The sequence below is a fragment of the Rutidosis leptorrhynchoides genome, chromosome 3 (assembly GCF_046630445.1).
Source record: "Rutidosis leptorrhynchoides isolate AG116_Rl617_1_P2 chromosome 3, CSIRO_AGI_Rlap_v1, whole genome shotgun sequence".
Taxonomy (NCBI): Eukaryota; Viridiplantae; Streptophyta; class Magnoliopsida; order Asterales; family Asteraceae; genus Rutidosis; species Rutidosis leptorrhynchoides.
In genome coordinates, this window is record NC_092335.1 from 49,175,935 (window position 1) to 49,248,023 (window position 72,089).

The 72,089-nt window shown below is 32.0% G+C and overlaps 4 protein-coding genes across 5 annotated transcripts in view; 3 read left to right on the top strand and 1 right to left on the bottom strand.

Annotated features, from left to right (window-relative positions):
- Nucleotides 1–258, top strand: part of LOC139896075 (protein IQ-DOMAIN 2-like) — a 3,570-nt gene extending 3,312 nt beyond the window's left edge. For both annotated transcript variants that reach the window (XM_071878656.1, XM_071878655.1), the window contains one exon: nt 1–258. This exon is cut by the window's left edge and continues 639 nt beyond it. In XM_071878656.1, the coding sequence (XP_071734757.1) occupies nt 1–9 (9 nt within the window). In that variant the 3' untranslated portion in view covers nt 10–258.
- A 2,059-nt stretch (nt 259–2,317) lies between these two features.
- On the top strand, nt 2,318–7,416 carry LOC139896076 (interactor of constitutive active ROPs 2, chloroplastic). The gene is made up of 5 exons (XM_071878657.1): nt 2,318–2,503; nt 4,721–4,811; nt 4,970–5,138; nt 5,415–7,027; nt 7,120–7,416. The coding sequence occupies exons 2-4, from the start codon at nt 4,792–4,794 to the stop codon at nt 7,008–7,010; spliced, it is 1,785 nt and encodes a 594-aa protein (XP_071734758.1). The 5' UTR covers nt 2,318–2,503; nt 4,721–4,791; the 3' UTR covers nt 7,011–7,027; nt 7,120–7,416.
- Nucleotides 7,417–8,290: 874 nt separating this feature from the next.
- LOC139896077 (small ribosomal subunit protein uS12) lies at nt 8,291–9,802 on the top strand. Its single transcript, XM_071878658.1, has 4 exons — nt 8,291–8,371; nt 9,046–9,201; nt 9,302–9,428; nt 9,525–9,802. Exons 1-4 carry the CDS (start codon nt 8,367–8,369, stop codon nt 9,663–9,665), a joined length of 429 nt encoding a protein of 142 aa, XP_071734759.1. The 5' UTR covers nt 8,291–8,366; the 3' UTR covers nt 9,666–9,802.
- Nucleotides 9,803–11,854: 2,052 nt separating this feature from the next.
- On the bottom strand, nt 11,855–14,834 carry LOC139896078 (PWWP domain-containing protein 5-like). Its single transcript, XM_071878659.1, has 2 exons — nt 14,717–14,834; nt 11,855–14,567 (listed from the first exon to the last, which is right to left on the bottom strand). Exon 2 carries the CDS (start codon nt 14,502–14,504, stop codon nt 12,576–12,578), a length of 1,929 nt encoding a protein of 642 aa, XP_071734760.1. The 5' UTR covers nt 14,505–14,567; nt 14,717–14,834; the 3' UTR covers nt 11,855–12,575.
- Between the last annotated feature and the right edge of the window lie 57,255 nt (nt 14,835–72,089).

Consider the following 72,089-nt stretch of genomic DNA (forward strand, 5'->3'; position numbering starts at 1 on the left):
GTGAGCTGAGTGAATACTTTATCCAAGTGAGACAAGAAAATATTGTGCACTCCGTATTATTTAGTAAAAGCTATTACTTACAGTATAAAGATCTAAATTAAGAAGATAAAAAGTAAAGGGGGCTGGAAAGAAAAAACAAAATTTATCTGTTGTGATTTTAATTTATTTGATTGATTGTGGGGTGAAAGGTTCTAAGGTGTGTTACAATGAATTCTTTCTCGTGTGCATTTCAGAATGAATATTATTTGTCATGATTTCTTTGATTACTTTGAATGTATATGTCTGCTAAATAAATTAATTATGTCTGCAACACTTAGAAACATATTTTTAAGTCTATAAGTTTGCCGACAGAATAATACATTATTTTATTTTATGTCTTTAAATTAGCAAACAGTCTGTGGTAAAAAAATGTCTGCGGCGGTACTACATAAGATCCGCAGACTAAAAAACAAACAAAACCTATCTTCTTAGCAGTTTTCTATTCAATTTCTTATTTTCTTGTGATATTTGACGGGTTATATTTTCGTTATTGGACTCGTCTCACATATTTTTTTTTATGCAAGTTCCTTTTAGTTTTAGTTTATTAATTATTTATTTAATTGTTATAAGTGCATGTCATGTTTTTTGATATGTCATTTGGTTAAAAAAAATGAGTGTGGTAGTATAGAAAATTGTATAGTTGTATAGATAATACTTTGATAGACCCGTTGAAGGTTGAGTAGATATCAAGATTTGAAAAGCACGAAAAATAATCACTAGTTGCTTCCATTCAAAAGAAAGCAAAGGTTTAGTAACGTCACATGAACAAAATTTTGTTTTGTATATTTAAGTAGTTGATAGTTCATTTTGATCATGCACTATTGCACTCCCACCATTTGAAGAAAAAGATAGTCACTTTCGTTTTGGGTTAAATAAACACATCAATCATATGATGGTAAGCATTAAGCAATCGATTCATAGGGCTTCAATATTGAAACTCTAGTTATGAAAAATCCACTTATAGCATGCTTCGGTATATATATTGTACAAGTACCTTATGCAAAAAAATAAGTTGATATATCAAAATAAAAAATGGATATATCACTAACCATTTCATTTTTTTTTTTTTTTTTTTTTTTGGGACATCGATTGAGATCACCCGAGGGGGACTTTGCTATACATGCCAAATTAAAATCGGAAAGTAACCATGATACCATTTACGGAGTATAAAACTTTTATGACAATTTGCCTCTACAAATTTTTGAAAAATACCCTACTCGTTCGCCCACTGCACATGTGTGTTGTACGGCGAGTGGGGATTCTCGGTCATGACCCGGTCAAAATATGGTAACAGATTAAATTTCTTGGTCATGATTTGGTATTAATCTAATCGCGATCTAGAATTCTCGGTCACGAGCCGTTGTTCGGTCATCACACAACACACACCACGAACATGGTCACCATTTGCGGAGTGCAATGTGCATTACGCAACGTGCGAGTCATGATTGCGAACCCGTTTACTATTTGCATTACTATTTGCGGTGTGCAGTGCACATTGTGCGGCCATGATATGTCTCGACCACGTCATGATCAATAAATCTACGCCACGAACAGGTCTTGACCCACACGTCGTAAAGAGCGACCAGATTTGTTGTGCGATGAATGAGAGTGACTCAATCATGATCTGGTCGCGACTTAATCAGGAACGAGGAATCTAGGTCCCGATCTGACCGATTCATCATCGGGAAATTTTGATCATAATCGAGAAACCTGAATCGCAAACAGGTCATAACCGATAATTCCCATCTATTGCGCTTTGACACACGCACGTGGTGTGGGAACGATTAAGATACTTGGACAAAGTATAAGTATAAATCAAGTTATAGTGTAGCGGTCTTCAACTAAGATGTTGAAGTTTAAGCCTTGTAGTAGTAGGTATGTATACATTTGTGGATAAATTCGTGGCAGATATGTGAGTTAACCTTAAACAAAAAAAGTACGGAGTATAAGCTAAGTTTAAACAAAAAAAGTACGGAGTATAAGCTAAGTTATAAAACAATTTTGATATGAAATTTTAACCACAAGTATTTATCTTATCCAAATATCAAAATCTCACGTATTTGATATAGCCAAAATTTTGAAATCTCAGTATAAAACCCCACCATAACCATGTGACTTCTGCAGACGCTGCCTACAGGAGCGTGCACAGAGCGTGTACATCAAAAAGCGCGTGCACATGAACTAGTAAAATCAAGATTGAACCCACCCAAGGAAATTTTATTTAATAAATAAAAATCACACAAAACAACACACACTCCTCTCAGTTTTTGTAGAAAGAGAAGAGACTGGCATAACTTGGGAACTGAAACACTTCAATATCTTTAAAGAAAAAAAACACAAACAATTCATTTTCATCTTCATTTTCTTTATACTTTTAAAAATTAGGGTTTTCAGGTTGCTACAGTTGCATTGCAGACAAACTAGCCAACTTCTTGATTCATACAGTACATCTTTCTTTTCTCTGGTAAGTTTTTGAATGTTTTGATTTTATTTTTTTTAATATTTCTTTCATTTTTTCAGTTGGGTATGCAAAAATGTTAAACTTTAAATGTAAACTGCTATTTAGTGCTTATGAGCTATTTATATTACTTAAATGTGCATTTAGTCTCTTTTTTAAAGTCCAAAATTATTTATTTTATTATGTGTGCTCTCAAGTAAATCTGCATCTTTTTTATTACTGTTTTCTTTCTATAATAGTAGTTAATAGTTAATGATCATATTTTTAACAATGTCTGTGTTTGTATGCGTATTATGATTTAGAGAATTTGTTTGGTAGATCTAAGTTTTTCAAACTTGAATTTATTGCATTTATTGGGACCTTCTCCTCTATCTAAAAAAAGATTTTTTTTTTCTTCTATTATATACTGTTTAATATGTGTATTTCAAGATGGTATTAAATCCACTAACTTGAAAACTTGAATGCAGCAAGCTATTTTCTTCATAGACTAACTTCCCAGTCAGATCACTTTTGGGTTCATTTCTTAATATGTTTTTGTGTCAGTATGTTAATTACTGTATATTTTTTTTCTTCAGATTTTGGGGATTTCTTGTACTTTATAAAGTAAAAATACATAAATAAATAAACTTCACAGTACTTTCTTTGTCCATAATATTTTCCGCGGGTTTAACTAATTAATTAGTAACACATTGCCTTATTTGGTTTGTTTTATTATCAAGTTACTTATTACTTAACATGTTACCTACCTATCCTTTTAAGACACTTTGAAACAGATGATTAAGATATTACATTGTGAAATATAAGGTTTTACAGTTAGAAACAATGTTTGTACTTTTGTTTTAGTACTTGGAAGTATCATATTTGGATCTATGTGTGGACTTCAAGATGCTGTTTTAATTATTATTATGTTAATTCTGTTACTCAAAATTTATATTTTATATCTATATAAAAAAAGAAGTGACATTGGACCCCAAACCTCAAGTAGTAGGTCATCATGTACCAAGGCAACGCTTAGTTGAAGAATACGCTTTTATTGTTTTTGTTTATTCATTGGAAATTAATTAGGATTGACAGTGAAAACAGTCCCCTTGTAATAGTGTCAAAGTTTTATGGTACACCCAACACTTTGTGTGTTGGATGGGGGTGGGAGGTCTCAAGTTCGAGTCCCCTCCCTTAAAACATTCTAGGGTATTTACCCGATTTATGGAGTGACCCCGGGTAGGTTTTACCGACCAGTATTCTAGGATTTCGGCCCGCTCCACCTGCCTCAGGATGGTTTAAGGATTGTGACCCTGTAATGCTTTCGGGTTTCCGCCTGAAAGCGCTCGTGTGCGTGGAAAATGATCGGGTGAGTGGGTTATTCCCTCGTCAGTGATTCCAAATACTTGCCTCTCACAAGGTTCATCTGACATTCTAGTGTTAAATACAGTTTACACTTAAAAGTTTCAAACAATAGAATAGAAGTTGTGTTTAAAACACGAGTATTGACGAACGTGTTCAGCATTCTGGAGCTACCATAGTGCAAAATGTATTGACGATCATTGCATGTATAGTTTTTAGTATTATTTTATTTGGTACGATGTTGTGTAAATCACAATGTTCATAAACTACATCATTAACACACAAGACTGAAAAAGAAGTTAAAGAGGAAAAGTATAAAGATGGATTTGTCTTTTTTTTTTCTTCTTATTGCTACGACTTTCTCCCTTGTAATTCCTTTTTCCAACTATTAGAATAATTTTTTTTTCTTCCTGATTTAGTAAATCCAATTTAGTACCTCCTTCACTCATTGTCCCTTGCAATTATTTTAAAAAATATATTCGACCATCACTCAGTTCTCTTATATACCATTTGATAAATCTTTCGGATGACGATCCATAAACGCAATAAGGTAGTTTAGTTTAAAAAACCTTTTTCTGAAAATGAATACCAAAATATCTATGGGTCGCTATCGTATTTGGAATGCAGTGAGATTTTGTTGTTTCGTTGTAGTGTTAGTTAGGTTGTTGGGAGTGGGGGTTGTTTATATGGAGTATTGAGTTCCTTTGAAGGTTTGTTCAAAACTTGGTTTGGTTTCTTTTAGTTGTTATTGATTAAAGTTTGGGTTACCTACATGACATCATATGTTGGTTTACTTTTACATATGCATTGCATATTGCATACATATATTATATAAACAAATCTTTCTTTCTGATCCAAGCATTCTTCTGAAACCCATTATAGGAATTGTGGGTCAACTGCTTTATTCAAGTGGGCCTTTTTACAGACTTATATTTACAAGGGTAAATTAGACAATGCAAACTCCAAAGACCAGGTATGAGTTTCAATCTCTTTGTATCAGTAGTAGTTAATTTGTTGCTTGAAACACATTTTTGAATGCAGTTGTCTATATTCATTTTAACACATATTACTAACACCATCACATTATTTATTTATTTATTAATATACGATATACAATTTTAATCAAAACAGAGGTGTAACATTGGAGGTGCCACAAAGGACACCTAAAACTGCTAGGCAGCTCAAAACTGCAGGAGCTTCTCCAGACAACTTGTCGTCTCCAAATCCATCAAGCAGAACACCTAAAGCTAAAAGTCCGAAAATTGTTGAACGTAAATCACCTCGTACTCCAACATCCGAGGTATCTACTTTAACTAGAATTAGCAAAGTGGGCAAGATTGGGTTGACCAGAAACCCAACATCTGCAGGAACATTTGACCCATTACTTATTTTATACTATTGCTTTATTTTAGCTTTTTAATAATATATTGTTTATATTACCTGTTTGACCCGTTACAAATAAAACATAACAAAAGGCGACAGATTGACGAGTAAATGGATTAAAATTTTGCCAAATCTTCCATTTTTTATATGACTAATATTGCACATATTGTTAAGTTGTATGTATAATGTGCAGAAAAAACGTACGGGCAGAGTGTCGGAACTAGAAACTCAACTTGCTCATCTTCAAGAAGAACTTAAGAAAGCTAACGATCAACTCAGCCAATCAGAGGTATGCAAGAAACGGTCCCACGAGGAAGCCGAAGAGGTCAAGAAACAGCTTGCAGAAATGTTGGAAAAGCTTCAAGATTCCCAACAACAACTCGATGAGATTTCGGCTTCCGAAGAATCTCGACTTCAAGAACTCAGAAAGATCTCACAGGACCGTGACCGGGCCTGGGAATCCGAACTCGATGCCGTTCAGAAGCATCATTCTATGGACTCTGCAGCCTTAGCCGCTGCCAAGAACGAGGTCCAGAAACTCAAGGTTCAGCTGGAAAAGGTGTCTGAATCTGAAGCTAATGAAGCTAATCGTGCAGAATCGGCTCATAATGAGATGCTGAAATTAAGGCTAGATCTATCTGAAGCTCTTGCTTTTGTTGAAGAACTCAAGATTCAATTAAATGACTCGAAAGATTCTGAAGCTCGAGCTTTGGAAATCGTGAGTCAAACCCGGGAACAATTGGAAGTTTTAAAGTCAACTGAAGAGACGCTGATGTCAGAGAAGGTGAAAGCTATGGAAGCGTATGAATCTTTAGCTATTGAGTTGGAAAAATCAAAATCTCAAGTGAGTTCTTTAGAAGAAACCGTTAGCAAACTTCAGGTGAAAGATAAGGATGATGATGATGGTAGTGATGATAATCATGATGATGATGATGACAATCAAGAGGATCTTAAATGTGTGAAAATGGAGGTGGAAACGTTAAAAGGGGAACTTGAGGGAGCTGAAAAAAGGTATCAAGAAGAGTATATTCAAAGCACATTGCAGATTCGAAGCGCGTATGAGCTTGTGGAACAAACAAGATCCGAATCATGCCAAAAAGTTGCAGTCTTGGAGGCAAATTTGGAAAAAGTAAAGGCTGAATTGGAGGATTTGAAGGCGAAATTACAGGAAAAAGAAGACAAACTGCAGAACATATCAGAGGAAAACAAGAACTTGAATGAGAAGCTGGAGAAAACAGAACTAATTAGCGAGAAAGATACTGAAAAAACGAAGTTAGATGCGGATTTCGAAGAGCTGAAGAGGGTTATGGCTGAAAAAGAAACCGAATTGAAGAACATAACAGAGGAGAATGAAATATTAAAAATGGAGAAAAGTCAAGAAAACAAGGAGGTTGTTGCATCTGCAGAAGCTGCAAGAGTTGCAGAGAGAGAAGCTTTACTGAAAGTCGGTTATTTAACTGAAGAGGCAGATAAAAGTAGTAAAAAAGTGGTGAGGGTAACCGAGCAATTGGATTTGGCTCAGGCGGCAAATGCAGAAATGGAAGCGGAGTTAAGGCGGCTGAAAGTGCAGTCAGACCAGTGGAGAAAGGCTGCAGAGACGGCTGCCGCCATGCTTTCGACCGGTAATAATGGTAAATATGTGGATCGAACCGGCTCTCTTGATTCACACACTATTGGTGGTAAGTTGAGTTCTCCATTTTCAGAGGACTTGGAGGTTGAGTCACCCAAGAAGAAGAATGGTAACATGTTGAAGAAATTTAACGTCTTTATGAAGAAAGGACAGAAGTAGTTGTAGACATTTACCAGGTATAATTTGCTTAAATCTTGATTAAGCTTGAGACATTTACGTGTTCTAATCTTTTTTAATGTTGGTGAATTGTATATTTGTTTGTGAACAGGGTTGTTGATTGGAGTTCAATGAATGAAGGTAGATGCTTTTGTTAGGAATTCAGTTTTATGATTTGGAGGGAATGGAGTTGCAGACTGCTTCTGTATAGTGAAGTTTAAAATGTAATGAAATTTGACTTTGAATTTGACATTTGACCTGCCAAGATGTGGTGGTGGTGTTGCATTTTGATGGAGAATGCAAGGATTTGTAATAATATTGTTCCCATTTTCTAGTTAAATGCAACATTGATTCTGAAAGTTGCAGGTTGTTTGAATGTCATCGGTAGGAAAAATAATAGATCGGATATATGGATATGAATCGAGTGTGTTCTTATTCGTATTTAAATCAAATCCCTATATTTGTAAACCACCATTTATGATTTGGAAGTCTATAATTACTTTTGAAAACTTACTTTTCTTTATTCTTCTACCACATATGAGAGAAGAAAAAAATGATTTTCTTCCAACCTGATCGATTTACCAATCACCAATCCTCTTAATCATATTAATATTTGACATGTGATACGTTAAAATTTGACATGTGATACGTTTATGTTCTTTCCACTTTTTTTTTTTTTTTTTTTTTTTTAAATTTTTTTGTGATCATATAACTAACAAATCAATTGCAATTTCAATATGAAGGTTGATGAATAGTAAACGCAAACGTATGTACTCAACCCGAGACTGACATGTGGCACCTGAACCTAGGCTGGGGTGCCAAACCATTTTCTCATATTGATGATATATACAATTCCTATGTTGCTTGCTTATTCGCGTTCTCAGCTTTTAACTAGCGACTTGGATTGCTGGACTTTGTTTCTCATGGTTTGGATCTCATCAAAGATTAGTTGGTGCGCTCCCTTTTCCTTTCTTGCTTGGTGTTGTTGTTTTTGGAAATTTTTCCGTCTCGCTTTGCCTTGTGCAGCTTCTTTTTATCCGGAGGCTACTTTTTTTCGGATCGTTTTCATGATTTGTAGTCTACTGTACTGTAATTCTTTTTGATCTATTTTTATTTTAATTTTTTTTTTTATGTTTTATCTAATTAAACTAAAAAGTTATAAATTATGTAAATATAGGTTATTATTTCCAACCCAATTAATGGCCCAAAAGCACCTCAAAGCCCAAAAACAAAACCCAAAAAAGACCCATTCATCATCAGCAAGGATAACGCTATAAAAGAGAAAAATCGCCGTTCCAAAATTAGGGTTTACTCGTAGCTCAGAAGACAAACACTTGTTCAGGCAAACCAAACGCAAACATGGGGTACGTATTACATTCATAGATCTAATTCATACATTTTTACATCTATAATTATGTGTTCATCGGTAATATCTAGGTTTTATCTGTATAAAATTCGTCCAAATGGTACACGTGCTTTCATTTAAGCTCTTTTTCATTGACAACGTTGATAAATTTTCATAAGCTTTTGGCTTATTTAATGTGGTAACGAGGATATAGAAGGTTGACCTTAAATTAACTCAAATTTTGTTTCGTTAGCTGTGAGATTTATATACTCCGTATATGTATACCTTGATTAATTGTTGCAAATGTATCTTTGAAGAAGAAAATAAAAAAAAAAAAAAAAACATTAGCTTATATTATTTGGATAACATAAATATAAACATTTGGTGTGAAATATACAGTTGTGGCTTATCTTTAATTGATCTGTCACTATTTGTATCATTCTAATATAAGGAAAATGATCAATGTGAATACTTGTTCCTAATGCCTTTTTCTTGTATCATTTGGTGAATACAGTAAGGAAATGATATGTAGTTTGATTAATTTAAAAATATGGTCTAACATGTGGCTTTGATGATATGCTACAATTGCCTGTTTAGTGTACACGATGTTGACTGTTTGACCTTTTCAGCTCACTCATTAATCGTAGTTGCTTATTTCTGTGCTTAATTGATTGTGTTGTTGCCATGTTGCAGGAAGACACATGGAATGGGAGCTGGACGCAAGCTCAAGTCCCACCGCAGGAGGCAAAGGTGGGCTGACAAGTCATACAAGAAGTCTCATCTTGGTAACGAATGGAAGAAGCCGTTTGCAGGTTCATCTCACGCTAAGGGAATTGTCCTTGAGAAGATGTAAAACAAACTAACAGTTCTTTTAAACTCTTTTATTAACCTTGCTTGATCCATTTGTTTGTCTGATACTGACTAGGTTAATTTTCTCACATCTATACAGTGGTATCGAGGCCAAGCAGCCTAACTCTGCTATCAGAAAGTGTGCTAGAGTTCAGTTGATCAAAAACGGAAAGAAGATAGCCGCCTTTGTTCCCAATGATGGTTGCTTGAACTACATTGAGGAGAATGTAAGCATTCCGTCTTTCTCTATAAAATAATAGCTGTTTTTTGCTGGCTAACCTTACCCATGATTAAATCTAATGGGCTTTTTTTTTGTTATACAGGACGAGGTGTTGATTGCTGGATTCGGTCGTAAAGGGCATGCTGTGGGAGATATTCCCGGGGTCAGATTTAAAGTTGTGAAGGTTTCTGGAGTTTCACTTTTGGCTCTTTTTAAGGAGAAGAAAGAGAAGCCGAGGTCTTAAGCTTATGGCTGCATCTCTACTTATTCTACAACTTTTGTTACTCTTTTAAGACCATATGTTACTGTTTTTTAAATATATTTTTGGGATTCTCAGTTGTCATCCTTGCTTGCCTAATGTCTATGTCTCAATTGTGGCTCTCCTTTTTGGCTAGCTTATGTTGTAGCAGTTTAAAACTGGTTTTGGCTCCAGCTGCACTAAATTAAAACATACATGCACCGTTTTTCAATTCAACATTTGAGACTTCAAAATGAAGTTACTAGTTAGAAAGGTAATTCAAGTTGCTAGTTAGTGTTAAGGCTTGGTCCGTTATATCTTTCTATATAAACTGCTCTTCCTATCTCGAGCTTTTGCGACGCTGCTCAGATATTGGAGTGTAAGACTAGGGTTATGTTAGTAAAGCCCGGCATATTTTTGAGTTTAGGTATAAATTGTAATCTATAAATAGTGCTTAATAAACATATTAAACTACATGGTTTACATTGTTTAAAAAAATAGTAGCGAAAATGAAAAGGTTCATTATTAAAATGGCAAAAGATGAATCAAATGAGCCAAACTCGACGTCTCAAGCTTTTGTCAATGACGCATGCTAAAGATATGAACTGCAAATATAGGCAAGTCAAATGACTGCTCAATGTTGTTTCATTTTGAACTGGACGTAAGGTGTGCCCTGTTGGATTACAACTTCACTAGCCAGTTCCACGTTTAAGATCTAAGACTGTTGCAGTATACAGAACCTCCTTTTAATACGGCATTGTTTATTGTTTAATGTTTATTATAATGCATCAAAAAATTTCAACTTTCTACGCTTTCGGTTTTCACAACAAAAATTTACTAAGATATTTTGAGTATAGAAATCAAGTTGATTGATTCTGTCTAGTTGCCTTAAACCGGACTTAGGTTGCGTTTGATAAAACAATATAATTTAGCGCTAAATGGTTCATAATTTAAATGTTTCAAAAGGATTTGAATGAAGCTGGTTATGACTTCTAAATGAAAATAATCAGTTTGATAATGATTTTGATTGAAAAATATCTAAAATGTAAAAATTACTTTATTTAAATTTTGCATTAAAAAACAATAAAATTATTTAATAAATAATCTTGATATAATGTAAGAGGATATGTAAGAGGATATTACATATAATTTAGGTGGTTATTATAGTGAACCTCTCCTTTGTGATCGGAATAACCCACTAACTAAGATTGATAGGGGTTGGATAATTTATCAAATGCTGATTAAGTGTGGAGAAATGATTAAGGGAATATTTCAGCTCTAAATGATTCAACACTACATCATGAACCATTCAGCACCATATGTGATTCGGATGTTAGAAACAAACATGTTAAATGCAGAATGGTTCAGTATTCAATGTTTGAACCATTCCATTAAAAGGTAATCGAACGCAACTTAGTGGTTTAAATGGATTAAATACAAGAATCAATACGGATTAAACAAATATCATCTTCTCTGTAATTAAGAGGAATAAGAATTTGCTTTTCCTGGCTGCACCAGTCTATACTCTATGTTAGAGCAAAGGTAAAAGAACAGGCAACTAAACAAAATGAATTTTGCGTTCTAGATATTTTTAAGGAGATGAGAAAAGAAAATTCAAAAAGAAATTTTCCAAAATAATCCGTTAAATTGGGTTCTAAAGTTTGAGATGAAAGAAAACTAATCGAGTTATACAATTGTAATTTTCTTCTCTTTCGCTAAAAAAACTAGTGCTCTAGTGCAATGTCTTTCTTGTTGGAAAATAGTCAAGTTTTAGATTGTACACCCTCTAGTTTTAAAAATGACAATCAGGTCCTTATACACTCCCCCAGTCAAAGTGTCGCACCCTGATTGGCCAAGCAATTTTCACCGGATGTAGCGGTTGACAATCGTTCGTACTTTGTAAAGGTTGTGGTGGCACCTATAGTAGGACAGAGGACTTGTTGCGATGCCTGTGAACCAATTGACGATGTCTCCATCTGATTGATTAAATTACTATGCGAACACTTATAATAAAACAACTCAAATTAGAAACCTAAATGGAGTAATACCAACAGAATTTTAACCCAACTATAATTTTAAGATACTTTTTTCCTGTATTAGCTGTCTGCTATCTCTACAACAAATAGTTTTTAGACCAGAGTAGATTGTTCACAAAAAAATTCTTGATATTTGAAGTTAGAAACATAATCCTGAATTGAAAATAAGAGCATCGTTTATAGCTCAACCAAATTGCATACCTATAAACATAGAGTTCACAATCCTACTTGTGTTATTCGATCAACACCTTCCAAAATTTTCTGAACAGCAACATCTTACCAAGAAGTTGCTCTAGCCCTTTATAAAACCCTCAAAACTTTTTTAATGAGTAGGAATACAGCTTTAAATGACTTGATGTCTGCTTCTGTGTTGAGCCAAATACCCAACTTGATCCAACAGACCTTTTCGAGCTATTCAAGACCCCCAAATTCATCTTGTTTTATCAAGAATACGTCACTAGGCATTTTCGAGTACTCAAATTGGGCCCGAGCTTGGCTCAACTCATCATCTATTACATACATACAAACTCCATTAATAACATTACCAAAACAAGAATCATTTCTTGCCCATCGCGATTCTGTCTCCAAACCCCTTTGATTAAGGGTTTAACAATAAAGAATACACATTGAAAACATTATATTCACATGAACATATGCGATGCACATAACATTAACAGCTTATGCACATTTTGGACAATCATCAAAAACAAAACTAGAAAAAGGCTACTTTTTCAGAACCTTGTGTATTTTCATAAACCAAAACGATCTCTCTTACATCAAAATGATCATAAGTTTCCTGGTAAGCAGTTTACTATATACAGAAAAAAGTAAAAGTCTTATATGCTTACCAAAAACGATTAAGAGGATCTAACTTCACTACCTAGTTTTCAAACTGCATTGCTTTTGCTGATTTCAACGCCTTTTTAGCACTGTTTGTAGCGGTTTTCCGGGGTGTCGGTTTATAATCAAGGCAGTAACTAACGAGAGCCGGTCCAAATATGCTAAACTTCCCACTGCTGCTGAACGCGGTTTCTGCATCAGATCGTTTCTCAAACACCAACTTCACACAATTCTTCTTCTTCAACAATCGAGTTTCAGCTTGTTGTAAACTTCCATAACGTCTAAATATCTCATTCAGTTTCTTAATTGATGGAACCGAATCCAAATTCGTAAACTTTAGGATCAATGCAGTACCATTGAAACTCTCTTTATTAGGTTTTGGGCTAACTTCATCATCAGATTTGGTTACAATGATCCTGTCCGTCCAATATGAATCTTCAATACCCGTAAATCCATCCATCTCGATTGTTTCTGGTTGACTCTCATTCTCGTCTTCTATAAATCGATGTTTCCTAAAATCAGACAAAAACTGGATGAGTGAATCAACATTATGCTGTTTTTCCATTGGTTCTAGAGCAGCCCAGTGGATTTGTGAAAGAAATTCGTTTGCAGTTTGACTTTGACTTTGACTTTTCTTGTCTTCTAAATATCGATGTTCCCTAAAATCAGACAAAAACTGGATGAGTGAATCAACGTTATGCTGTTCTTCCGGTTCCAGGGCAGCCCGGCAGATTTGTGAAAGAAATTCGTTTGCAGTTTGACTTTCAGTTTGACTTTTCTTGTCTTCTGTATATCGATGTTTCCTAAACTCAGATGAAAACTGGTTGAGTGAATCAATATTATGCTGCTTTCCCATTCGATCCAATGCAGCCTGGCAGATTTCCGAAAGAACTTCGTTTGCAGTTTGACTTTGACTTTGACTTTGACTTCCCTTAAAAGAGCCATAGGTTTCAACCTCTTGCCTTATTCGGCCTCTTTTTTTAGGTTTATACTCCTCATCAGACACAATTTCACTACCGTTTGACATTAAATCCGACAAGCATCTCACTTTCTTAATCGGGCTCTCATCACTATCAAATGAGAGTTTACGCTTTGGTGGTCTCCCACAAGCATTCACCTTTTCTTTCGAATCAAGTGCACGATTATCACTATCAATTTTATCATCTAATTCATCTAAAACTTCATTTAACTGAAGCTGATAATACCCTTTCCAACGGTTAAACGCCGATAACTGACCTCCAACGGTTACAATCTCCAAACTATTTGACCCAAATGGATCTGTAGCCAAATCTTGTAAAATGTCAACAACTTTAACAGGTTTAAAACAATTCACAGTTGAAAATCTATCTCCACCATTAATCCTACTAAATCCTTTCCTAATTCCATCATTAACAATAGTCTGATATTTAATCTTCATGTACACTTTTTCAGACAAACACGAACACGCTAACCCATACTCAACACGTCTAGCAACCTCACATAAAGCGTCATTCACAGCACTAATGAAACCCCAACCATCATCTTGATCCACCATTTTACAAAAATTCACACGAAATGGCTTAATATTAAACGATTCGTTCCAAGAAAACGACTGGTCCCCAAAATACGCAATAAGATACCCATCTTTCTTAAAATATTTCATCGCCTTATCGGTTGCACCAGAGGGATCAACAACCACACCGGGCCACCATGGATGACTCTTAACCTTTCCCCATACTAAATCCGAAACCCTAAATTCACCTCCCTTTTCACCAAATTCAACATCACTTTGTTTAGCAAAACAACGGCTTAAATCAACAACAAGATTAATTGCATGTGAATGCTTAACATCAGAAACATTTATATCTAACCCATTTTTCACTATATTTGCCCTAATATTTTCACCAACCTTATTAACCCCATTATTAACAACAATTGAAACCCTAGCTGCAGCAGCACCTCCACCATGATCGGATAACGCTTCCATCATTAGGGTTTAACTGATCGATGATTATAACAACAAAACCCAATTTCCTAATTACACTATCAGAAACTGTCAAACAATAAATAAAATCAACAATGAACAAAAAAAAAAAACACATAAATATTCATAATAAGTTTAACTAGTATATCGGTGTTGTGTGTGTGCGATGACTATAACAGAGATATATACACAGCATACATACATAGTTACATACATACCTTGTGTAAATCAACGTCGCAAAATCAGATGTTTTTGTGTAGTAAAACAAGAGACTTGTTTTTTTGTTTATTTTAACACAAGAAAAGAAAGAAAGGCATGGGGATGATCCAGTTGGAGTAGACACGTGTCCGGGAGATTAGAAATAGTTTTTGATTCTTATGTTTTCTTTGTGGAAGTCGATCCGTATATCACTTCAAATTTGCCATACACCACCAAATATATTATTTAGACAGTTTTACCCTAACTTTTACACATCAAATTTGTCATACACCACCAAATGAAGGGTATAAATGTCTAAATAATTTATTTGGTGGTGTATGGCAAATTTGAAATGATGTACGGATCAACTCCATTTCTTTTTAAGTTTCGTTTTTACCCTATCTTTTTATGATTAAATTTTACTTTTATTTATATTTATATTTATATTTATATACTTAGATTTAAGAGCCGTGCGTTATACGGGTACTCCTCAATTAAGTAAATCTAAAATGTCAAAGGTTATATAATGTTACAAAATAATAATGACGGTATCAAAAATATATAAATAATAAGAATTATTGAAAACGTTATAGTTCTCATCAAGCATAACCATAAAATTCATACACATCTATTTGTTAAACGAATAACATATGTTATTAGGCAAACAATATACATCAACATTACTGTAAAAATCATTCACAATTCAACTAATTAAGAAATTAAGGAAACATAATAAAGAGATAACTTCTTTCAATTCGCATATAGTATTTTTTATAAACTCAACCATAAAGTTCAAACACCTTCCAGGTGTTAAATTAAGTACAGGTCTTATGGATGTATTTTCTATTACCACAGATAGTTCTAACGTTACCTTGGTGCTTTGGCCTTTTTGGAGCTGTTAAAACAAACAGGAGCCATTCTGCAACAAAAAGAAGCAAAATCAACGACAATTGATTAGTCTCTTCAAAGATATAGTTGAAGTCCTAACAGTTGATGTTTATGATATTGGAATTTCGTAAATGAAGATGGATGTACAAAAACGTAATCATATTTGTCGATTTATAACGATCAAACCCTTTCTTGATCCTCTTGACAGGGTTAACCTCCTTGACAGATGCCGGTTCCAAATCTGCATTTAGTTGCTTATGTTTTTATGCAGTAGGAGCTGCAAGCACAGATTCCAGGTCTCCTTTCTCACTGCATCATAAAACTTTCAATTATTTATCAAAAAATAAGTTATGTAATGATTTATCCAAAAAATACACAAAGCTATTAGCAAGAAACAGAAACATGCCTGAGAAGCTTCTTGATTCCTTCAATGGCGTAATCCCATTTCATTTAAAGGATGACAATCACACAGGTACCAGGAGCAGTCTGAAAGATCAAATCATATAGGATATCTGCAAAACCCGCCCAAAACGTGCAACAAATCTTGGTGCCATTAAAAATAATTACAAATAATTATTCATTACTATAGATAAAAAAGGTTCTATACTGACGAACGAAGAGATAACTTTAAAGGTTAATGATTTCGAGCTTGTGATCCGATAACTCGGCATTCAGATATTGTGACTCTTCACTCCTCGTTTTACATGTGCCTTGATGTCATTAACTCCACTTAAAAGTCCAATGACATCTGGTAAATGAAAGGACCCGTTCATATACATTATAAACGATTCACAATAGTTGATTACATTGCGAGGTATTTGACCTCTATATGATACATTTTACAAACATTGTATTCGTTTTTAAAAGACAATCTTTCTTTACATCAAAAATTGACAGGCATGCATACCATTTCATAATATCCACTATCCAACTATAAATTAATTTAATAATAATCTTTGATGAACTCAATGACTCGAATGCAACGTTCTTCGAAATATGCTATGAAAGACTCCAAGTAATATCTTTAAAATGAGCAAATGCACAGCGGAAGATTTCTTTAACACCTGAGAATAAACATGCTTTAAAGTGTCAACCAAAAGGTTGGTGAGTTCATTAGTTTATCATAATCATTTATTTCCATCATTTTAATAGACCACAAGAATTTCATTTCCAGTTCTCATAAATATACGTCCCATGCATAGAGACAAAAAATAATCATTCACATGTTGAACACCTGGTAACCGACATTAACTAGATACATATAAGAATATCCCCTATCATTCCGGGATCCTCCTTCGGACATGATATAATTTCGAAGTACTAAAGCATCCGGTACTTTGGATGGGGTTTGTTAGGCCCAATAGATCTATCTTTAGGATTCGCATCAATTAGGGTGTCTGTTCCCTAATTCTTAGATTACCAGACTTAATAAAAAGGGGCATATTCGATTTCGATAATTCAACCATAGAATATAGTTTCAATTACTTGTGTCTATTTCGTCAAACATTCATGTATTCTCAGTCCCAAAAATATAAAGGGTAAAAAGGTAAATGAAACTCACCATACTGTATTTCGTAGTAAAAATACATATAACGTCATTGAACAAGTGCAAGGTTGGCCTCGGATTCACGAACCTAAATTAATTATATATATTTATGTGTTGGTCAATATTTGTCTAACAAATTAGGTCAAGTCATAGTGTACCACAATCCTAATGCTCGAGACTAATATGCAAAAGTTAACAAAAGTAAATTTGACTCAAAATAATTTCCAAAAATCTATACATGATTAATATATAGTTTAAATATCGTCGTTTTATATTTTTAAAAGATTTATTAGAGTAAATAATATAATTTATTTATTAATAAATAAAATTTTATATTATATTTATATAATAAAATATACTTTTATATATATTAAGTAATAAAATTTATAGGGTTCATTTAATATTATAAAGATAATATGATAGGTATTATTAAAGTAAGTTATTACACGTAGTAAAATATGTTTGTATCAAATATTTATTTGATAAAATAATATCTATAATGATAGTAAGTAAAAGTTGTATTATTTTGTAATAATAATAATTATTATAAAAATATTAATATTTATAATTACTAAGATGACATTATGATAAAACGATAATTCTAATTATGATAACTTTAATATTTACGATAATTTTTAATATTATCTTTAAAATAATAATTCTATTTAAAATAATAATAATAATGATATTTTATAGTAACAATGACATTTCTATTAAAATGATAATTTTTGTTAAAATGATAGTTTTAATACTAACGATAATTTTAATAATAATAGTAATGATAAAAATAATAAGAAAGATAATTTTATCTAAATCAATATCTTATAATATTTTAATTTCATCATGATACTCTTACCCATTATTTCCTAATCGTTTCGTTTAATTGCTTTTAATCGTCTTTTATATCATGTTCGTAATAATGATAATAATAGTAATCAAAATAATTAGGTGTTACAAATATTTGTTTTAATTACACTAATAATAATAATGTTAGTTACTATAACATTATTAACGATAATACTAATAATTATCTTAATGATAATATAGTAATAATAATATTAACAATAACAATAACCATTTTTAAATAATGATATATATATTAATAATGATAATAATAATAATAATAATAATAATAATAATAATAATACCAATAATAATAATAATAATAATTGGATAATAATAATAATACTAATTATAACTTTAACGATAATAACGATAGTAATAATAAAAAAAAATAACATTTTTTTAATGATAAATCCTTTTATTGATAAAGATAATAATAATAATAATAAGATAAAACTAGAACGGCGATAATAACGACGATAATAATAATCATTTTTAATAATAATACAAAAATTCGATGGACTATAACTTCAAATCCGTTCATCGAAATCATTCGATATCTAAATGAAAAGTTCTTAATTTTTCGCTAGCTTTCCAACGACATGCATATCTTATACCTTATCTCAGTCGCATATATAACTAATTCAGGATTCAACATAACCTAACTAAAGGCAATATCAAAAGTACAAACATGCATAATCCTATATACTCGAGCACTAGTCAGGGATACACTATTAGTATGTAAAAGTTAAATTATGAGTACTCACGTATCAATATTGAGATTCAATATTGCAGAAAAGGTACGTAGACGCAACAGAGATGATAAACACTATATTGACCTCACGAGCATACCCATGAACCATACCCAATCACCTCCATAGCTATAACCCATAATTTCCTTAATCCAATCCCACTCGAAAAACAATTTCGAAATCACTTGGACAGCACTCTGACGTAATATTTTATGTATACTAATAATATCTTGAAATAATACGGAGTAAATATATATATATGTAAATCGATTGAGAGAGTTTAGAGAAAAATATTTTCAAGTTTCTATGAAATAATGAAACCTATTGAGTTCTATTTATAATAGATTATTGAATTATTAAAGTGAATTATTAAAGTATGAATTATTAAAGTGAATTATTAAAGTATGAATTATTAAAGTGAATTATTAAAGTATGAATTATTAAAGTGAATTATTAAAGTAAGAATTATTAAAGTTAAAGTAAAGTAAAAATAAAGTAAAGGTAAAGTTTAAGTATAGTAAAAGTATAAAACTATGTACGTATAATACGCGTATAAATATATATAATATTAATTTAAATCGTTATATATATTTAATAAAATAAAATATAAATATCGTTATCTTTATCATACTGGTTAAGTAATGAGTTGTCAAAAGTGGTTCTAGATATTTATAAAAGTTATATACGTTTTAATAATAAAGTTCTTTTTAAACTGAAAACGTTTTTGTACGTTTGAAACTAAATCAAATAAATATAATAATTTTGTTTTCCAAAACCAAATATATTTTTAAGAATCATTTTGTTTAAAGGTTAAAATAATGGAAATCGTTATATCATAAAATGTTTTAGAAAAGTAGAATCATATATATTCATAATAGGTTTCAAGTTTTTAAATTACAGTTTGTTGGTGAAGCATGGGATAAAGTTCAAAGGTTAAATAAACGTATGAAATCATCTTAATGAAAAATGTTGAGTTACTTAACTTGTCGATATCCAACATCTAAGTTATTTACACTTCACATTCTTACTTATAAATCACTTTACCATTTTCCGAATGTTGTCAAAAAGAATAGATTTCTTAAATCACTGTGGACCTCATAACATAGACCCGTAATCATATAATAATGTATCTGATAAATCAATCATTTGATATTATCTTCTAATTCCATCGATAAACATATTGAAACAAATACGTTCATGTAAAGTATTATACGTTTAATACTTTATTAATATTCTCAAGTTATAATATATATATATACATATTTATTTATATATAACGATTCGTGAATCGTCGGAATTTGGTCGAGGTTATAATGAATGTATGAACACAATTTAAAATTCTTGAGATTTAACTTAACAAACTTTGCTTATCGTGTCGGAATAATATAAAGATAAAGTTTAAATTTGGTTGGAAATTTCTGGGTTGTCACAGTACCTACCCGTTAAAGAAATTCCGTCCCAAAATTTGATTGGAAAGGTCGTGAATGATAATAAGTATGTTTTCATGATGCATACAGGCTGAAAATTAGAGTTTTATCATCAGCGAATAATTTGGATAAACAATCCGTTTATATGAAGAGTACGAATGAAGCTAACATAGAAGAGTGAAATGAGTAAGTGTAGATTCATCTTATCATTTGACGTAGATATGATTGATTTCCAGATTTCAAGGGATTTGAAGAAAATCTTTGTAATAAGATTTGATTCTCCGGTAACAAAAGGAATTAGGATCCGCTTTAAATGCGATTGTCCATTTTAATTGTTCTGTCGGAGATTTTCTTATAAATTCACCTCCTTCGTTTTCTTACAATTCACATCTTCTGTTGATGCATTTTATGCAAGTCCCTAGACATCTACCCACGTCCATTGCAGGTACAACAGTTTACAGGCCACCATGATCGTTCGTTATTATCCTATCCGTGTTTGTATGTGGTTACAGCAACTGCAGGAACGAGATTTGGATGTTTGACTATGTTAGACTTAGTAGACGTCTGAGTGAAGCCTCACTCGTACGGCTGATAGGCTCATACGCACGGTTGATACTGAGCTAAGTCACAATTACAACCTAAATGAGAAGACAGGAGTGAGTGATCACCCGTACGGCTGATGAAGCCAACTCGTATGTGTGATGGATGAATCGTACGGGTGAGTCAACAGCATGGGTATATAAAGTCTTATGTTCTTCATTTTAGGTTAAGCCTCTCATTTGTTACACACACTCAGATCTGGTGAGCTCCTCCGATTCTCTCTCAACCCAAATCACCCAGGTGGTGAATAATAGCTCTAGGTGTTGATCTAATCACACTTGATTTAGTTATGGTATGACTAAATTAATCCCAAAAAGCTTAACCTATTTACTAGAGGGTTTGATTCACTTATTCCGTCATTGTATGAGTTAAATCTGTTGATTTCTAAGTTCCTAGTCATGTTTCATCACCTTCTATTCTTTCCCCCTCAACTCATATTTTAAAGTGTTCATCAATATGCTCCATCCAGTTCTGATTCTCGATATACTTATAACTTTCATATCGGTCATTCTTCTTTTTCATCTATCACCGGAAGAATCTATTTACTTCTACTATACTCTTGGGTTTATAGTGTTTCTAGTTCTCCCGTGTCTTTATATTGCTATATGCATCGATATATATGGTTTATAATTTTTGGTTTGTCGTTGGGCTTTATATCTTCCCTTATATTTCAAAGTATCTGTTTCTATCTTCTATAATCATTGTCATCTACAGTTAATGCTCTCTTTTATTTGCTGCAATTTATACCCCAATTTCTATTTCGGAGTTTTGTCCTTTCGTTTCTTCTTCTTGCGATTAAGCACCGCTTGTAATGGTCCAGAATTCACAGATATGAATTTCAGAATGAACATTGTTAATGTTCTAGGAAGGAAATTGTGATAGCACGATCTTGACTTGTCAAATTACTAGAATACCTTGGAAAAGGCCGAATCATCAAGAAATATTTTCTTGATATTTTAGAGGTTAAATAGAATACAAGAGTCGTATAACATGGCACATGATGATGTTATGATCTGTGAATCATCACGTTCCATTTAGAAACTCAGCATGAATTATTGTAATATAATCACGTTGATCAAGTGTCATTATATTATACTAACTCATGCTTCAGTTTCCAACACTACTTCAAAAACATTCATATTTTAAACTCAAAGGTTTACAGAGTATAGGAACTAAACAGTTTCCTTTTTGATGTAATACAGATAGCTCAAAGAGATAAATGATTCCAGATAAGAATAGTTATGGAAATATCTTCAGAAATATGGAGGATATTTATAATGAAAGATACGATGATATCTTAGAATTTCTAATATCATAGGATGATGAAGAATATTGTCTGTAAGGGTTTAGTGTCAGGAGCAAGGTATTCGTTAATGACTTCAGCAGATACTGAATCATTTGGATTCTTTGAAGGCAGGTTCAGTCTTTGTGATTTGTTCACAGCCTCCTTCATTCTTTACTCAATCCGTTTTCCAGTTCCAAAACTTCTCTATTTCTGAGCTTTGTTAATACACTAATCTTTATCATCAAACTTTTTACTGCTAAGGTTGTTTACAGTTTTTGTTGCTTCATCATCATTTCGAGAACTAGTTCGCGGTTCAGAGTGTTTTTCAGAAACTTCACATTCGAAGTATGTAAGCCTTGGAAATAGACGTTATGTATAACTGTTGGCATCAACATGCTGTGAGATTTCAAAATACTGATTGCTAATTCCCAATGATTCGTATGGAAATTCTCGTTACAAGAGGCAGATGAGTAAATGATGAGGTTTCGATAAATATAAAGATTCTTCGGAATTCCCAAGATCAGTGAAGTTGTTGGTAAGTTTATTGCTAATGTGGTGGAATATGAAAGGTTCTCCGGTAACAAAAGGGTAATCACATATATCAAAATTATGATAAGGCTACTCCGAATGAAAAAATTGAAGTTGTCTTGCTGGAGCTGTGATATAATTTGCTACTTTGCAAAGGAATTGCAAGGTTATTTTTGCTAATAAATGCCAAAAGATCTGACACAGATATGTGTTGAATTATGACTTTAGTTTCGAGAGCTTTTTAAGTACATAACTGTGGGTAATATGTGGTTGGATCATCATCTCGATTGCTCATTATTTGAAGTGTCTTCAGAGATTTTCGAAGGGTTTGAACACAGATTGTAATTGTTTGTATACATTTGATGTTCTAACACACTTTTGAAGTCAAAGTATAGCTTTGAAAGATGTAGGAATCTAAAAGTGATGGTACCGGTTATATCTCGAATTGAATTCTGAGATTTTAAAATTAGAATATGTAATTGGGTTTGAATGAGTATGGTTGTTTTGATTTCTATGAAAGAATGTATATTATTGTGAAAGTAGGAAGTATAATTGATAATTTGCTTAATCTGATTCGAAGAATGTAACATATTAATTGTGAATTTATATATATCTCTCGGGTATTACCTACCCATTAAAAAATTTTCACAATTAATATTTTGTACATAAGAATTTTATTACAGTCTTTATGAAAATATATATGTATATATTCTCCTCAGATGTAACATAGATTTTAATGAGTTAATACTAAATTAAACTTATTCGATTTACGGTTGGAACTAGAATTGAATAATTCCTTGAAGGCTTTAGAGGTTACATAAGTATTTCTTCAATAATATTGAAATTATGAATCAATACTTCGTTATTTGTTGAGATGTGATGTTGGTTTTCGTTAAATTCTTGTGAACTTCGCAAAGTACGAATGATGTTATCTGAAAAGTTTCGGTTACATCAATGATGAAGTGTAAAATCAAATATATACTTGATTTATTAGGAATTGGAATTTGTTGAATTGAGACAGAGATTGTAGTTAACGATGGTTAAGTCGCGGGCGAGGGACGTACATTATTGCATATTTGTAATATGAATTAACTGAGTAGTTAAGATTCACACACAATAGCTTAGCACGGAAAGATTTATTTTTTTATTTCAAAAAATATATATATATATATAAAATATATATATATAATTTCTTCAGAGGGAATGAGTTAATTCTTCATAACTTGTTGATACAATATACACGTTATTGATTCGTAATGATGTCCACAGTGATTCTTGAACTGACGGAGTTTGTGATATTATAGGTGTTGTTGATTCTGATGTTGACTGTACTGACGATGCTGGTGACGTTGACGGTACTGTTGATGCTGTTGGTAAAACAAGTTTAACTTGTTAATCACACACCATTTTTGTCAGGGTTTCTACTCTTCCTTCTATCATTTTGGTTCGCTTAACTGATTTATGGTTAGGGCTAGATTAGATAATCTCTAAGACTTTAGAGATTATATAATCGCCGCGGAATGTTTCTCCAATGAAGTTATGAATTAATACTTCGTCAGTTATTGTTGTTGGTACTCCTTGGTATCTATGGTGCGTATGACGTTGATGCTAGTGGGACAGATTGTGAAGTTGAGGTTTACAACGCGGTTGTGGTTGGAGGTGGTAATGGTACTGTTGGCGTTGATGATGGTGGTACTGGTTATGCTGCTGGTGCTGCTGCTGGTGTTTGTAATCTCTACACCATATTCTCCAAAGCCACTACCCGAGCGCGAAGTTCGTTAACTTCTTCTATTATTCCAGGATGATTGTCGGTCGGAACGAGCGGATAAATAAAATCTAGAATTTGATGTAGTATATAATCGTGACGAGATACCCTGGAAATGAGAGAGAAAATGGTGTCTCGAACAGGTTCGCCGGTAAGTGCTTCAGGTTCTTCGCCAAGAGGGCAATGTGGTGGATGGAAAGGATCGCCTTCTTCTTGTTTCCAATGATTGAGGAGGCTACGAACCCATCCCTAATTCATCCAGAATAGGTGATGACTGATTGGTTGATCAATTCCGGTCACTGCTTTCGGAGCTTGAGTGAGATTCCATTTCGGAATCCGAGTGACTTGAACTGATGACAAATTCCATTTCGTACGATTGGATAAAGGATTTTCGATATAAAATCATTTTTCGGCTATCGGGTGGTATTCTATTTACATAGGATATCTATATATAGAGATCAAAAGATTTCATAGATTACAGAGGAATTTGCGGGATATGTCAGGCAAAGTTTAAAGTAACAGATACGATAAGATATGATTTAGCAGATACGCTAAGATATGAATTTTGTCTATACACTACTCATGCAATTAATGTAGTAAGACGTGTCTAGACTAATAATGATAAGCAGGTAATTTCCTATGGATGATAAGCAGATGATTTCCGACTAGAAATGATAAGCAAAACTTTTGACATGCAGACACGATCGAAGTCCAGACTCACTAATGCATACTAACGACTTATCAGTTAGACACACTAATGCAGACCTGGTTCGCTAAGACCACCACTCTGATACCAACTGAAAGGACCCGTTCATATACATTATAAACGATTCACAATAGTTGATTACATTACGAGGTATTTGACCTCTATATGATACATTTTACAAACATTGTATTCGTTTTTAAAAGACAATCTTTCTTTACATCAAAAATTGACAGGCATGCATACCATTTCATAATATCCACTATCCAACTATAAATTAATTTAATAATAATCTTTGATGAACTCAATGACTCGAATGCAACGTTCTTCGAAATATGCTATGAAAGACTCCAAGTAATATCTTTAAAATGAGCAAATGCACAGCGGAAGATTTCTTTAACACCTGAGAATAAACATGCATTAAAGTGTCAACCAAAAGGTTGGTGAGTTCATTAGTTTATCATAATCATTTATTTCCATCATTTTAATAGACCACAAGAATTTCATTTCCAGTTCTCATAAATATACGTCCCATGCATGGAGACAAAAAATAATCGTTCACATGGTGAACACCTGGTAACCGACATTAACTAGATACATATAAGAATATCCCCTATCATTCCGGGATCCTCCTTCGGACATGATATAATTTCGAAGTACTAAAGCATCCGGTACTTTGGATGGGGTTTGTTAGGCCCAATAGATCTATCTTTAGGATTCGCATCAATTAGGGTGTCTGTTCCCTAATTCTTAGATTACCAGACTTAATAAAAAGGGGCATATTCGATTTCGATAATTCAACCATAGAATATAGTTTCAATTACTTGTGTCTATTTCGTCAAACATTTATAAAAGCGCATGTATTCTCAGTCCCAAAAATATAAAGTGTAAAAAGGTAAATGAAACTCACCATACTGTATTTCGTAGTAAAAATACATATAACGTCATTGAACAAGTGCAAGGTTGGCCTCGGATTCACGAACCTAAATTAATTATATATATTTATGTGTTGGTCAATATTTGTCTAATAAATTAGGTCAAGTCATAGTGTACCACAATCCTAATGCTCGAGACTAATATGCAAAAGTCAACAAAAGTAAATTTGACTCAAAATAATTTCCAAAAATCTATACATGATTAATATATAGTTTAAATATCGTCGTTTTATATTTTTAAAAGATTTATTAGAGTAAATAATATAATTTATTTATTAATAAATAAAATTTTATATTATATTTATATAATAAAATATACTTTTATATATATTAAGTAATAAAATTTATAGGGTTCATTTAATATTATAAAGATAATATGATAGGTATTATTAAAGTAAGTTATTACACGTAGTAAAATATGTTTGTATCAAATATTTATTTGATAAAATAATATCTATAATGATAGTAAGTAAAAGTTGTATTATTTTGTAATAATAATTATTATTATAAAAATATCAATATTTATAATTACTAAGATGACATTATGATAAAACGATAATTCTAATTATGATAACTTTAATATTTACGATAATTTTTAATATTATCTTTAAAATAATAATTCTATTTAAAATAATAATAATAATGATATTTTATAGTAACAATGACATTTCTATTAAAATGATAATTTTTGTTAAAATGATAGTTTTAATACTAACGATAATTTTAATAATAATAGTAATGATAAAAATAATAAGAAAGATAATTTTATCTAAATCAATATCTTATAATATTTTAATTTCATCACGATACTCTTACCCATTATTTCCTAATCGTTTCGTTTAATTGCTTTTAATCATCTTTTATATCGTGTTCGTAATAATGATAATAATAGTAATCAAAATAATTAGCTGTTACAAATATTTGTTTTAATTACAGTAATATTAATAATGTTAGTTACTATAACATTATTAACGATAATACTAATAATTATCTTAATGATAATATAGTAATAATAATATTAACAATAACCATTTTTAAATAATGATATATATATATTAATAATGATAATAATAATAATAATAATACCAATAATAATAATAATAATAATAATTGGATAATAATAATAATACTAATTATAACTTTAACGATAATAACGATAGTAATAATAAAAAAAAATAACAATTTTTTAATGATAAATCCTTTTATTGATAAAGATAATAATAATAATAATAAGATAAAACTAGAACGACGATAATAACGACGATAATAATAATCATTTTTAATAATAATACAAAAATTCGATGGACTATAACTTCAAATCCGTTCATCGAAATCATTCGATATCTAAATGAAAAGTTCTTAATTTTTCGCTAGCTTTCCAACGACATGCATATCTTATACCTTATCTCAGTCGCATATATAACTAATTCAGGATTCAACATAACCTAACTAAAGGCAATATCAAAAGTACAAACATGCATAATCCTATATACTCGAGCACTAGTCAGGGATACACTATTAGTATGTAAAAGTTAAATTATGAGTACACACGTATCAATATTGAGATTCAATATTGCAGAAAAGGTACGTAGACGCAACGGAGATGATAAACACTATATTGACCTCACGAGCATACCCATGAACCATACCCAATCACCTCCATAGCTATAACCCATAATTTCCTTAATCCAATCCCACTCGAAAAACAATTTCAAAATCACTCGGACAGCACTCTGACGTAATATTTTATGTATACTAATAATATCTTGAAATAATACGGAGCAAATATATATATATATATATATATATATATATATATATATATATATATATATATATATATATATATATATATATATATATATATATATATATATATATATATATATATATATATATATATATATGTAAATCGATTGAGAGAGTTTAGAGAAAAATATTTTCAAGTTTCTATAAAATAATGAAACTTATTGAATTCTATTTATAATAGATTTTTGAATTATTAAAGTGAATTATTAAAGTATGAATTATTAAAGTGAATTATTAAAGTATGAATTATTAAAGTGAATTATTAAAGTATGAATTATTAAAGTGAATTATTAAAGTATGAATTATTAAAGTAAGAATTATTAAAGTGAATTATTAAAGTTAAAGTAAAGTAAAAATAAAGTAAAGGTAAAGTTTAAGTATAGTAAAAGTATAAAACTATGTACGTATAATACGCGTATAAATATGTATAATATTAATTTAAATCGTTATATATATTTAATAAAATAAAATATAAATATCGTTATCTTTATCATACTGGTTAAGTAATGAGTTGTCAAAAGTGGTTCTAGATATTTATAAAAGTTATATACGTTTTAATAATAAAGTTCTTTTTAAACTGAAAACGTTTTTGTACGTTTGAAACTAAATCAAATAAATATAATAATTTTGTTTTCCAAAACCAAATATATTTTTAAGAATCATTTTGTTTAAAGGTTAAAATAATGGAAATCGTTATATCATAAAATGTTTTAGAAAAGTAGAATCATATATATTCATAATAGGTTTCAAGTTTTTAAATTACAGTTTGTTGGTGAAGCATGGGATAAAGTTCAAAGGTTAAATAAACGTATGAAATCATCTTAATGAAAAATGTCGAGTTACTTAACTTGTCGATATCCAACATCTAAGTTATTTACACTTCACGTTCTTACTTATAAATCACTTTACCATTTTTCGAATGTTGTCAAAAAGAATAGATTTCTTAAATCACAGTGGACCTCATAACATAGACCCGTAATCATATCATAATGTATCCGATAAATCAATCATTTGATATTATCTTCTAATTCCATCGATAAACATATTGAAACAAATACATTCATGTAAAGTATTATACGTTTAATACTTTATTAATATTCTCAAGTTATAATATATATATATACATATATATACATATTTATTTATATATAACGGTTCGTGAATCGTCGAAATTTGGTCGAGGTTATAATGAATGTATGAACACAATTTAAAATTCTTGAGATTTAACTTAACAAACTTTGCTTATCGTGTCGGAATAATATAAAGATAAAGTTTAAATTTTGTTGGAAGTTTCCGGGTTGTCACAGTAAACAACATCTTGAGACATTTTATATCAGGTTTTCATACACAAGTTGACTATGTTGACTTGTGCAATAGATATTCAACTAAATCCCCAATATATAATATTGAAAGTAATTGAGAACTTACAAAATCAAGTTAATAAAATAATATTTCATCACCAATTTATTATCTAATCACATACTAAATTGAAACCAAACGGATAATTTTTCTAATTTATGTTCCCTACAACACCAGAATTCTCCTATAGAGATACAAACAAAGATTATAAATTCTCGTAAGATTCTGAACCATTTAATTACTTAGATAAAAATAACTGTGCAAAATTAATAGAGTTTATCAAAATATTATTGGTGTGAGCTACATGAGGAATAGTCTCAATATATATCATGTGGTATGATATGTATATGTTATAAATACAATTATGAGCATGTTTTTATAAGTATGAGATCCACTTAGGTGTGTTCTAAAAAGAATAAAAAGCCCAAAGATTCACACTGGAAACAGTTATAGAGCCTGTGCATTGTACGACTATTGTAACGACCCGTCAAAATCGCTATTGACGCGGCATGTTAATCATTGATTCCACAGTGAGGTTTTGACCTCTATATGATACGTTTTGATAAAATATTGCATTCATTAAAATAAGTGACTTTCTAAATATAGAAAGTTATAAACATATGGGCGAGTGCTTAGGTATAAACAAAACCCCAAAATACATAAGTCTTTAATTTACAGGTTAACATCACAGTCCAATTATTTATTACACAACGCAGTATTATTTAGAATGCAATAAACTTTATACAAAGCATGAGAGACTCCATGCAGGCAACAAGCACATCACAACGGAAGCAGTCTAAGGACCTGAGAATAAAACATGCTAAAAAGGTCAACACGAATGTTGGTGAGTTATAGGTTTAATTGCTCGAGTCATAAATATATATAAAGATAGACCACAAGATTTCATCAAAAGTTTATCAATAGATTCTACGTAACAGAGCACCCTGGTAACTAAACTTAACGCTATAGTGATAATTACCCCATTCGTTTTAATATACGCAAACCAACGTGTCTTAAACTCAAATAATATACGTCCGTTAAAAGGCTAGCGCTCTAGCTCGGACGGGGATGTCAAGCCCTATGGATCCATATACAATTATTCGCGCCCACTAGTCCATATCCTATGTACTGGCAGCTACTAGTTTCCAAAGCTAAGGGATTTTCGGTTTAACTCAGTGTAGAATTTAGTATGTACTTGTGTCTTATTGCGTTTAAAATAAATTGCATGTATTCTCAGCCCAAAAATATTTAAAGTATTTAAAAAGGGAGACTATAACTCATGGTTCAATATTGAGACTCAATATTGTAGGCAAATTGCGTAGACGTAATGATGGTAGAAGACTGTATGGTTGGCCTTGGATTCAAGAACAATACCCCGAACAATACCCAATATTTCCTTAGCTTAAAGCGGTTTGAAACTCGAATTAAAACACCCTCGAATATACTTTATTATTATTAAACTTAAAATTAAAAATTAAAATTATAAATATAATATAAATATAAGAAAGAATCAGAGAGATAGAAATGATGTTACTTCGTCGAGCAAAACTGACCTTTTATAATACTTTTCCATTTACTGTAGCTCATGCGATCGCATGAGTTTTCAGTGTTTTTGCCATGCGATCGTATGTCCGCCTTATCCGTTTTTGTTTGCTTGTTCGTCGACATCAAATAGTGTACTGTAGTAAATAGTGTTACTGTAGCAAATAGTGTTTACTGTAGCAATTCACGCAAAGTCGTTTTCACTGTAGCAATGTAGCAAAATACGGTTTCACTGAAGCAAATAGTGTTTCACTGTAGCAAATAGTGTTTTACTGTAGCAAATAGTGTTTTACTGTAGGAAAGTCATTTTTACTTGTACATATATATATATATATATATATACATACATATAATTGTTCATGAATCGTCGAGAGTAGTCAAAGGTAATTGTATATATGAAACAGTTCTAAAATTTTTGAGACTCAATCTAACAAACTTTGTTTAACGTGTCAAAATAATAAATCGTATAGAAAATTAGTTTAAATAAGTCAAAATTTTACGGGTCATCACAGTACCTCCCCGTTAAAGAAAATTTCGTCCCGAAATTTTGAGTAGTACCTGTTTTGTGAGCGATATCAGTGAACAAATGTGGATACTTTTGCTTCATTTGATCCTCACGTTCCCAAGTAAACTCGGGTCCTCGTCTAGCGTTTCAACGAACCCTAACTATCGGTATTTTGCTTTGTTTTAATTGTTTGACCTCACGGTCCATGATTTCAACAGGTTCTTCGACAAAATGGAGTTTATCATTGATTCGTATTTCTTCAAGAGGAATTACGACATCCTCTTCAGCTAAACATTTCTTCAAATTTGACACGTGAAATGTGTCGTGAACACTGCTAAGTTCTTGCGGTAGCTTTAATCGATAAGCAACTGCTCCAATTCTTTCGGTGATTTCAAAGGGTCCTACGTACCTAGGACTTAGCTTTCCTCGTTTACCGAATCGTACAACGCCTTTCCAGGGTGACACTTTCAACATGACTTTGTCGCCCACGTGAAATTCTAGCGGTTTTCTTCTTACATCAGCATAACTCTTTTAGCGACTCATGGCCGTTTTCAATCGCTGTTGTATTTGAATGATCTTGTCGGTGGTTTCATGAATAATTTCTGGTCTAGTAAGTTATCTTTCTCCTACTTTACTCCAACAAATAAGAGATCTGCACTTTCTACCGTAAAGTGCTTCAAATGGCGCTGCGTTGATGCTCGTGTGATAGCTGTTATTGTATGAAAATTCTGCCAACGGTAAGTGTCGATCCCAACTGGTTCCAAAGTCAATCACGCATTCCCATAACATGTCTTCCAATATTTTTATTGTTCTTTCACTTTGACCATCTGTATGTGGGTGATAAGCGGTGGTCATATCTAATCGAGTTCCCAATGCTTTTTGTAATGACTGCCAGAAACGTGATGTGAATCGGGTGTCACAATCAGATATGATAGAGATGGGTACACCATGCCTGGAAACTACTTCCTTCAAATATAGGCGTGCTAATTTCTCCATACTGTCTGTCTCCTTTATTGGTAGAAAGTGAGCTGATTTAGTTAGACGATCAACTATCACCCAAATAGTATCCTGACTGCTTGCAGTCCTTGGCAATTTCGTAATGAAATCCATGGTTATTCTTTCCCATTTCCACTGCGGAATTTCTGGTTTTTGAAGTAATCCTGACGGCTTTTGGTGCTCAGCTTTGACCTTTGCACACGTCAAACATTTGCTTACATAAGTAGCAATTTCTGTCTTCATATTAGGCCACCAATAGAACTTCTTGAGATTGTGGTACATTTTCCCATTTCCTGAATGAATTGAGTACCTCGTTTTGTGTACTTCGTCCAGTACTAGTTGCCTTAGGTTACCATGTTTTGGTACCCATATCCTACCAGCAAAATACAGGGTTCCATCGGCTTTTACTTCAAGCTATTTTTCTAATCCTTTGCTCATTTTGCCTTTTTCATTTTCTTCTTTTAAAGCTTCTAACTGTACTGCTTGAATTTGCTTTGTGAGATAGGTACGAATTGTAATGTTCAAAGCTCGGACCCTAAGAGGTTTTACTCATTCTTTCCGACTTAGGGCATCAGCTACAACATTAGCCTTTCTGGGGTGGTAACGGATTTCACAATCGTAATCGTTTAACAACTCTACCCAGCGAAGTTGCCTCATATTGAGTTGTTTTTGATCAAAAATATGCTGAAGACTCTTATGGTCGGTGTACACTGTACACTTGGTGCCATATAGATAGTGTCTCCATATTTTGAGTGCAAAAACTACTGCTCCAAGTTCCAAATAGTGCGTCGTATAGTTCTTTTTATGAATTTTTAGTTGTCGTGAGGCATATGCGATAACTTTTGTGCGTTGCATTAATACACATCCTAAATCTTGGCGTGAAGCGTCACAATAGATCACGAAATCATCATTTCCTTCTGGTAATGACAAAATGGGTGCAGACGTTAACTTCTTCTTTAATAACTGGAATGAGGATTCCTGTTCTGTGGACCCATATACTTCTTTCCCTTTTGAGTCAATGTAGTTAAGGGTTTGGTGATTTTAGAAAAATCTTGAATGAATCTTCGGTAGTAACCAGCAAGACCTAAGAATTGGCGGATTTGTGTTGGAGTCTTCGGAGTCTTTGGATTTGTGTTGCAGTTAAGGGTTTGGCGTTTTCACTGTAGCACTGTAGCAAAATACGGTTTCACTGTAGTAAATAGTGTTTCACTGTAGCAAATAGTGTTTCACTGTAGCAAAGTCATTTTTACTGTAGCAAATAGTATTTTACTGTAGGAAAGTCGTTTTTACTTGTACATATATATATATATACATACATATAATTGTTCATGAATCATCGAGAGTAGTAAAAGGTAATTATATATATGAAACAGTTCTAAAATTTTTGAGACTCAATCTAACAAACTTTGTTTAACGTGTCAAAATAATAAATCGTATAGAGAATTGGTTTAAATAAGTCAAAATTTTCCGGGTCATCACAACTATTAATAAGTATCGTTAAAAAAATTAGGCGAAAACATTCTCCACGTGCATTAGTTTAATTTGTAGCTCAAGTAAAATATTGTGTTATGGCCCGTTCATTTGCAACTAAAATAATGTGAAAAGATAGCTCTTTCTGTTTCACGATCTTCCCCTTGTGGCCCTTCAAAAGCTTTGCCCCGTGCCTTCAGAAATTAGAAGCGAAAACTCACTGAAAATCCCCAAAACACAGAACACATATATAGATATAGCAGTACTCTCATCCAACTCAAGTAAAGGTTCTTTTTGGGACACACCTAAGTGGAAGTAGTCTTATTATACAATTAGTACACATATTCTTCATTTTCATAGTGTATGAGCCCGTACGTTGCAAGGTTGTTTTAAAAACAAAAATATATATTTAATTGTATAACCAACGGTACTTAGAATGGGTGAGTAATAATTTTCAGTCGTTATAATCAAATTTATAAACAATTCTGCACGTATATTTGACGATTGTTTAAAGAAACATTATAAATTAACTGTTAGTTTCTCAAATTGATTTTGAACTATTATAAATTAGTATCTCTAGTAATATGACAGTTGATGTTATGCGAGGTGTATATGAAATAGCTTATATTTTACTAGGAAAAACTATTAAATACGATACAATTTTACACAAGATATTTATTTATTTATAGAATGGATATACTTAAACCTTGCTGCAACACTTATAGGCAGTGTACCTAATCATACAGTAGTGTAGTTTTTAGTAAGTCCGGTTCGTTCCACAGGGAAAAATCTTTAAACAAAGCTTAACGCTATATTAGTTTTAATTTATAAAAATACAAATATATATATAAGTAATATTATTATTATTATAAAGGGGGGTTTTTACCGTTTAATGACCGGTTTGTCGATTTTAAAACTTTAGTCGCAGTTAAAACCTAATGTAAAATATTAAAAATAAATATAACTTAATTTAAAGCGTAAAGTAAATAACGATAATAAAAGTGCGATAAAATAAACTTGCGATAATTAAAGAGTACGATAATTAAAAGTGCAATTAAATACAATAACAATAAATAAAAGTGCGATAATTAGAAGTGCAATTAAAGATAAAATAAAGGAAATTAAATATGAAATAAAAGAATTATGCTTATTTAAACTTCCGTAATCATGATGTTTGACGTGTTGATTTTAGTTTTATGCCCATGGGTTAATTGTCCTTTGTCCTGGATTTTTTAATATGTCCGTCTGATTTTGTCCATAACAGTCCATCAGTCATAAATATAAATTGCGAGTTTCCTCGTCAAATTATCCTTATACCCGAAGTTAAATATTTCAACTAATTGGGGACTTAAACTGTAACGAACCGGATTTTAATACTTTGTTTAATAATTACACCAGGATATCGACTGCGTGTAACCCAAGGTTTTAATACTTTGTTATCAATTATGCCAAGTGTCCTTGTACATAATTTCACCCCTGTTTTAATAATTCTAGTGGCTATTAATCCATTCCCGTGTCCGGTTAAATGAACGATTATTCGTACATATAAATATCCCGTCCATCGTGTCCGATTGAGTGTATATGGTTATTTATAGGGACGTCCAATTGTAAATCTTTATATTAAAATTAACAAACTATCATTTAGTTAAATAAATATAAAGCCCATTAATAGCCCGTAGTCTAATTTTCACAAGTGTCGTTCTTTTGTCCAAACCCCAATTATGGTACAAAGCCCAATTACCCAATTTTATTAATTAGCCCAACATCATGATTACTTCGATTTAAATAAGCATAATAATAATTTAGCTACGAGACATTAATGTAAAAAGGTTGAACATAACTTACAATGATTAAAAATAGCGTAGCGTTACACGGACAGAATTTTGACTTACACCCTTACAACATTCGCTAACATACCCTTATTATTAGAATTAAAATTAAAATTAAAATTAAAATTAAAATATATATATATATATATATTACGTTTACATATAGAGAGATAGATAGAATTTTGGATATTAAAAACAGAAAACTGCGTTGCCTTTTATAGGGATTTTCAGAATTTGGGGGTTCCGCGAGTCGCGGCCTTTTTCTTCTTCAAACTCCGCGACTCGCGGAGTTTGTTTTTCCAGCTCACTCCAATTTGGATCTTTGTTTGCCGATGGATTTTAATAATATAAATATAATATAAAAATATAATTTATATAATTAATTATATATTATATTATATTTATATACATAGTTAACTTGTAATTTTTAGTCCGTTGCGTCGAACGTTGAGAGTTGACTCTGGTCCCGGTTCCGGATTTTCGAACTTCCTTGCGTACAATTTAATATCTTGTACTTTGCATTTTGAATCATGTACTCTTGTAATTTCGAGACGTTTCTTATCCATAATTGGAACCTCTTTGATTGTATTTTGTACTTTTGAGCTTTTTGGTCGTTAGCGTCTTCAATTCGTCGAATCTATCTTTTGTCTTCACCTTTATTATTTAACCGAATATCACTTGTAAATAGGACAATTGCAACTAAAAACTTGTCTTTCTTGAGGAATAATGCTATGAAATATATGTTCGTTTTTAGCATTATCAAATATTCCCACACTTGAGCGTTGCTTGTCCTCAAGCAATATAGTCTTGAAATACTAGAATCACTTCTTTATTCTTCACACTTTGTACATCAGTGATTTCTTTACGATGGTATAAACAATGGTAGTAACGATATGGTTTACAGTCCCACATGACTATAAAAATTTAGATCCTTTAAGGAAATTGGATCTTTATGAAAACATTTGATCTTTTGAAAATTAAATCTAGTTTTTACCCTAGATAAGTTTTCCAGAATAACCCTTCACCGTTGTTTGCAAAATATTTTTGTAGGTTTGGTGGGTTTCAGATTTGAAAATTTTAGCTCAAAACTTGTGGTTTTGTGTCACCCACTTGCTAACCTTGTATTGGGAAAGCAACACGTCCAGTATACTTGCTCCGTATATTACCTTTCGATAAACTACCCTCCGGTTGTAAAGGAAAGCGTTGAACAAGCAACTGTTAAGGCAATGTCCCCTGACATTCTTTTAATTATGGTCTATAACGTATTGAATGCAATTACTATCTTTTGTAGGAGCAATAGTAAAGCTCACCCTTATAATTTTTCGGTCTGGCACAAGGTCCTGTCTTTGACCATGCTATGCAACCACCGTTCTTACGGTTGACACCCGATTTGGTTCAGGTGACCTAATGAATTCTAGGTGAATTCCTAGGATTTTACGTTCAATGGTAATGAACGCATTGAAAATGGGTTTTTAGAAAACAAATCAGTTTTATTTTTGATCAAAATATTTTCTCGTTCAAGCTCGAGTTTAGATATCATTGAATTCCATGAGTTTGAATTCTCAATCTTTAAGGTCAATCTCAAGGATTGAGTAATATCAGGCTTAAAAGCTGATTTTTGATCTTTAAAGGAGATTATCCTTTCTGGGGATCTGATTCATTAGTCTTATCCAGCTAATTTGCACGGTGCCCCCCCATTGTACGAGATAAATCCTTCTCATGGTTAGGATAAATCTGACCACTTGGCGACCCTGTTTGATGCTGAGGTCCGTGGATTTCCTGCTGATTTTAGAGATGACTTTTCTAGATTTTTCGTCAACCTACAGCTGGTCTGGACGACAACTTCTTGACCTAAATCAAGAGGCGCGTTTCTTTTTCGGAAGACTTTACTTCCTTTAAATGATGGAATTGATTCATCGTGTAGATCCATCTCTTCTTTTCTTTCATCGGGCAAAACAGTTAATTATCGTCCAAAACAAAAGTATTTTCAATTATTTGTACAAAAATATGTGATATATATTTTGAATAACTTGGTAAAAATTTCCCACACTTGGCTTTTATTTTCTTTTATTTGCCTTTTTGTTCTCCTCTATTCCATTCTTAAATGAATTCTAACATTTTGGTTTGTTTCTCAATTTATGTCCTTTCTGAGGTAACAACAATTTCGGTGTTAACACCTAGTTTTATCGTTCATAAATATGTATAAACATGATTTTGAATTCATTTAATTGGAAATTTTGAAAATTTTACTAGAATTGGGTAGTCAGTATATAAGACTAGGGCTGTTCTTTGTTATCAGAGAGCACTAGATTCTAATACAACTACTACGTTACTAGTATTTTTAATGGTAACCAAGTGTTTTAAGTTAAAAATTTTGAAAATCCGAAAGAATTTAACCCCTTCCCACACTTAAGATCTTGCAATGCGCTCATTTGCAAGAAATCAGTAACAATTTAAATTATTGAGGGTGATTAGCGTAGAAAAATGATTAAATTTTACCAAAGTTTCCAAACATATTGGCGTTTGTTTGCTGAATGATAAATGGTGCACATCATTTGTTCATTCCGTCTTGTTGTTATTTCACATATATTTTGCATCTTGTCGTCAAAATTAGTTGCTTTTACTGAACTTAATGACAGTCTTTGAAAATGCGTTGATTTACCCTGTTATGTACATAAGATAAACTGCAAACATATATACATATTTTTGAAGTTTGGTATATTACCCCACATTCAAAAATTATTAAAATCTAAAAATAAAAGTTAGAAAATTATAAAAACTATTACAATATCAACATAGGTGTTAAATGTAGTAACATTACAAAAATAAATAAATAAAACTAAACAAACTAGGGTTGTTACTGATACCAGTAGGGGTTCCATGCATAACCGTATGTCTTTAAAAATGCTTCAGCTGGGTTATAAGTAGGATACGATGGTTGAATCTCTATAGACCAGGGAGGAAATATGGGCGTTGGAGTAGGAATATAGTTTCTACCTACATGTTGGCAATGAGCCATGATTTGGTTTTGATGAACTTGCCAATCTTCAAATGCTCGATGTCTAGCATTTTCGTACTCTTGTGAAGCTATAAACCTTTGCATTTCTGTCATTTCATTTCCCCCTCCCACATTACCTGGCTGTTGATTTCTCTCAACCTGTGGATGTCTTCCATTATATCGTACTACGGCGTTATTTCGCCTCTTCAAAACCTTAGCACCATGATATACATTTAAACCAATTGTATCGTGGGGTTCTGGTTCTTCGATTAATAATCCCCCCCGACTTATATCCACATCGAGATACTCAGTAATTAATGTAATAAATAAACCACCTCCTATTATACTGTGCGGTCTCATCCCCCTAACCATAGCTGATAAATAATAACCCACACAATAAGGTATACTTACAGCGCTTTGTGGGTCTCGAATACACATGTGGTAAAATAAATCTTGCTCATTTACCTTTTCCTTATTTTTACCTCGCTGTGTAATCGAGTTCGCTAGAAACCTGTGAATTACTCTTAACTCAGCTCTATCTATATCCAAATAAGAGTAATTTCCTCCTTTAAATTGGTGATGGCTAGTCATTTGACTCCATACACCATACGTATCAAAATTTTCATCAATCTTCCTACCATTTAATATCAACCCTCGACAATCGGCAGATGCTAGCTCCTCAGGCATATATATACGTAAGGCCTGAGCCATGTCTAGTAGAGACATGTGGCGCATCGAACCTCCTAACAAAAATCTAATAAAAGTTCGATCGGTTAAACTAGCTACCCGATCATTTATTTCTATACTACACAATAATTCTTCACACCATACTTTATATACAGATCTACGCATGTTGAATAATCGTACCCAATCGTTAAAAGTAGAATTACCATACCTCTGTGTAAGTAATTCCCTGATTGGCTCGGCCAATTCTACAGCTTCTAACGGTTCCCATTCTATTACCCTAGGTACTTCAACAGCTTTAGAATGAAGAGTGTGCAAGCCCCTTTGGTATTTTGGATAATCTATCCAGTGTCTGTCTAATCTCAAGTTCGGGTGCAAATTTTCCACGTACATATCTGAAAATGTCATAACTGGATGAGGTATTGTTTGTAATGGTTATCGACATCCTGTTGTTCCGCATTCTCAGGAGGAGCAATGCGAGCTTGGGATGAAGATTCACCCCTTTCAGTCTGCAAAATACATCAAACACAATTTTTGTGCATCCAAATATGCATTAGTGTCAGCAAAATCATTGGTCAAAATAATTATAATGACATGTTCAATTTATATCAAACTTATGCCCATTTTCATATTTTTATCAAATCTACACTTTTTCAAATAAGCATATACGAAAATGTTCGCCAAGTTCATAAGCATTCAACTCAAATAACATGTCAAAATAATCATTATTAGCAAGTAAACAAGTTTCAAATGGCATTATCTCTCAAAAATCAAGTTCATGAATTTTAGACTTGAAAAAGTCCACTTTAATTCTCAAAAATCATGTTTAGGCTCAAAGTTTGGATCATTTAACTACCTAAACATGTTACACTACTTAATTTAGCAATAATTCATGATAAAAATCGGCCATAACATGTTTATATCAAAAAGCCCCAAATTGCTCAAGAACACAAACCCTAGATTACTCAAAATTTGAAGTTTAAGGCTTCTAATCATGTTAAATAGCATCAATCTAGGTTATACAAGCATAATATATAAGCAATTTAAGCATAATTACACTAAAAAGCATCAAAATCGAATTGGGTATAAATTTGTTCAAGAACACTAATTTTCGAATTAAATGGTGTTTTGGTGTAGAAATTTACCGTTTTCTTTGAGTAATTCCTTGATAGCATCCTTCTCAACATGATTTTGTGAAAGATTTGATGAAAAATGGTAAAAAAAATACGAATTTTGTGTGTGTTTTTCGGGTTTTTTTCGCAGTTTTGTGTTGGGTTGGGAAGAAACTGGTCTGATCGACCAGTTATATTTTTTCTGGATTTTTGATTCTCCGCGAGTTGCGGTGTTTGCCTCTTTCAAACTCCGCGAGTCGCGGCGTTTGATTTTTTTTTTATTTATAAAAAGGTTTAACTTATAAAACAATTAAGTAATTAATTTTAAAATTTTGTTTCCCTTGTTATTTAGGACGAGGTCGTTTCAGATCGATGTCCTAGTCCGTCCCTCGATAAAATTTTAAAATTTGTCAATTTAAAGCGCGGTTTTAAAAGCAAAGATTTTTGGGTTTTTAATGTTTTTGGCATACTTTAATTCTATAAGATTAAAAATAATGATAATAAAAGTTCTCGTCCTTCCCTCGGGTAAAGCAATTTCAGTTCAAAGACCTAGTCTTCAACTTACGACGAATTTTAAAAATCATATTTTTAACTTAGCAAAATAAAGTAAATTTTTATTTTTAAATTCACACCAAACTTAAATTTAAAATGGGTAAAATTAAAAATTCATATTTTAAAAATTAAAAATTCACACCAAACTTATATTATATTTTTGTTTTTATACATACAAACTTATATTAAAAATATTAATTTTTCAAATATTTATAATTTTAAATATATTGATTTAAAAAGTTTAGAATATCAATTTAATATTAATTTTTTAATTTTAAAAACATGGTAAAAATAAAATTAAAAATCTTTTTGGCTTTTTATCCCACTTTAATCAATCAAATATTATCAAAAATATGCGCCCCTCTTTTCGGTAAAGTAATTTCGGTTCCATGACCTAATTTAACTCATGACGAATTTTTGAAATATTTTGAGTTGATTGATTAAAGATATTTATACCTTAAGAATAAACGTTAAATTTCGCAGTGATGTAATAAATTTTTGTATGATATCAATAATTTCGGTCGCCAAACCTAATTTTATTCAATACCAATTTAATACTTTATAGCGAACAAATTATCGTTTATTATCAAAAGGTTAAAAATAAAAATAAAAATAAAAACTGTACATACTTACCTGTGAAACATATTTCTTAGTGATATGCTCTAGCCCACTCATAAGATAGTCAGTTTAATTGGTTTTCCATAGCTACATAGGCGTAACCTCGAGCATTCATCGATTTTTCTTCTAAACATATGAACGGTCCATCTCTGCATAAAGTAACAAATTCGGTGTTTGAATAGGTTTGATTATTTGAACATTTACCTTCGTGTGACAATTTTCCGCATTTGTGACATCTTTCAAGGTGTCGTGCTCTTCTTTTCGCTGCGGATTTTGATTTTCCTTTACCAAATTGTAATTTATTATCTTCGCATCTGGATTCTTTTTTTACTCCGTCCAATTTTTCTCTGATTACTGATACCAGTTCACTCGGAAGTGTGTCATTATTACCTTTAGTAATCAAAGCGTGTAGCATTAGACCATGGTTTAGTTCCAGGAAGTCTTCATTTTGTAAAAACCTAAAAAAAATTAAAAATTCAGAATGGGGGGAGAAGACTAGTTCTTTAGGGTCTGCTAGGGAAAGACCATTCGGGTTCCATTTTCGAGAACTACACAAAAACAGAAAATCTAACTCTAACAGAAATACATATTATCCTTTAAAGACTTGATTCTCCCCACACTTAGTTAGCTGTGGTATCGAAATTGTGATTAACTTCGTTGTCGACTTCCATCGGACTATCTATGTAGTGTTTAATTATGTGACCATTAACCTTAAATTCAATCCCATTTGAATTTATTAACTCTATTGTTCCGTATGGGAAAACTCTTTTGACTATGAATGGTCTAGACCATCTTGATTTCAATTTTCCAGGAAATAGCTTGAATCGTGAATTGAAAAGAAGAACTCTATCTCCTTCTTTAAATTCTTTTGAATTTTTGATTCTTTTATCATGCCATTTCTTCGTTCTTTCCTTATAGATTAACGAATTTTCGTATGCTTCATGTCTTAATTCTTCTAATTCGTTTAATTGATTTAACCGTAGACGTCCAGCTTCATGTAAATCAAGATTACATGTCTTCAAAGCCCAAAATGTTTTGTGTTCAATTTCTACTGGAAGATGACATGCTTTTCCGTAAACGAGTCTAAAAGGTGTGGTTCCAATTGGAGTTTTGTAGGCTGTTCTAAAAGCCCAGAGTGCATCCTCCAACTTAATGGACCATTCCTTCGGATTTGATCCTACGGTTTTCTCTAGAATACGTTTTAAAGCTCGGTTGGTATTTTTAATTTGTCCACTTGTTTGTGGATGATATGCGGTGGAGATTTTATGAGTTACTCCATATCTTTTAAGAACTTTCTCAAGTTGATTATTACAGAAATGAGTTCCCCGATCACTTATTAAAGCTTTCGGTGTTCCAAACCTTGCAAAAAGACGTTTTAAAAAGTTGACTACAACTCGTGCATCATTAGTTGGGAGAGCTTGTGCTTCCGCCCATTTAGATACATAATCAATCGCTACGAGAATGTAGAGATTATTATGAGATTTTGGAAATGGACCCATAAAGTCAATACCCCAAATGTCAAATACTTCACATACTTGAATGACATTTTGTGGCATTTCATCACGTTGACTTATTTTTCCGGCCCTTTGGCAAGCATCACAGGATTTGTAAAGAAGGTGTGCGTCTTTGTAAATTGTAGGCCAATAGAATCCAGCATCATAAACTTTTCTTGCTGTTAGTTGAGGCCCATAATGCCCTCCTGTTGGTCCTGTGTGACAATGGTTTACGATTTTACTAGCTTCATCTCCGAATACACATCGGCGTATTATTCCATCGGGACAACTTTTAAACAAATGTGGATCTTCCCAGAAATAGTATTTTATATCACTGAAGAACTTCTTTCGTTTTTGGTACGATAATCCTTTTTTAAGGAATCCACATACTAAATAGTTTGCATAGTCTGCAAACCATGGAATTTCATTATAATCTATCTTCAATAGATATTCATCAGCAAAGTTGTCTTGTATGGCCGATTCATTTAGAACTTCTAATTCGGGATTTTCAAGTCTAGAAAGATGATCAGCGGCGAGATTTTCTGCTCCTCTTTTATCTCTGATTTCAATATCAAACTCTTATTAGAGTAAGATCCAACGGATTAATCGTGGTTTAGCATCTTGTTTCGAAAATAGGTATCTAAGAGCAGAATGGTCGGTATAGACCACCGTTTTAGCTAGAACGAGATATGATCGAAATTTGTCAAAAGCAAAGACAATAGCAAGGAGTTCTTTTTCAGTAGTTGTGTAATTTGTTTGTGCTTCTTGTAACGTCTTACTAGCATAATAAATAGGTTGAAATCGCTTTTCAATACTTTATCCTAAAACGGCTCCCATTGCAAAATCACTTGCATCGCACATTAGTTCAAACGGTAGATTCCAATTTGGAGTTATCATGATCGGCGCATTAGTGAGTTTCTCTTTAAGAATATTAAAAGATTTAATGCATTCATCTGAAAAGATGAATGGAGCATCCTTTTCTAGGAGTTTATTCATAGGAGTGGCAATTTTAGAAAAATCTTTTATGAAACGTCGGTAAAAACCGGCATGCCCTAGAAAACTCCTAACTCCTCTAACATTGGTTGGATGTGGAAGTTTAGCAATTACATCTACTTTAGCTCTATCCACTTCAATTCCTTCCTTTGAGATTTTATGTCCAAGAACGATGCCTTCTTTAACCATGAAATGGCATTTCTCCCAATTAAGAACTAGAATTGATTGTTCGCATCTAATCAGCATTCGTTCAAGATTAGCTAGACATGATTCAAATGTATCACCGAAGACTGAAAAGTCATCCATGAAAACTTCCATGCATTCTTCTATCATGTCGTGAAAAATTGCCATCATGCACCTTTGAAAGGTTGCAGGGGCGTTGCAAAGTCCAAATGGCATGCGTTTGTAAGCAAAAGTACCATAAGGGCACGTGAATGTGGTTTTCTCTTGGTCCTCGGGTGCTATTGGAATTTGAAAATATCCGGAAAAACCATCTACAAAACAATAGTAACTGTTTCCGGCTAATCTTTCCAACATTTGATCAATGAAAGGTAAGGGAAAGTGATCTTTTCTGGTGGCGTCATTTAATTTTCTATAATCAATACAAACACGCCATCCTGTTACAGTCCTAGTAGGAATAAGCTCATTTTTCTCATTTGTAATGACAGTCATGCCACCCTTCTTAGGCACGCATTGAACTGGGCTTACCCATGGACTATCAGAAATTGGATAAATTAAACCTGCATCTAGCAGTTTAATAATTTCTTTTTTAACAACATCTTGCATATTAGGATTTAGTCTTCGTTGGCGTTGCACATACGTTTTATGACCTTCTTCCATAAGGATTTTATGTGTGCAATACGAAGGACTTATTCCTTTAATATCATGAATCTTCCATGCAATAGCTGGTTTATGAGCTTTTAACACAGAAATGAGTTGAGATTTCTCATTTTCAGTAAGAGAAGACGATATTATTACATGTAATTCAGATTCACCATGTAAATAAGCGTATTCCAAATGGTTTGGAAGTGGCTTTAACTCTAATGTTGGAGGTTCTTCTATCGATGATTTGTATCGATATCTATCTTCTTTTAACATTTGAATTTCTTCTGTTGTTGGTTCATATCCATTAGCCATAAGTGTAGCTAACATTTTAGTTTCATCAATTGGTTCAGTTCCTTCTCCTAAAGAACATTCTCCTGTTCCTTGTAATTCTGGAAATTCTTCTAACAATTCTGCATGTGAATTTATAGTTTGAATATAATAACATGTATCATCTGCAGATTGTGGTTGTTGCATTGCTCTATCAACTGAAAAGGTAACACTCTCGTCCTCTATACTTAGGGTCAGTTTCTTACCAAACACGTCTATCATTGCTTTAACCGTGTTTAAGAATGGTCTTCCTAATATGAGAGGAACTTGAGAATCTTCTTCCATATCCAGAACAACAAAATCTACTGCAAAAATTAAAGTACCAACTTTAACTAGCATGTTCTCCATTATCCCTCTAGGATATTTTATTGATCGATCGGCTAGTTGTATGCTTATTCTTGTTGATTTTAATTCTCCAAGGTCTAGTTTAGTGTATAATGAATACGGCATTAAATTTATACTAGCACCTAAGTCTGCCAATGCTTCTATTGAACTAAGACTACCCAGAAAACATGGAATTGTGAAACTTCCTGGATCAGATAATTTTTCTTGTATCTTATTCAACAGCACTGCTGAACAATTAGCATTCATAGTAACGGCCGAGAGTTCTTCCATTTTCTTTCTATTTGTGATCAGATCTTTCAAGAATTTAGCATATCTAGGCATTCCTGAAATCACATCAATGAAAGGAAGATTTACATTTATCTGTTTAAACATATCCAAAAATTTGGATTGCTCGGCTTCAAGTCTTTCTTTTCTCAATTTACTTGGGTAAGGAAGTGGTGGTTGGTATGGTTTAACATAAGGTTTAGCCCTAACTGTGTTATCTTCATTAACCTTTTCAACTACCGGTTCTTTTTTCTTATCTTGTTCCGGTTGTGGTTCTTGTGGAGTAGGAATAACTTCATCAGAAATTACAGGTATTTCAGGTGGTTTAAGTGTTGTACCACTTCTTGTGGTAATAGCTTTAGCTGTTTCATTCCGGGGGTTAGCATTTGTATCACTAGGTAGACTTCCCGGTTTTCTTTCACCTATTAACCTTGCTAGGTTACTCACTTCTTGTTCCAAATTTTGAATAGAAGCTTGTTGATTTTTAAATGCTTGAGCATTTTGTTCATTGGTTTGTTTCTGAGATGTGAAAAACTGTGTTTGAGTTTAAACTAGCTTCGTCATCATATCTTCTAAATTTGGCTTTTTATCATCAGTTTGTGGTGGTTTGTTTTGAAAATTAGGTCTTTGCTGATTGTAGGTATTATTGGATACTTGTTGATTACTAGGACCTTATTGGTTGTTGTATGGAACATTTCGATTATAATTCTGGTTTTGATTGTAAATTGGTCTTGGCGGTTGATAATTATTCTAATAATTATTTCCAGGCCTTTGGTTTAGATATGAAACATTCTCTCTTTGTTCCATTGTTAGTTCAATACTGAGACAATCTTTTGTCAAATGTGGTCCTCCACACTGTTCACAACTAATTCGTATTGAGTGTATATCCTTAGTCATCTTTTCCATTCGTCTCTCGACAGCATCTATCTTTGCGAAAATGAAATCTAAGTCATGGCTAGAATCGGCTCTAGCTGCTTTAGATGATCTAACGATATCTTTTTCTTGGTGCCACTCATGTGAGTGGGAAGCAGTGTTATCAATAATTTTGTAAGCATCAGTTTCGGTTTTCTTCATAATAGAACCACCAGCTGCTATATCTATGTCTTTCCTTGTAGTGATGTCGCATCCTTGGTAGAATATTTGTACTATTTGACAAGTGTCTAAACCATGTTGCGGACATCCTCTCAATAACTTTCCAAATCTTGTCCATGCCTCATATAGAGTTTCATTTGGTTTCTGTGTGAACGTAACAATTTCTCCTTGAAGTCTTACGGCTTTAGATGCCGGAAAGAATTGTTTAAGAAATTTTTCAATTAAAACGTCCCATGTATCAATCGTCCCTTCAGGTAACGATTTCAACCAATCTTTGGCTTCTCCTTTTAAAGTCCAGGGAAATAACATGAGATATATCTGTTCATCTTCAACTTCTCTTATTTTAAATAGTGTGCAGATCCTGTTAAAGGTACGAAGATGTTCATTTGGATCTTCCTTCGGCGCACCACTAAATTGGCATTGATTAGTCACCATGTGTAGAATTTGTCCTTTGATTTCATAATCTGGCGCATTAATGTCTGGATGAGTAATTGCGTGACCTTGGCCAGTGCGTTTAGCTCTCATTCGGTCTTCCATACTTAGAGGTTCCAGATTATCCATGATTGAATTTGTTGAATCTGAATCACTAGAGGATTCTGATTTAATGGTTCGTTCCTCAACAATCTCTGTTTGAATGATTGGTGGTTCCGGAGGAAAAATTAATGGTTCAGGATCTATGAATTGTCCCTGAATATTCTCCGAATTCTCAATTGCGAGGTCGGGTTCAAAAAATGGATTATCGGAATTTTGAATTGGAGTACTTGGTCGACTGGATGACGATTCTAAAGGAAAATCAACGGCGGCAATTTTTGCTAGATGTCTTGATCGAGTTACATGTGGTGAACGTACAAAAGGTGGTGAACGTCTTGCTCGGTGCATTCACTGAATATCCTATTAGTTTCTAAAAGGAAAGAAAAATTATATAAGTTATCCAATTAATAGATTTTTCTGATTTTGCCCACGTTTCGAATAGCCAAAAGATGCAGCAGAGGGGCAGGATTCGTTTGGTCTCAATATAATTGAGTACTGTTTGGCTCCAATAACCCGGTCCACGTACAAATCTAACTATTACTACGAACCAGAAAATTTTGATGTCTATCAATTTAACCACTTAAAATAAATTTTCGTAATTTTAAGAAATTTAAATAAGAAGTAGAATAAAAATCTATGTCCTAAAACTAGAATGGCGAGAAATAAGAAAGAAAAAGAGCGCGTCGAAAAAGAAAAGGGTTGAAAAATAAAAGGCGTCGAAAAATAAGAAAGAAAAAGAGTGACTTAAAAAACTTAAAAACACTCGACTAACCCAACCTTATTACTATCACTAACTTAAAATTGAAATTACAAATTGAGATTACTAATTGGGGTGATAATTGATACATAGGTAAAAGGCGTCGAAAATTAAAAATAAGAAAGTAGCGCGTTGAAACTTAAAAAGGAACTAAAAACTAAGAATTAAAAGTTGCGTCTAAAAATATTAAAGCTTACAAGTAAAACTATATCCCAAATGGCAATATCTTAAAAAGGTACTAAAACTTAGATAGGCGTCGCAAAATTCTAAAGCACCTAAATCTTAGTCTAAAGAGAAAGCACTTAAGGGATTTTACGGCAAAGCCTAAAAATCTAGAAATAAAAATAACTATGGCAAAAACTATGGATTAAAACAAAATATGAGCGAAAAACACAAAAATTACTCTAAAACAAATAAAAAGGTACGAAATATAAAAATAAACTAAAAGTTGCAAAAGTACAATTTTTATAAAAATATTATTTTATATTATTTATTAAAAATATTAATTTTTTATATATAAATAAAACTAAAAAAAATTAATTATTACAAATTATTTAAAACTTAAACTAAATAATAAATTAATTAACCCTAAATACTAATTAATTAATAATAATAATAAATACTCCGTAATTAATGCAAGATTAGGGTTTCTGTCGGCGTGTCAGGGTGGCTCCTCGAGTCGCAGTGAACCCGGTTCAAAAACTCTGCAAGTCGCGGGGTTTGTAAATTCAACGTGTACCAGGTCAAGTTTCGACAGGTGGTCAGATTTATATATATATATATATATTTTTTTATTTTTCTATTTTTAATTTAATTAAAATATTTATATAATTTAAATAAAACTTATATTTTAAAAACTAAAATAAAAATAGAAATACTTTATAATTTTATAAAAATCTTAAAAATAGATTTATATATATAATTTTTTTTCGGTTTTTTTATATGTTTTAAATAAAAACAAAATATCTAAATAAAACTTATATTTGTATAAAATAAAAATAAAGAAACTTTATAAAACTTAAATATTTAACAAACTCTTAAAAATATTTATATTTTTGTTTTCTTTTTATGTTTTCGAATATTTAAAACGTATTTTTACAAAAACGTATTTTTATAAAAGTAAACTAAAAATAAAAATCTTTTTTTATATAGCGTTGCGCTTCCGGCTTTTAAGCTAGATTGGTCCCCGGCAGCGGCGCCAAAAATATTTGATGTTATGCGAGGTGTATATGAAATAGCTTATATTTTACTAGGAAAAACTATTAAATATGATACAATTTTACACAAGATATTTATTTATTTATAGAATGGATATACTTAAACCTTGCTACAACACTTATAGGCAGTGTACCTAATCATACATTAGTGTAGTTTTTAGTAAGTCCGGTTCGTTCCACAGGAAAAAATCTTTAAACAAAGCTTAACGCTATATTAGTTTTAATTTATAAAAATACAGATATATATATAAGTAATATTATTATTATAAAGGGAGGTTTTTACCGTTTAATACCGGTTTGTCGATTTTAAAACTTTAGTCACAGTTAAAACCTAATGTAAAATATTAAAAATAAATATAACTTAATTTAAAGCGTAAAGTAAATAACGATAATAAAAGTGCGATAAGATAAACTTGCGATAATTAAAGAGTACGATAATTAAAAGTGCAATTAAATACAATAACAATAAATAAAAGTGCGATAATTAGAAGTTCAATTAAATATAAAATAAAGGAAATTAAATATGAAATAAAAGAATTATGCTTATTTAAACTTCCGTAATCATGATGTTTGACGTGTTGATTTTAGTTTTATGCCCATGGGTTAATTGTCTTTTGTCCTGGATTATTTAATATGTCCGTCTGGTTTTTGTCTATAAAGTCCATCAGTCATAAATATAAAGTGCGAGTGTCCTCGTCAAATTATCCTTATACCCGAAGTTAAATATTCCAACTAATTGGGGACTTAAACTGTAACGAACCGGATTTTAATACTTTGTTTAATAATTACACCAGGATATCGACTGCGTGTAACCCAAGGTTTTAATACTTTGTTATCAATTATGCCAAGTGTCCTTGTACATAATTTCACCCCTGTTTTAATAATTCTAGTGGCTATTAATCCATTCCCGTGTCCGGTTAAATGAATGATTATTCGTACATATAAATATCCCGCCCATCGTGTCCGATTGAGTGTATATGGTTATTTATAGGGACGTCCAATTGTAAATCTTTATATTAAAATTAACAAACTATCATTTAGTTAAACAAATATAAAGCCCATTAATAGCCCATAGTCTAATTTCCACAAGTGTCGTTCTTTTGTCCAAACCCCAATTATGGTACAAAGGCCAATTACCCAATTTTAGTAATTAGCCCAACATCATGATTACTTCGATTTAAATAAGCATAATAATAATTTAGCTACGAGACATTAATGTAAAAAGGTTGAACATAACTTACAATGATTAAAAATAGCGTAGCGTTACACGGACATAATTTCGACTTACACCCTTACAACATTCGCTAACATACCCTTATTATTAGAATTAAAATTAAAATTAAAATTAATATATATATATATATATATATATATATATATATATATATATATATATATATATATATATATATATATATATATATATATATATATATATATATATATATATATATATATATATATATATATATATATATATATATATTACGTTTACATATAGAGAGATAGATAGAATTTTGGATATTAAAAACAGAAAACTGCGTTGCCTTTTATAGGGATTTTCAGAATTTGGGGCTCCGAGTCGCGGCCTTTTTCTTATTCAAACTCCGCGACTCTCGGAGTTTGTTTTTCCAGTTCACTCCAATTTGGATCTTTGTTTGCCGACGGATTTTAATAATATAAATATAATATAAATATATAATTTATATAATTAATTATATATTATATTATATTTATATACATAGTTAACTTGTAATTTTTAGTCCGTTGCGTCGAGCGTTGAGAGTTGACTCTGGTCCCGGTTCCAAATTTTCGAACGTCCTTGCGTACAATTTAATATCTTGTACTTTGCGTTTTGAATCTTGTACTCTTGTAATTTCGAGATATTTCTTATCCATAATTGGAACCTCTTTGATTGTATTTTGTACTTTTGAGCTTTTTGGTCGTTAGCGTCTTCAATTCGTCGATCTATCTTTTGTCTTCACCTTTTATTATTTAACCGAATATCACTTGTAAATAGGACAATTGCAACTAAAAGCTTGTCTTTCTTGAGGAATAATGCTATGAAATTGATGTTATGCGAGGTGTATATAAAATAGTTATTAATTTTAGCAGAAAACACTATTAAATATGATACAATTTTACACAAGATATTTATTTATTTATAGAATGGATATACTTAAACCTTGCTACAACACTTATAGGCAGTGTACCTAATCGTACAGTAGTGTAGTTTTTAGTAAGTCCGGTTCGTTCCACAGGGAAATCTTTAAACAAAGCTCAACGCTATATTAATTTACTTTTATAAAAATACAAACATATATATAAGTAATATTATTATTATAAAGGGGGGTTTTTACCGTTTAATGACCGGTTTGTCGATTTTAAGACTTTAGTCGCAGTTAAAACCTAATGTAAAATATAAAATAAATACAAGACTTAAATTAAAGCGTAAAGTAAATAACGATAATGAAATTGCGAATAATAAAAGTGCGATAAAATAAACTTGCGATAATTAAAAAGTACGATAATTAAAAGTGCGATTAAATAAAAATAAATAAAAGTGCGATAATTAGAAGTGCAATTAAATATAAAATAAAGGAAATTAAATATGAAATAAAAGAATTATGCTTATTTAAACTTCCGTAATCATGATGTTTGACGTGTTGATTTTAGTTTTATGCCCATGGGTTAATTGTCCTTTGTCCTGGATTATTTAATATGTCCGTCTGGTTTTTGTCCATAACAGTCCATCAGTCATAAATATAAAGTGCGAGTGTCCTCGTCAAATTATTATTATACCCGAAGTTAAATATTCCAACTAATTGGGGATTCGAATTGTAACAAGGTTTTAATACTTTGTTTAATGAATACACCAGGTTATCGACTGCGTGTAAACCAAGGTTTTACTACTTTGTTAACAATTACACCAATTACCCTTGAATGTAATTTCACCCCTGTTTTAATTATTCTAGTGGCTATTAATCCATTCCCGTATCCGGTTAAATGAACGATTATTCGTACATATAAATACCCCGCCCATCGTGTCCGATCGAGTGTATATGGTAATTTATAGGGACGCCCAATTGTAAATCTTTATATTAACATTAACAAACTATCATTTAGTTAAACAAATATAAAGCCCATTAATAGCCCATAGTCTAATTTCCACAAGTGTCGTTCTTTTGTCCAAACCCCAATTATGGTACAAAGCCCAATTACCCAATTTTAGTAATTAGCCCAACATCATGATTACTTCGTTTTAAATAAGCATAATAATAACTTAGCTACGAGACATTAATATAAAAAGGTTGAACATAACTTACAATGATTAAAAATAGCGTAGCGTTACACGGACAGAATTTCGAATTACACCCTTACAACATTCGCTAACATACCCTTATTATTAGAATTATAATTAAAATTAAAATATAAATTATATATATATATATATATATATATATATATCGTTTACGTATGATAAGAGAAGAAAAAGATTATGAAAAATGATCAGAATTCGGTTTGCTTTATAGGCAGAGTCGATTTTTGGGGCTCCGCGACTCGCGGCAAAATCCTCTTCAAACTCCGCGAGTCGCGGAGAATGAATTTACAGCTCACACCCTTGGAGTCTTTCTCTGCCGACGGTTTTATAATATATATATAATATATATATAATTAATATAATTAATTATATATTATATTATATTTATATACATAGTTAACTTGTAATTTTTAGTCCGTTGCGTCGAGCGTTAAGAGTTGACTCTGGTCCCGGTTCCGGTTTTTCGAACGTCCTTGCGTACAATTTAATATCTTGTACTTTGCGTTTTGAATCTTGTACTCTTGTAATTTCGAGACGTTTCTTATCAATAATTGGAACCTTTTTTATTGTCTTTTGTACTTTTGAGCTTTTTGGTCGTTTGCGTCTTCAATTCGTCGAATCTGTCTTTTGTCTTCACCTTTTATTATTTAAACGAATATCTCTTGTAAATAGAACAATTGCAACTAAAAGCTTGTCTTTCTTGAGGAATAATGCTATGAAATATATGTTCGTTTTTAGCATTATCAAATATTCCCACACTTGAGCGTTGCTTGTCCTCAAGCAATATTGTCTTGAAATACTAGAATCACTTCTTTATTCTTCACTCTTTGTACATCAGTGATTTCTATACGGCGGTATAAACGATGGTAGTAACGATATGGTTTACAGCCCCACATGACTATAAAAATTTAGATCCATTAAGGAAATTGGATCTTTATGAAAACATTTGATCTTTTGAAAATTAAATCTAGTTTTTACCCTAGATAAGTTTTCCGGGATAACCCTTTACCGGTGTTTGCAAAATATTTTTGTGGGTTTGGTGGGTTTCAGATTTGAAAATTTTAGCTCAAAACTTGCGGTTTTGTGTCACCCACTTGCTAACCTTGTATTAGGAAAGCAACACGTCCAGTTTACTTGTTCCGTATATTACCTTTCGGCAAACTACCGTCCGGTTGTAAAGGAAAGCGTTGAACAAGCAACTGTTAAGGCAATGTCCCGTGACATGCTTTTGATTATGGTCTATAACGTGTCGGACGCAATTACTATCCTTGGTAGGAGCAATAGTAAAGCTCACCCTTATAATTTTTCGGTATGGCATAAGGTCCTGTCTTTGACCACTATGCAACCACCGTTCTTACGGTTGACACCCGATTTAGTTCAGGTGACCTAATGAATTCCAGGTGAATTCCTAGGATTTTACGTTCAATGGTAATGAACGCATTGAAAATAGGGTTTTCAGAAAACAAATCGGTTTGTAATTTTGATCAAAATATTTTCTCGTTTAAGCTCGAGTTTAGATATCATCGAATTCTATGAGTTTGAATTCTCAATCTTTAAGGTCAATCTCTAGGATTGAGTAATATCAGTCTTAAAAGCTGATTTTTAATCTTTAAGGAGATTATCCTTTCTGGGGATCTGATTCATTAGTCTTATCCAGCTAATTTGCATGGTGCCCCCCCCATTGTACGAGATAAATCCTTCTCATGGTTAGGATAAATCTGACCACTTGGCGACCCTGTTTAATGCTGAGGTCCGTGGATTTCCAACCGATTTTAGTGATGACTTTTCTAGATTTTTCGTCAACCTACAGCTGGTCTGGACGACAACTTCATGACCTAAATCAAGAAGTGCGTGTCTTTTTCGGAAGACTTTACTTCCTTTTAATGATGGAATTGATTCATCGTGTAGATCCATCTCTTATTTTCTTTCATCGGGTAAAAACAGTTTAGTTTAGTCCAAAGCAAAAGTATTTTCAGTTATTTGTTACAGATATATGTGACATATGTTTAAGATAACTTGGTAAATTTTCCCACACTTGGTTTTTATTTTCCTTTTTATCGTCCTCTATTCCATCTTAAATGAATTTTAACATTTTGGTTTGTTTCTCAATTTATGTCCTTTCCGAGGTTACAATAATTTCGGTGTTAAAACCTAGTTTTATCGTTCATAAATATGTATAAACATGATTTTGAGTTCATTTAATTGAAAATTTTGAAAATTTTTACTAGAATTGGGTAGTCAGTATATAAGACTAGGGTTGTTCTTTTTTATCAGAGAGCACTAGATTCTAATACAACTACTGCTTTACTAGTATTTTTAATGGTAACCAAGTGTTAAAATCCGAAAGAATTTAACCCCTTCCCACACTTAAGATCTTGCAATGCCCTCATTTGCAAGAAATCAGTAACAATTTAAATTATTGAGGGTGATTTGTGTGAAAATGATTAAATTTTACCAAAGTTTCCAAATATATTGGCGTTTGTTTGCTGAATGATAAATGGTGCACATCATTTGTTCATTCCGTCTTGTTGTTATTTCACATATATTTTGCATCTTGTCGTCAAAATTAGTTGCTTTTGCTGAACTTAATGCCAGTCTTTGAAAATGCGTTGTTTTACCTTGTTGTGTACATAAGATAAACTTGCAAACATATATACATATTTTTGAAGTTTGGTATATTACCCCACATTCAAAAATTATTAAAATCTAAGAATAAAAGTTAGATAATTATAAAAATGATTACAATATTAACAAAAGTATTAAACGTATCAATAATTACAAATTACAAAATAAAAAAATAATAATAAGTAAACTAAGGATGATATTGGTACCAATAGGGGTTCCAGGCATAACCATAAGTGCTATAGAATGCTTCGGCAGGGTCATACGTAGGATATGGTGGCTGCATCTCTATAGACCAGGGAGGGAAGATGGGTTTCGGTGTAGGAATATAGTTTCTACCTATATGTTGGCAATGAGCTATGATTTGGTTCTGATGAACTTGCCAATCTTCAAATGCTCTCTGTCTAGCATTTTCGTATTCCTGAGAAGCTATAAACCTATGCATTTCTTGCATCTCATTCCCCCCTCCTACATTACCTTGCTGCTGGTTTCTCTCCACCTGTGGATGTCTACCATGGTATCGTACTGCGGCGTTATTTCGCCTCTTCAAAACTTTCGCACCATGGTATACATTTAAACCTATAGTATCGCGGGGTTCCGGCTCTTCTAGTAATAATCCCCCCCGACTTATATCCACACCGAGATATTCACCAATCAAAGTAATAAAAATACCACCTCCTATTATGCTATGTGGTCGCATCCCCCGAACCATAGCTGATAAATAATAACCCACACAATATGGTATACTTACAGCGCTTTGTGGGTCTCGAGTACACATATGGTAAAACAAATCCTGTTCATTTACTTTTTCCTTGTTTTTACCTCTTTGTGTAATCGAATTAGCTAAAAATCTATGTATCACTCTTAATTCGGCTCTATCTATATCCAAATAAGAGTAATTTCCCCCTTTGAAACGGTGATGGCTTGTCATTTGACTCCACACACCGTGTGTATCAAAATTTTCATCTATCTTTCTACCGTTTAGTATCAATCCTCTACAATCGGCAGACGCTAACTCCTCAGGCGTATATATACGTAAAGCCTGAGCCATGTCCAGTAAAGACATGTGGCGCATCGAACCGCCTAACAAAAATCTAATAAAAGAACGATCGGTTAAACTAGCTACCCGATCATTCAACTCTATACTACATAACAATTCTTCACACCATACCTTATATACAGGTCTACGTATGGTGAATAAACATACCCAGTCATTAAAAGAAGAATTACCATACCTCTGTACAAGTAATTCCCTAATTGGCCCGGCCAATTCTACAGCTTCTAAGGGTCCCTATTCTATGACCCTCGGTACCTCAACAACCTTAGAATGAAGAGTATGCAAACCCCTTTGATATTTTGGATAATCTATCCAAAGTCTGTCAAATCTCAGGTTCGGGTGCAACTCTTCCAAGTGCATATCGGAAAAGGTCATGACTGGATGAGGTATATCCTGCTTGTAGTAGTTATCCACCTCCTGTTGTTCCAAATTCTCAGCAGGAGCATTGCGGGCTTGGGATGAAGATTCACCCCTTTCATTCTGCAAAACACATCAAACACAATTTTTGTGCATCCAAATATGCATTAGTGTCAGCAAAATCATCAATCAAAATAATTACAATGACATTATCAATTTATATCAAACTTAAGCTCATTTTCACATTTTTATCAAATCTACACTTTTTTAAATAAGCATATACGAAAATATTTGCCAAGTTCATAAACATTCAACTCAAATAACATGTCAAAATAATCATTACTAGTAATTAAACAAGTCTCAATTGGCATTATCTTTCAAAAATCAAGTTCATGAATTTTAGACTTGAAAAAGTCCACTTTAATTCTCAAAATCATGTTTAGGCTCAAAGTTTGGATCATTTAACTACCTAGACATGTTACACTACTCAATTTAGCAACAATTCATGACAAAAATCGGCCATAACCTGTTTATATCAAAAAGCCCCAAATTTGCTCAAGAACACAAACCCTAGATTATTCAAAATTTGAAGTTTAAGGCTTCTAATCATGTTAAACAACATCAATCTAGGTTATACAAGCATAATACATAAACAATTTAAGCCTAATTACACTAAAAAGCATCAAAATCAAATTGGGGACAAAATTGCTCAAGAACATCAAATTTCGAATAAAATGGTGTTTAGGTGTAGAAATTTACCGTTTTTCTTGAGTAATTCTTAGATAGCATCCTTCTCAACATGATTTTAGCAAAAAATTTGGTGATTAACGGTTAAAAATTGTGATTTTGGGGTGTATTTTTCGGGTTTTTCGGGTGCAGTTTTTCGCAGTTATTTTTGAGTTGGGGGTTGGACTGATCAGTTTGCAGCTCTTTATTTTTTTTTTCTGATTTCCGACCCCTCCGCGAGTCGCGGAGATTTATGCTCCAAACTCCGCGAGTCGCGGAGTTTGGTATTTTTTTTTATTTTTTTTATTTTTTTTATTTTTTTTAAGCATTAACTTATTAAAACAATTAAGTAATTAATTTTAAAATTTTGTTTCCCTTGTTATTTAGGACGAGGTCGTTTCGGATCGATGTCCTAGTCGTCCTTCGACAAAATTTTAAAATTTGTCTTTTTGTAGCGATTGTTTTAAAAGCTAAGATTTTTGGGTTTTTTTAATGTTTTTGGCATACTTTAAATCAATAAGATTAAAAATAATGATAATAAAAGTTCTCGTCCCTCCCTTGGGTAAAGCAATTTCGGTTCAAAGACCTAGTCTTCAACTTACGACGAATTTTAAAAATCATATTCTTAACTTAATTAGATAAAGTAAATTTTTGTTTTTAAATTCACACAACTTAAATATGAAATTCAAAATTAATATTAAAAATTCACACCAAACTTAAAATTTAAAATGCATAAAATTAAGGATTTATATTTTAAAAATTAAAAGTTCACACCAAACTTAATAAAAAAAAATCAAATAATTATAATTTTAAAAATATTGTTTTTACAAAGTTTACAATATTAATTTAAGATTTAAATATTAATTTTAAAAACATGGTAAAAATAAATTTAAAAATCTTTTTGTCTTTTTATCCCACTTTAATCAATCAAATATTATCAAAAATATGCGCCCCTCTTTTCGGTAAAGTAATTTCGGTTTCAAGACCTAATTTAACTCATGACGAATTTTTTTAAATATTTTGGGTTGATTGATTAAAGATATTTATACCTTAAGAATAAACGTTAAATTTCGCAGTGATGTAATAAATTTTTGAATGATATCAATAATTTCGGTCGCCAAACCTAATTTTATTCAATACCAATTTAATACTTTTTAGCGAACAAATTAGCGTTTATTATCAAAAGGTTAAAAATAAAAATAAAAATAAAAACTGTACAGACATACCTGTGAAATAGATTTCTTAGTTATATGATCTATCCCATTCATAAGATAGTCGGTTTAATTGATTTTCCATGGCTACATAGGCGTAACCTCGAGCATTCAGTATCTTTTCTTCCAAACATATGAACGGTCCATCTCTGCATAAAGTAACAAATTCGATATTTGAATAGGTTTGATTATTTGAACATTTACCTCCATGTGACCATTTTCCGCATTTGTGACATCTTTCTAGGTGTCGTGCTCTTCTTTTCGCTGCGGATTTTGATTTTCCTTTACCAAATTGTAACTTATTATCTTCGCATCTGGATTCTTTTCTAACTCCGTCCATTCTTTCTTTGATTACTGATACTATTTCACTCGGTAGTATGTCATTATTACGTTTAGTGATCAAAGCGTGTAGCATTAGACCATGGTTTAGTTCACAGGCAGTCTTCATTTCGTAAAAACCTAAAAAAAATAAAAATTCAGAATGGGGGGAGAAGACTAGTTCTTTAGGGTCTGCTAGGGAAAGACCATTCGGGTTTCATTTTTGAGATTTACAAGAAAACAGACAATCTAACTCTAACAGAAATATATATTATCCTTTAAAGACTTGATTCTCCCCACACTTAGTTAGCTGTGGTGTCGAAATTGTGATTAACTTCGTTGTCGACTTCCATCGGACCATGTATGTAATGTTTAACTCTGTGACCATTAACTTTAAATTCAATCCCATTTGAATTTATTAATTCTATCGTTCCGTATGGGAAAACTCTTTTGACTATGAATGGTCCAGACCATCTTGATTTCAATTTTCCAGGAAATAGCTTGAATCGTGAATTGAAAAGAAGAACTCTGTCTCCTTCTTTAAATTCTTTTGAACTTCTGATTCTTTTATCATGCCATTTCTTCGTTCTTTCTTTATAGATTAACGAATTTTCGTATGCTTCATGTCTTAATTCTTCTAATTCGTTTAGTTGACTTAATCGTAGACGTCCGGCTTCATGTAAATCAAGATTACATGTCTTCAAAGCCCAAAATGCTTTGTGTTCAATTTCTACTGGAAGATGACATGCTTTTCCATAAACAAGTCTAAAAGGTGTGGTTCCAATTGGAGTTTTGTAGGCTGTTCTAAAAGCCCAGAGTGCATCCTCCAATTTAATTGACCATTCCTTCAGATTTGATCCTACGGTTTTCTCTAGAATACGTTTTAAAGCTCGGTTGGTATTTTCAACTTGTCCACTTATTTGTGGATGATATGCGGTGGAGATTTTATGAGTTACTCCATATCTTTTAAGAACTTTCTCAAGTTGATTATTACAGAAATGAGTACCCCAATCACTTATTAAAGCTTTCGGTGTTCCAAACCTTGCAAAAAGACGTTTTAAAAAGTTGACTACAACTCGTGCATCGTTAGTTGGGAGAGCTTGTGCTTCCGCCCATTTAGATACATAATCAATGGCTACGAGTATATATAGATTATTATGAGATTTTGGAAATGGACCCATAAAGTCAATACCCCAAATGTCAAATACTTCACATACTTGGATGACATTTTGTGGCATTTCATCATGTTGACTTATTTTTCCGGCCCTTTGACATGCATCACAGGATTTGCAAAGAAGGTGTGCGTCTTTGTAAATTGTAGGCCAATAGAATCCAGCTTCATAAACTTTTCTTGCTGTTAGTTGAGGCCCATAATGCCCTCCTGTTGGTCCTGTGTGACAATGGTTTAAAATTTTACTAGCTTCATCTCCAAATACACATCGGCGTATTATTCCATCGGGACAACTTTTAAACAGATGTGGATCTTCCCAGAAATAGTGTTTTATATCACTGAAGAATTTCTTTCGTCTTTGGTACGATAATCCTTTTTCAAGGAATCCACAAACTAAGTAGTTTGCATAGTCTGCAAACCATGGGATTTCTTTATAATCTATCTTCAATAGATATTCATCAGGAAAGTTGTCTTGTATGGCCGATTCATTCAGAACTTCTAATTCGGGATTTTCAAGACGAGAAAGATGATCAGCGGCGAGATTTTCTGCTCCTCTTTTATCTCGGATTTCAATATCAAACTCTTGTAAGAGTAAGATCCAACGGATTAATCTTGGTTTAGCATCTTGTTTTGAAAATAGGTATCTAAGAGCAGAATGGTCGGTATAGACCACCGTTTTTGCTAGAACGAGATATGATCGAAATTTGTCAAAAGCAAAGACAATAGCAAGGAGTTCTTTTTTAGTAGTTGTATAGTTTGTTTGTGCTCCTTGTAACGTCTTACTAGCATAATATATAGGTTGAAATCGTTTTTCAATCCTTTGTCCTAAAACGGCTCCCATTGCAAAATCACTTGCATCGCACATTAGTTCAAATGGTAGATTCCAATTTGGTGTTATCATGATTGGTGCATTAGTGAGTTTCTCTTTAAGAATATTAAAAGATTTGATACACTCATCTGAAAAGATGAATGGCGCATCCTTTTCTAGGAGTTTATTCATAGGAGTGGCAATTTTAGAAAAATCTTTTATGAAACGTCGGTAAAAACCGGCATGCCCTAGAAAACTCCTAACTCCTCTAACATTGGTGGGATGTGGAAGTTTAGCAATTACATCTACTTTAGCTCTATCCACTTCAATTCCTTCTTTTGAAATTTTATGTCCAAGAACGATGCCTTCTTTAACCATGAAATGGCATTTCTCCCAATTAAGTACTAGATTTTATTTTTCGCATCTAATTAGCATTCGTTCCAGATTAACTAGACATGATTTAAATGTATCACCGAAGACTGAAAAGTCATCCATGAATACTTCCATGCATTCTTCTATCATGTCGTGAAAAATCGCCATCATACACCTTTGAAAGGTTGCAGGGGCGTTGCAAAGTCCAAATGGCATGCGTTTGTAAGCAAAAGTACCATAAGGGCACGTGAATGTGGTTTTCTCTTGGTCCTCGGGTGCTATTGGAATTTGAAAATATCCGGAAAATCCATCTAGAAAACAATAGTAACTATTTCCGGCTAATCTTTCCAACATTTGATCTATAAAAGGTAAGGGAAAGTGATCTTTTCTGGTGGCGTCATTTAATTTTCTATAATCAATACATACACGCCATCCTGTTACAGTCCTAGTAGGAATAAGCTCATTTTTCTCATTTGTAATGACAGTCATGCCACCCTTCTTAGGTACGCATTGAACTGGGCTTACCCATGGACTATCAGAGATTGGATATATCAAACCTGCATCTAGCAGTTTAATAATCTCTTTCTTAACTACATCTTGCATATTAGGATTTAGTCTTCGTTGGCGTTGCACATACGTTTTATGACCTTCTTCCATAAGGATTTTATGTGTGCAATACGAAGGACTTATTCCTTTAATATCATGAATCTTCCATGCAATGGCTGGTTTATGGGCTTTCAACACAGAAATGAGTTGTGATTTCTCATTTTCAGTAAGAGAAGACGATATTATTACAGGTAATTCAGATTCACCATGTAAATAAGCGTATTCCAAATGGTTTGGAAGTGGCTTTAACTCTAATTTCGGAGGTTCTTCTATCGATGATTTATATCGATATCTGTCTTCTTCTTTTAGCATTTGAATTTCTTCTGTTGTTGGTTCATATCCATTAGCTATAAGTGTAGCTAACATTTCAGCTTCATCAATTGGTTCATTACCTTCTCCTAAAGAACATTCTCCTGTTCCTTGTAATTCTGGAAATTCTTCTAATAATTCTGCATGTGCATCTATAGTTTGAATGTAATAACATGTATCATCTGCAGATTGTGGTTGTTGCATTGCTCTATCAACTGAAAAGGTAACACTCTCATCCTCTATACTTAGGGTCAATTTCTTACCGAACACGTCTATCATTGCTTTAGCCGTGTTTAAGAATGGTCTTCCTAATATGAGAGGAACTTGAGAATCTTCTTCCATGTCCAAAATAACAAAATCTACTGGAAATACTAAAGTACCAACTTTAACTAGCATGTTCTCCATTATCCCTCTAGGATATTTTATTGATCTATCGGCTAGTTGTATGCTTATTCTTGTTGGTTTCAATTCTCCAAGGTCTAGTTTAGCGTATAGTGAATACGGCATTAGATTTATACTAGCACCTAAGTCTGCCAATGCTTCTATTGAACTAAGACTACCCAGAAAACATGGAATTGTGAAACTTCCTGGATCAGATAGTTTTTCTGGTATCTTATTCAACAGCACTGCTGAACAATTAGCATTCATAGTAACAGCCGAGAGTTCTTCCATTTTCTTTCTATTTGAGATTAGATCTTTCAAGAATTTAGCATATCTAGGCATTCCTGAAATCACATCAATGAAAGGAAGATTTACATTTATCTGTTTAAACATATCCAAGAATTTGGATTGCTCGGCTTCAAGTTTCTCTTTCTTCATTTTACTCGGGTAAGGAAGTGGTGGTTGGTATGGTTTAACATAAGGTTTATCCTTAACTGTGTTATTTTCATTAACCTTCTCAACTACCGGTTCTTTTTCCTTATCTTGATCAGGTTGTGGTTCTTGTGGAGTAGGAATAGTTTCATCAGAAGTTACAGGTATTTCAGGTGGTTTAAGTGTTGTACCACTTCTTGTGGTAATAGCTTTAGCTGTTTCATTCCTGGGGTTAGCATTTGTATCACTAGGTAGACTTCCCGGTTTTCTTTCACCTATTAACCTTGCTAGGTTACTTACTTCTTGTTCCAGATTTTGAATAGAAGCTTGTTGATTTCTAAATGCTTGAGCATTTTGTTCATTTGTTTGTTTTTGAGATGTGAAAAACTGCGTTTGAGTTTCAACTAGCTTCGTCATCATATCTTCTAAATTCGGCTTTTTATCATCGGTTTGTTGTGGTGGTTTGTTTTGAAAATTAGGTCTTTGCTGATTGTAATTATTATTGGATACTTGTTGATTGCTAGGACCTTGTTGGTTGTTGTATGGAATATTTCGGTTATAATTCTGGTTTTGATTGTAAATTGGTCTTGGCGGTTGATAATTATCCTGATAATTATTTCTAGGCCTTTGGTTTATGTATGAAATATTCTCTCTTTGTTCCATTGTTAATTCAATACTGAGACAATCTTTTGTCAAATGTGGTCCTCCACACTGCTCATAACTAATTCGTATTGAGTGAATATCTTTAGTCATCTTTTCCATTCGTCTCTCCACAGCATCTATCTTTGCGGAAATGGAATCTAAGTCATGGCTAGAATCGGCTCTAGCTGCTTTAGATGATCTAACGATATCTTTTTCTTGGTGCCACTCATGTGAGTGGGAAGCAGTGTTATCAATAATTTTGTAAGCATCAGTTTCGGTTTTCTTCATAATAGAACCACCAGCTGCTATATCTATGTCTTTTCTTGTAGTGATGTCGCATCCTTGGTAGAATATTTGTACTATTTGACAGGTGTCTAAACCATGTTGCGGACATCCTCTTAACAACTTTCCATATCTTGTCCACGCCTCATATAGAGTTTCATTTGGCTTCTGTGTGAACGTAACAATTTCTGCTTGAAGTCTTACGGCTTTAGATGCAGGAAAGAATTGTTTAAGAAATTTGTCAACTAAAACGTCCCATGTATCGATCGCCCCTTCAGGTAACGATTCCAACCAATCTTTGGCTTCTCCCTTTAAAGTCCAGGGAAATAACATGAGATATATCTGTTCATCCTCCACTTCTCGGATTTTAAATAGTGTGCAGATCCTATTAAAGGTACGTAGATGTTCATTTGGATCTTCCTTCGGCGCACCACTAAATTGGCATTGATTAGTCACCATGTGTAGAATTTGTCCTTTGATTTCATAATCTGGCGCATTAATGTCTGGATGAGTAATTGCGTGACCTTGGCCAGTGCGTTTAGCTCTCATTCGGTCTTCCATACTTAAAGGTTCCAGATTCTCCATAATTGAATTTGTTGAATCGGTATCACTAGATGATTCTGATTTAATGGTTCGTTCCTCAACAATCTCTGTTTGAATGATTGGTGGTTCCGGAGGAAAGTTTAATGGTTCAGGATCTACGAACCGTTCCTGAATATTCTCCGGATTCTCAATTGTGAGGTCGGGTTCAAAAAATGGATTATCGGAAATTTGAACTGAAGTATTTGGTCGACTGGTTGACGATTCTAAAGAAAAATCAACGGCGGTTATATTTGCTAAATGTCTTGATCTAGTTACAGGTGGTGAACGTACAAAAGGTGGTGAACGTCTTGCTCGGTGCATTCACTGAATATCCTATTAGTTTTTAAAAGGAAAGAAAAATTATAATAAGTTATCCAATTAATAGACTTTTCTGATTTTGCCCACGTTTCGAATAGCCAAAAGATGCAGCAGAGGGGCAGGATTCGTTTGGTCTCAATATAATTGAGGACTGTTTGGCTCCAATAACCCGGTCCACGTACAAATCCAACTATTACTACGAACCAGAAAATTTTGATGTCTATCAATTTAACCACTCAAAATAAATTTTCGTAATTTTAAGAAATTTAGATAAGAAGTAGAATAAAAATCTATGTCCTAAAACTAGAATAGCGAGAAATAAGAAAGAAAAAGAGTTCGTCAAAAAAGGTCGAAAAAGAAAAAAAATGGTTGAAAAATAAAAGGTGACGGAAAAATAAAAGAAACTTATAAAAACTTAAAAATACTTGACTAACCTAACCTTATTACTACAACTAACTTAAAATTATAATCGCAAATTGAGATTACTAATTGGAATGATAATTGATACATAGTAAAAGGTGTCTAAAAATATTAAAGCTTACAGGAAAAACTAAATCCCAAATGGAAATAACTTAAAAAGAAACTAAAACTTAAAAAGGCGTCGCAAAATTTTAAAGTACCTAAATCTTAGTCTAAAGAAAAAGCACTTAAGGAATTCTACGGCAAAGCCTAAAAATCTAGGAGTAAAAATAACTATAGCAAAAACTAAGTTTAAAGTTAAATATGAGAGAAAAATACAAATATTATGCTACAACGATTAAAAAGGGACAAAATATAAAAATATACAAAAAGTTGTAAAAAGTACAATTTTTATAAAAATATTATTTTTATATTATTTATTTAATAAAACTACTAATTTTACAATTTAATTAAACTTATTAATACTAAATACATAAATTAAATAAAAAGTAAAAGTTAAAGTAAAATTAATTATAATAATAATAATAATTAGGGTTTAATAATAATTAATTAATAATTACCGTAATAAATGCTGAATTAGGGCTTCTGTTCGTGTGTCAGGTACCCTCCGCGAGTCGCGGTATTTATTGCATCAAACCCCGCGAGTCGCGGGGTTTCAAATTTCAGCTGACAGCTTATAATTTCAACGCGTTTTTTTCTTTATTTATTTATTTATTTTTTTTCTGTTTTCTGTTTTTTTCTATATATAAAAGATATTTAATAAAACTTATATTTTTATAAATTAAAATAAGAATAAAGAAACTTATAAAACTTAAATATTAAAAAAAATACTTATATTTTTGTTTTTCTTTTTATATTTTTGAATAATTAACACGTATTTTTATAAAAACGAATTTTTAATAGAAGTAAGCTAAAAATCTTTTTTTTTTTATATTAGCGTTCCGCTTCCGGCTTTTAAGAGATTTCCCCGGCAGCGGCGCCAAAAATACTTGATGTTATGCGAGGTGTATATAAAATAGTTATTAATTTTAGCAGAAAACACTATTAAATATGATACAATTTTACACAAGATATTTATTTATTTATAGAATGGATATACTTAAACCTTGCTACAACACTTATAGGCAGTGTACCTAATTGTACAGTAGTGTAGTTTTTAGTAAGTCCGGTTCGTTCCACAGGGAAATCTTTAAACAAAGCTCAACGCTATATTAATTTACTTTTATAAAAATACAAACATATATATAAGTAATATTATTATTATAAAGGGGGGTTTTTACCGTTTAATGACCGGTTTGTCGATTTTAAGACTTTAGTCGCAGTTAAAATCTAATGTAAAATATAAAATAAATACAAGACTTAAATTAAAGCGTAAAGTAAATAACGATAATGAAATTGCGAATAATAAAAGTGCGATAAAATAAACTTGCGATAATTAAAAAGTACAATAATTAAAAGTGCGATTAAATAACAATAAATAAAAGTGCGATAATTAGAAGTGCAATTAAATATAAAATAAAGGAAATTAAATATGAAATAAAAGAATTATGCTTATTTAAACTTCCGTAATCATGATGTTTGACGTGTTGATTTTAGTTTTATGCCCATGGGTTAATTGTCCTTTGTCCTGGATTATTTAATATGTCCGTCTGGTTTTTGTCCATAACAGTCCATCAGTCATAAATATAAAGTGCGAGTGTCCTCGTCAAATTATTATTATACCCGAAGTTAAATATTCCAACTAATTGGGGATTCGAATTGTAACAAGGTTTTAATACTTTGTTTAATGAATACACCAGGTTATCGACTGCGTGTAAACCAAGGTTTTACTACTTTGTTAACAATTACACCAATTACCCTTGAATGTAATTTCACCCCTGTTTTAATTATTCTAGTGGCTATTAATCCATTCCCGTGTCCGGTTAAATGAACGATTATTCGTACATATAAATACCCCGCCCATCGTGTCCGATCGAGTGTATATGGTAATTTATAGGGACGCCCAATTGTAAATCTTTATATTAACATTAACAAACTATCATTTAGTTAAACAAATATAAAGCCCATTAATAGCCCATAGTCTAATTTCCACAAGTGTCGTTCTTTTGTCCAAACCCCAATTATGGTACAAAGCCCAATTACCCAATTTTAGTAATTAGCCCAACATCATGATTACTTCGTTTTAAATAAGCATAATAATAACTTAGCTACGAGACATTAATATAAAAAGGTTGAACATAACTTACAATGATTAAAAATAGCGTAGCGTTACACGGACAGAATTTCGACTTACACCCTTACAACATTCGCTAACATACCCTTATTATTAGAATTATAATTAAAATTAAAATATAAATTATATATATATATATATCGTTTACGTATGATAAGAGAAGAAAAAGATTATGAAAAATGATCAGAATTCGGTTTGCTTTATAGGCAGAGTCGATTTTTGGGGCTCCGCGACTCGCGGCAAAATCCTCTTCAAACTCCGCGAGTCGCGGAGAATGAATTTACAGCTCACACCCTTGGAGTCTTTCTCTGCCGACGGTTTTATAATATATATATATAATATATATATAATTAATATAATTAATTATATATTATATTATATTTATATACATAGTTAACTTGTAATTTTTAGTCCGTTGCGTCGAGCGTTAAGAGTTGACTCTGGTCCCGGTTCCGGTTTTTCGAACGTCCTTGCGTACAATTTAATATCTTGTACTTTGCGTTTTGAATCTTGTACTCTTGTAATTTCGAGACGTTTCTTATCAATAATTGGAACCTTTTTGATTGTCTTTTGTACTTTTGAGCTTTTTGGTCGTTTGCGTCTTCAATTCGTCGAATCTGTCTTTTGTCTTCACCTTTTATTATTTAAACGAATATCTCTTGTAAATAGAACAATTGCAACTAAAAGCTTGTCTTTCTTGAGGAATAATGCTATGAAATATATGTTCGTTTTTAGCATTATCAGAAATATATGTTCGTTTTTAGCATTATCAACAGTGTACCAAAAAAAGTAATGGTTTGGATGGACTAAATCGATACTCGAAAGTTGCCGATTCGTTAGAAACATCGATGCCAAGATCCAAATAGCTCCAACACATTCCCTATTATATAGTGATTTGACTCACAAATTAATATTAATTAATTACATTTATCAAAAATAATCTTTGTAATTAGACAAAGGATAATTTTTAAAGGACATTAACAGACTAAAATTTTTTTATTAGTTATAGATAATTGTAGGTTATAAGCTGGCTAAAGTCAAACTAGAGATTTAAATATAAGAAGGGACTCAAATTAAGTAACTTTGTTCAATCTAAGGAACAACATTTAGAAAGAGAACAAATAAGCGGTAACAAATTTAATAGCAATAACTAACTGCAAGATTTTGAGCCGTTAGGACTGAGATAAACATCTTAGCATGATCTTAATGGGTCATTCATATCACAACATTCAACACAACTCTGGTCCCGTTTGTAGTCCATCATGTCTCTCATGAGTCGTTCGTTGCAAATGAAAAGATTTCGATAATATTGGTCTATTAAACTAAAACATAATCAAAAATGAATTTGATGCTCAATTACCTGGTATACAATTTCTCATATATTAAACAAAAAAAAATCATTACCAGGCCAGAAATACGTTGTGGCCCCAAAACGAATTGGTAAGCTTTAGCATAATGTTGTCATCATCTTCATCATAGGTTATAGTTGTTAAGTCTCAACTACATACTTGATCAACCCATAACCTGGCCAGATATGTTAATATAACCATGAAAAAAACAATTCAAAACACTGCACATGTTACACCATCAGCCTTTCAGCAAATGCAAAGACCTGAATAAATGTGTTTTGAATCGATAAACTGAAATATATTAAATTATAACTATAAAGGACTTCGGAGATGCGGTGAAGTAAAACTTACAAATCCAAGTATTCCTCTTTGGGCAGTTGCAATTCAAGCTCCATAAATATCAGATTCTTTAATAAACGAACATAGAATTCGTGAATAATGAAGTTGTACAATGATTGGAAACATCTTCGTGAACCACCTGTACACTGGAAATAAAATCTTGTACACGAACATAAAATCCTCAAATATCATATTCTACTTTCATGCATAATAACACATTCTACACTTATTAGACATAAAAGCCTGTACAGGAACACTGATAATTCAGTCATATATTATTATACTCTCTTCATTAGATGATCTTCATAATAGGTTTCACAGTACATTAGAGTTAGTTCAACACAGTACATGCTAGTAGTCATTCATATTTTTATAACATTTAAAGCAAATGAGAACTATTTAGGAATTCAAAGATAGGTTGTTAGATGTTGCATCAGTTTAAATTACCAGAATACACCTTTCAAACAATACTATGAATGTGCTTTTACGTTGACAAAGAATCGTTATGTCTAAAAGAGTTTAACGATAAATTTAACATATCATGTGTTTTTAAACCCTATTATTGTACATAATATAACAACTCACACATATCAATCTTTTTTATAGTAACAAAGTGAATTACCTTGAGGAGGACTCTGAAAGTTTGGATGTGTGACAACAACGTCTCCTGTCATACGATTTAAAGTGAACACATGTGCACCAGAACCAACACTTATGCACTGTATGTTACTCTGATGAATAAAGAACAAAGATAAGTGCATCCAGCTTTCTCTGATGAAAATCTGATATTTAATTTTCTAAGATCCTTAATATCAGAAGCACATGGAGCATACAAATATGGATAAAACCTGAAAGAAAAGCAAATCACTGCAAAACTAATATAAATTCCGGTCATCTTTATCTCCAAAGGGCCATTTTCCACGTTATTTCCAGGCTTTCTGCGACTGCATAAAAACACATTCGATGACTGATAGTTGATTAAATTTACCTCAAGTAATTTCTCTTGGTTAAAAATGTGTTTGTTGCTCAAGTAATGGTCAAACGAATTGCAGCTGCAAGTAGTTGCAGACCATACTAACTCGATCAAACACACTTTAGACCATATGAAAATTGAACTGTTTCGAGCGATCCGTTATCCAACATGATACATTTTGCAGCTGCAAGTAATACCTACAGTGAGGTAATAAACTACATGTTTAAGGTAGCTGAAAAGTTTGCAATTTTCTACTTGCATTGATTTGCAAATGTTGTTAATTAATATTAATATTAATAATTAATAATAACTATTAAAAGTGAAAACACCACATATTTATACATCAGAATATAATCTACCATGCTAATTAGACTGAAAGAATTATCTTTTACACCATTCAGTTAAGTCAATGTATTCAAAACACTAATGATGAAAATTGCATACCTAACAGAAGCCAAAAGAATTTAAACCAATGCTCAAATTAAGCAAAGCATTGAATAGATTCATCAAACTGTTGATAATATTTCCTGAACAGATTCATTTAATCAAATCATGTTCAGATTTATTTGAGAAATTAACAAATTGTACTTGATGAAGAAAATAAACAAACCTGGACTACAAATCGTGTTGATGAAAAGCAAGCTTCCGAAAATCCTTTGTTCAAAAACTATGTTTGTCTTACGATCTGTAAAAACTCGAACGCAAATCACGAACAGCCATTCAAAAGTAAATTATGAAGATTGACGGTGTGACAACCCGAAAATTTCCAACCAAATTTAAACTTTAATCTTTATATGTTTCCGACACGATAAGCAATATTTGTTAAGTTAAATTTCAAGAATTTTAAACTATGTTCATACATTCATTCAACCTCGACCAAGTTCCAACGATTCACGAACCATTAAACGAATATGATTATATATGTATATGTGTATATATATTATAACTTGAAACGTAAACAAAATATTAGATTAAATACTTTATATGATTGTATCTGTTTCAAAATATTTATCAATGGAATTAGAAGATAAGATCAAATGATTGAATTAGCAGATATATTGAATTATGACTACAAGTCTCAGTTGAAAGGCCCACGTTGATTTGAGAAATCTTTCCATTTTAACAATATTCGGAAAATGGTAAAGTGATTTATAAATAAGAACAAATTGTCAATCATTGAGAACTAGACAAAGGATAGTGGAAGATTGAATCTCATAAAGACTCGATTGATCTATTAAGTTTCAAACGTACAAAAACGTTTTCAGTTTAAAAAGAACTTTATTATTAAAACGTATATAACTTTTATAAATATCTAGAATCACTTTTGATAACTCATTACTTAACTAGTATGATAAAGATAACGATATTTATATTTTGTTTTATTAAATATATATAACGATTTAAATTAATATTATATATATTTATACGCGTATTATACGTACATAGTTTTATACTTTTACTATACTTAAACTTTACCTTTACTTTATTTTTACTTTACTTTAACTTTAATAATTCACTTTAATAATTCATACTTTAATAATTCACTTTAATAATTCATACTTTAATAATTCACTTTAATAATTCATACTTTAATAATTCACTTTAATAATTCAAAAATCTATAGAATTCAATAGGTTTCATTATTTCATAGAAACTTGAAAATATTTTTCTCTAAACTCTCTCAATCGATTTACATATATATATTTACTCCTTATTATTTCAAGATATTATTAGTATACATAAAATATTACGAAGGAGTGCTGTCCGAGTGATTTCGAAATTGTTTTTCGAGTAGGATATGATTAAGGAAATTATGGGTTATAGCTATGGAGGTGATTGAGTATGGTTCATGGGTATGCTCGTGAGGTCAATATAGTGTTTATCATTTCCGTTGCATCTACGTACCTTTCCTGCAATATTGAATCTCAATATTGATACGTGAGTACTCATAATTTAATTTTTACATACTAATA

What these genes read in the sequence shown, in the direction of transcription:
- LOC139896076 (XM_071878657.1), top strand. Translation starts at nt 4,792, where the DNA reads ATGCAAACTCCAAAGACCAG. An exon ending in ATGCAAACTCCAAAGACCAG is followed by an intron (nt 4,812 to 4,969) that starts GTATGAGTTTCA and finishes TAATCAAAACAG; the next exon opens with AGGTGTAACATTGGAGGTGC. An exon ending in CTCGTACTCCAACATCCGAG is followed by an intron (nt 5,139 to 5,414) that starts GTATCTACTTTA and finishes TATAATGTGCAG; the next exon opens with AAAAAACGTACGGGCAGAGT.
- LOC139896077 (XM_071878658.1), top strand. An exon ending in GGAATTGTCCTTGAGAAGAT is followed by an intron (nt 9,202 to 9,301) that starts GTAAAACAAACT and finishes ACATCTATACAG; the next exon opens with TGGTATCGAGGCCAAGCAGC. An exon ending in TGAACTACATTGAGGAGAAT is followed by an intron (nt 9,429 to 9,524) that starts GTAAGCATTCCG and finishes TTTGTTATACAG; the next exon opens with GACGAGGTGTTGATTGCTGG.
- LOC139896078 (XM_071878659.1), bottom strand. Translation starts at nt 14,504, where the DNA reads ATGATGGAAGCGTTATCCGATCATGGTGGAGGTGCTGCTGCAGCTAGG.